General features: G+C 32.9%; 6 protein-coding genes across 11 annotated transcripts in view; 2 read left to right on the top strand and 4 right to left on the bottom strand.

Annotated features, from left to right (window-relative positions):
- Positions 1-9,602, bottom strand: part of LOC131653123 (tripeptidyl-peptidase 2-like) — an 18,531-nt gene extending 8,929 nt beyond the window's left edge. For 4 of the 5 annotated variants that reach the window (XR_009298965.1, XM_058923183.1, XM_058923184.1 and 1 more), the window contains exons 1-16: positions 9,248-9,602; positions 7,574-7,652; positions 7,404-7,477; positions 6,540-6,649; positions 6,357-6,437; positions 5,603-5,689; positions 5,122-5,264; positions 3,557-3,707; positions 3,354-3,476; positions 3,061-3,144; positions 2,778-2,965; positions 2,516-2,690; positions 2,298-2,419; positions 2,121-2,200; positions 755-813; positions 71-225 (exon numbers count right to left, since the gene is read on the bottom strand). Coding sequence is in view for 4 of the 5 variants with exons in the window: in XM_058923183.1 (XP_058779166.1) it covers positions 71-225; positions 755-813; positions 2,121-2,200; positions 2,298-2,419; positions 2,516-2,690; positions 2,778-2,965; positions 3,061-3,144; positions 3,354-3,476; positions 3,557-3,707; positions 5,122-5,264; positions 5,603-5,689; positions 6,357-6,437; positions 6,540-6,649; positions 7,404-7,477; positions 7,574-7,652; positions 9,248-9,482 (1,946 nt within the window). In the remaining variant the exon portion in view is untranslated. The remainder of the gene's footprint in view (positions 1-70; positions 226-754; positions 814-2,120; positions 2,201-2,297; positions 2,420-2,515; positions 2,691-2,777; positions 2,966-3,060; positions 3,145-3,353; positions 3,477-3,556; positions 3,708-5,121; positions 5,265-5,602; positions 5,690-6,356; positions 6,438-6,539; positions 6,650-7,403; positions 7,478-7,573; positions 7,653-9,247) is intronic. The other variant, XM_058923185.1, reaches the window with a different exon arrangement.
- Positions 9,603-44,521: 34,919 nt separating this feature from the next.
- LOC131647550 (probable prolyl 4-hydroxylase 12) lies at positions 44,522-46,329 on the top strand. Of its 2 annotated transcripts, none has more exons than XM_058917439.1 (6): positions 44,522-44,796; positions 44,872-44,979; positions 45,090-45,147; positions 45,237-45,345; positions 45,439-45,611; positions 45,689-46,329. In XM_058917439.1, exons 1-6 carry the CDS (start codon positions 44,735-44,737, stop codon positions 46,046-46,048), a joined length of 870 nt encoding a protein of 289 aa, XP_058773422.1. In that variant the 5' UTR covers positions 44,522-44,734; the 3' UTR covers positions 46,049-46,329. The 2 variants fall into 2 exon arrangements, with proteins under 2 accessions (XP_058773422.1, XP_058773421.1); XM_058917438.1 differs by having other exon boundaries at positions 44,869-44,979.
- A 6,747-nt stretch (positions 46,330-53,076) lies between these two features.
- LOC131647549 (large ribosomal subunit protein eL36x-like) lies at positions 53,077-54,431 on the top strand. Its single transcript, XM_058917437.1, has 4 exons — positions 53,077-53,115; positions 53,258-53,363; positions 53,929-54,128; positions 54,246-54,431. Exons 2-4 carry the CDS (start codon positions 53,262-53,264, stop codon positions 54,274-54,276), a joined length of 333 nt encoding a protein of 110 aa, XP_058773420.1. The 5' UTR covers positions 53,077-53,115; positions 53,258-53,261; the 3' UTR covers positions 54,277-54,431.
- A 5,414-nt stretch (positions 54,432-59,845) lies between these two features.
- LOC131647548 (nodulin-26-like) lies at positions 59,846-61,148 on the bottom strand. Its single transcript, XM_058917436.1, has 5 exons — positions 61,029-61,148; positions 60,693-60,917; positions 60,405-60,602; positions 60,201-60,262; positions 59,846-60,056 (listed from the first exon to the last, which is right to left on the bottom strand). The coding sequence occupies exons 1-5, from the start codon at positions 61,143-61,145 to the stop codon at positions 59,846-59,848; spliced, it is 813 nt and encodes a 270-aa protein (XP_058773419.1). The 5' UTR covers positions 61,146-61,148.
- A 4,053-nt stretch (positions 61,149-65,201) lies between these two features.
- LOC131647547 (nodulin-26-like) lies at positions 65,202-66,504 on the bottom strand. Its single transcript, XM_058917435.1, has 5 exons — positions 66,385-66,504; positions 66,049-66,273; positions 65,761-65,958; positions 65,557-65,618; positions 65,202-65,412 (listed from the first exon to the last, which is right to left on the bottom strand). Exons 1-5 carry the CDS (start codon positions 66,499-66,501, stop codon positions 65,202-65,204), a joined length of 813 nt encoding a protein of 270 aa, XP_058773418.1. The 5' UTR covers positions 66,502-66,504.
- Positions 66,505-70,558: 4,054 nt separating this feature from the next.
- On the bottom strand, positions 70,559-71,861 carry LOC131647546 (nodulin-26-like). Its single transcript, XM_058917434.1, has 5 exons — positions 71,742-71,861; positions 71,406-71,630; positions 71,118-71,315; positions 70,914-70,975; positions 70,559-70,769 (listed from the first exon to the last, which is right to left on the bottom strand). The coding sequence occupies exons 1-5, from the start codon at positions 71,856-71,858 to the stop codon at positions 70,559-70,561; spliced, it is 813 nt and encodes a 270-aa protein (XP_058773417.1). The 5' UTR covers positions 71,859-71,861.
- Positions 71,862-72,089: the final 228 nt, after the last annotated feature.

Below are 72,089 nucleotides of genomic sequence, written 5' to 3'. Positions count from 1 at the left end.
TGATTATTACTATTTTGTTTATGGCAATATATAAGCATGAAAATAAAGTGGTAAAGAAACATAAACTAACTTGAAGTTACGACCATTATGAGTGAGCAAGAGATAGTCAGGGGTCTTCACAACAGTCTTTTCAGTAGAATGTAACTCAATGCATTCCTCAAAAGGAATCTTTTCCTCAAAGTTGCTGGCATCTTCATGAAACTTTGGATTAACTTTCACTATCCACTATGAATAAGTACAAGCACAAGTTAGAAAGCTAGTGGCTGTGAGTAATATAGATAAAACAGAAGCAGCCAGAAAAGGCATTTAAAGTGAATATAATTTCACAAGGTTGTAAAGCAGAAGTATAATACAACAATCCACTATTTTCTACTCTTTTGTTTAAATTAGATGGAAGTGAGCACCAGATTCAATGTGTGTTTCACACTACAACCCTTCCCATTTTCTCTGACTATTTCCCAACTTCTATATCAAATTTCATCATATAACTCCTCATCAATATTTAACAGCATAACTTTTTGTTGGTGTTCATTCATCAATATCTTAGCAAGGAATGTAAATTAGTTTAGAATTATCTAGTCTTTAATTAGTCATCATTTGATTTGACCCCTGTATGGGTTGGGTTAACCAAGATTAGATTCAAGACATTAGTAATTAGCTTTCTCACTTAATTAATCATTTACAAGTTTTAAAACCCCTGACTCAATAATCATCACCACTGTGAGGCACGCCAAATTTATGAATGAGATATCACCTCAGTAGTCTGTCGGCAAGCACTAGGCTCCCTCAGGTAGATGCCTCGTGATGTAGGACCTGCCATCAGCAATCATATAAAGGACGTAAGTTTGCCAATGCCAATTTCAAACGCTTGCTCTTAGAAACATGTAAATTTCAATATTATATTGCTTTCTAGCCTTAGTTGCACAAGTCAGCTGATCATAGATTACTTAGGCAATACAGCAACTATTCAACGATAAAAATAATCATGACTTCCTCGGAAGTATACTAATACTACTACTATTTTGTAAGCCATACAACCTTCACAAACTTACTTGTTTGAACTTGAACCTATATAGAAATACTTAAGGAGGTTTAAAAATTTCTTTCTTAATCCTGTCAAATGGGTTGGAACACGCTTTGCATATAAAGCATGGCTGTCAAACCCTTGAGTTAACACAATTGTACAAGTCCACAGTTCTTGGTATTTTTAAAACAAGTAACCGGACTATCAAAATTGTACTCCATAAATTCAAATAGAATCACATTGACTCACAGACTCATAGAATCGGGATTTTGAGGCACTTGAATGAATCTAAACATAATGTTAATTTATGCCCGAACATTCCCATTACAACAGTGGTTGCAATGTTTCTAAAAAGAACATAAAATGCAACAGTTTAATGGAAAAACTCTGTAGTGCACAAAAGATTAATCTCACAGCTGTAGCACTCGACTCCATAACATCAACCCATCTGCAGAGGAAACCAATAATACTATGTTGAGCCTCACCCAGATAGCTCCCACCATAAACAAAACCCTGAACTATTAAACATTCATTGTTGCAAGTTTGCAATGGACCAACTATGAAGAGATGAAACCTAGCTCTCCAGACCTGAATTCAACTCCAAAAAGGGGTTGCCCAGTCCGACCATCCATCACTTCTTTTATGGGAAATAACAAAGTTGATTATAAACTACTAAGAATGATTGTCCCTTTAATTTTGTGTATTTTTCTATTTTTGAGTATCTATAAATTTCGTTGGAATTTATTTTTACTTTGTACATTGTTTTTTAGTCTTCACAATAGCGTTTCCGCTAGGTCACTTCCGCCTCTCGTGAAAGAGCCTTTTGGGCTAGAAGCATGGGCAATGCACAAAGGACCAACCTACCTTGTGCTGAAATTTGACTTTTTTTATTGGAAGAATGCGAATTAAACTCAAGGCCGCGTGAATATAGAGCCTTGGATAACATGTGTCCCAAAATAATTAAGTTATTAGGGGAAGGAGAGTGAATTATTCTGAATCTCGGTATCTCAAATTTATTACTAACATGCACTTTCAAACATTACAAATATAAGGAAAGGTGAAATATCCATGGTAGAATACTAGAATGTAAACTCACTTGTTTTTCCAGATTGATTGACATTTATCTGATACTGAACACATGGAAAGTTTTGACACTTTTGTATATATTCAAAAGCCCTGTCGGAGAGTATATGATTTAAGTCAATACAAAACTTACAAAATTTTCATTTATACTAAATTTCTGTGAATGTAAAGAATGAGTAAATTATCTAACTTGTCAACTTGCATAAGCCCTTGTCCAGTGGATAATTTATCTTCAGGCAAATCACCTATGGGAACTGAGGTATTCTCAAGAGCCTTCCTCACACTATATGGACTCACAGAAATTCCCTCAGCCTGCATGGGGATCATACACATCAGAAAATCATGTATATGCGAGTACAGTAGTACCAATCAAATAAAACAAACTACAAAAGAAATGCAACTGAAAACCTTCATTGCACTTATAAGCAATGCAGTTCCTCCACAGGCTGATGGTGATGCCATTGATGTCCCGTTCATGAGCATGCGCCGTTGAAGAGTCCACTTAGGAACAGGAGCAACAGCACCACCAGGAGCACTTATACAGACACCAAGGTCTCCATCAGCCGTTGGCCCACGGCTAGACCTGTAATAATCCAATCAATCATGCAATAATAACAATGCAAAATCAGAATTAAAAAAATTCAGGATAGGGTGTTTAAAACAAATATACCAAGTGTATTCAAGCCCTTCTGAAGGAGGTTCAACAACACAATGAGCACCAGCAGCCATAGCAGGAGAAACATATGCACCGACACCGATGATACTCGAAGATGTACCACCAGGTGCACCAACTGTGCTCAATCCTGGACCACTATTACCAGCACTGCTCACAAATATCAGACGATGCTTGTTCACCGCCTAGATGTAAAACAACCAAAACCTTTATAATTAGAAAATAGAAAATGGAAAAGAAAAGATATAAGTTCAGTTAAAATCAAAACTCAAGAAAATACCTCATTCACAAGGTCAACAAAGCGTCCATAGTTGGGCAGTAAAGTTGCTTCACCATAACTCATATTAATGAGATCGCATTTATGCTGAAAAAAAAACGTGGAATAACTCATATTAATGAGATCGCAATTATGCTGAAAAAGAATCGTGGAATGGTCATTCCTATAAGTCTTACTTACTCATACCATACATTAACGAAGTTCGACAAACACGGATATAAAAGGAAAAATAATATATCACCAATGGGAATATCCAGTATAATCAGCTGAAGAGAAAAAAGAAACATTTTATGCACCTCCACGGCAGCTATCAGTGCCCGAATCAAACCAGTTCCTGTCTCCATTGAACCTAAGCGGGCATCCCCAATTTTACAAGATATTAATTGTGCGCCAGGTGCAACTCCATTCAACAAAGGCTCCTAAAAACAAAATCATGTATCAATAGGTATACTATCCCTCATAAGAATTTCAATATACAGATCAAATTACATATCAGTACCTTTGGGTGGAAAGCAGCAGATATACCAGCAACATGGGTGGCATGGGGAGAACAGTCTGTTACAACACTTAAAACATTCCCATTATCATAGACATTAACAACAAATGTGCAAGCATCTAATTTGCTGAAGACACCATATTTCCTCTCAATCCTGAAATAAAAGGCTGTCATAGTTAGCATTAAATGTATATGATTATACTATACTTTAAGAAATAAAATGGCGATTGATTCAATAGCTAGACCATACAGTTTCTTCAATGGCAAATTATATAAATTCAGGAACATCTCAATTAGGAAAAATATGGGTAATAACTGAGCTCTTTGTGCTAAATAGTTAGGTGTTCCTTTCCAAGGAAATTACATCATCTGTGATTTAATTCAGTTATAAACAGCGGTATAGAAACCTAAACACGCAGAGTAGAGAAACCAAATATATTGAGAAGTACGGTTTGTGAAATGTCATATAAACTGTTCGACATGATTGTACAGCCATAAAATAAATAAACAAATTTGTTCAATATATATTATGTACACACTATAAAAAGGTTAGTGTTGAATTGTTTCAAGAGAAATAAATATTTCAAGAAACACAACAGCTCACTCAGGTGCCAATTCAATGCAATTGATTTACATTCGATGCAAAAGAAATAAATCAAGAAAGCATGCTATGAATCAGTAGGATGATATGGTTTTCAAATCAGGGTCTGTATGTAGTAACAGGCGAAGTAAAATTTTGTTAGGTTGTAGAGATGAGATATACCCAAACCATAATTCTTTAGATGATATGCCTATCCTAGATCACTTGTTAGGCTTCCCGCCTTGTCCACGCTTCTGCCTCACTGAGGCCCGAGCGTGATGGGGTGTTGGAATTTCCGCCTTCATTACGGTCCGTCCCTAGTCGCCTAAATTGCGAATTTGGCTAGCCTTCATTGCAGCCTCCAACACCTTCATTGCGTTGGGTTTGAAGGGGTGGATTTAGTCTCACATTGCTTAGAGATACGGTATGTGTTATGTTTATAAGGGTGTGTTTGTTTCAAGGTTTCAAATTACATTCCTTGGAATAGTATTCCCAGGATTATTATTCCCAGGATTATTATTCTCATTTATGTGTTTGGTAGAGATTAATGTTTCCTAGAACTAATTGTAAATTTGGTTAATTTAAAATTACAAAAAATAAATAAATAATAAAAATAATTGTGATTAGTAGTGGGAAGTTATAGTTGGTTGAAGTTATTCCCATGGGAATGTTATATTCCCACCCTTTAAGCCTTGGAATAAAAATAAAAGAAGCAAGTGTAAATAAGATTCTTTGGAATAAAAAGTTCCTTGGAATAATTTTTTTAAACTTGAATCAAACATAGGAATGTTGGATTCCCATAGTCCTATTCCTGGGAATATTTTTTCTAACCTTGAAACAAACACACCCTAAGGGATAGTTAGGCTCAATCCACACATTCTAAGAGGATAGAAAATATGTTGCCGATTTCACGAGATATCTCTCTGCAAAAGATATAATAAAAATAGATATTCATAAAAACTAAACTAAAACAAGAAAGTAAGTGTACCTATAATTAGTTAAAGGCACAAAATTAGCAAGCATTCCACAATCCGGATCATCTTCAAGACTCTGTGTGTCAAGGGCAGCCCTCCAGACCTCCCCATCATGCCATGCAACAGCATCTATAATGGGTCCTTTATCATCATAACTCTGGAACACACAGCATTCCCTTTTCAAAGTTCGGAATTTCAATTGATAAAATTTGAGAAAAAAGCACAAACACAAGCATAAATGCCTTAGTTTGAGTGTTCAACATAAGAGTCAGAGAGACAAAAAAACATGAATTTCATTGTTTCTGCAGGGAAATTAAAATGGTGTTTCCAACATTATTTCCTAGCAAGGACCATTCTATCAATGTCATCATTCCAATCCTTAGAGTTCTATAATGAGAAATAATTTGAAATAAACTACTCATTTCCTATTTCAAGGACCGGAAAGGCGGCAATAACCAAAGAGCAACAAAGTCATGCGACGTGATCAACACCAACCTCAGATTGCCTCCTCAGAAGATCAAGCCTATGTTGCAGATCTTCACGAACTCTCTTAAGTTTTCCATCTTCGACCTTGATGTGTTCCTAGAAAAGGCATGATGCTTTGAGTTACATGGAATAAGAAGATGCAAATACAATAAAATGCAAATAAAACAACTAGTCAAATATAGAAGGCGTGACGGTATTTAAAATTAGGAATAATACACGCAACTTAATCTGCCATTCAATTTTAAAAAGTGATAAAGTAAAAACAATCCATGCATTTATGACTCTTTCTATGTATATTCTCTTCGGGTGTGTAACTCAAATGCAATAGATTCCATCATATGTCTCTCATATTTTTCCCTTTTCAACAACATTCATATTCATAGGCTCCATTTGATTTTTTATTCTTTCTTCTTTTCCTCTCTTCTGCTCATAAGAGAGTATAAAATACTACTTCCGATGAGTACTTCCGAAATGAACGTCTGAAAAATACAACAAATACAGCATGCAGGAATACGAAATGAGGATTTTCTTTCTTTCTCAAAAACAAAATTTATTAATGCATGCAAATACAATAGGACATGAGTTAATATACTACAATAAGAAAAACTTTTTTCTGAAAAAGATAGCATGTGAACAGCCTGCCCCTGTGTTATCTGGTGCTTACTACATATAAAATATGAAAAAGATGATGAGTGCATAATATGCAATTTGAGATTCAAATATTCTGGAATACTTAAGAATCAATCAAATTTTACAACGAAACCTGATCAAAATCATCAAGTTGTTTTACAGCCCTTGCAATTTCCTCCTGGTTTTTCTCATCCCATTTTTTCTTTCTTTCTTTCTGCCAATAAAAAATTAAGAGAGAAAAACGGAAATTAAATCTATTAGCCAGAGATAAGAGTCTTTGAGAGAACTAAAATATTTCATAGAAATGTAATGCTACCTTCAAACGAGAGGTCAATTCTTCTGTGAAGAGCTCGTAAACCAATTTATAACCCACGTGCCATTCACCAGAAGGATTTTTCCATGAAGTATTGATAACCAAAGATGCCCCTGTAAATAATTTTTCATGAGCAACAAGGGAAAAAGGAAGAAACAAACTCTAAAGTAAGGAGATATGTGCAAGCTAAGAAACAAAAATACACTCAAAGGGAAAATAGAAAGAAAAAATAAATAATACAAGTACTAAATTGAAAGAAGAAAACTTTAGAGCTTATTTGTTTGGTTGTTGTCTCCGAAAGAAAACAATTTTTCTTTTAAAAAATAACTAAACAGTCTGGAAAGAAACTTTTCTTTTAGCTTATTGCATTCTGATTCTGTAAAATAAAAATGGAACACTGGTTCATTGTTATTGAGTTTAGAGGACAGTTATAAATTTTCTTCTGTCTTCTCTGGTTGGTATGTTATACACAATTGTTGATTATTTCCACTCATTGTTCAGAGTTTTAATATAATTCTACTGAAATGTATAATCATTCTTATTTGGGCTATTTGAGTAACAATATTTGTCTAGACTCAGCCCAAAACAAGGAGCTAGGTCATCGATAGCTGCACATGTTTCCTTACAAGCAATTTACAATATATTTGTTTTTTTTACTGAACTACTATATATTTGTTAAAAGTCCCACAATGAATCATGTGATAGACCAATAGGCCTGAAAAGGTATTTATAAGTTGGAGGCATTTCACACCTTACAAACCGGCTTTGTGAGTTGAATAAGGCTCAAACATAATTTTAAGAATATTAAAGAATGTGTCACTAAAATGATTTGTATTTACAGTCTACTTGATATTTCCTAGAACTAACCTGATGCCCCGCGAATACGACCATCTGCATCAGCCTTCACAACCTTTGAGGTATCAATATCACCACTCCCAGTACTGAAGAAAATGTATAGTATTATTATTAGAAATCAAGTACAACTCAAGGATTATCAGCTAAAAATTCAACATGAGTTGAAGTAGCTTTCTGATTACCAATCAATGACATCAAGAATTTTTGGTTTCCCGTCTGATGTAATCTGTAATCCATCAACAGCCGGGTCTATGCCAGAATCTGTATACATGCAGATGCCAGATTTGATGATTGAACAAATATGTAATGTAAGCCACTTAACATATACGACTGCGGAAAAACACTTCAGGATACAAGCAGTATCTTTATTACACCACAAAGCACTTTAGTAGCAGTAAATTAAATGGACACCCATCCAATAAAAGAACAGATCAAAAGTGCAACTAAACTAATTTTACACGATTATCCATATGCAAAATTAACGTTAATAAATGATTCCACAATCTACAGAGGACAATGAACAGAAATGAAGAAACTTGCCTAGAAAAATAACAGTTAAGAAAAACGATCCAGACTAAGAAAAGAAGTAAAAAAATGCAGACATATTACAGATTTACAGTACTCGGCATGCACAAGCACACACATATATTCATCTCTGAAACTGGACAAATCCAAATAAAGACTCAGAGGCAACAAATCTCTAATATGTGAATCTCAACACTGCACAAAATAACTAACATTCCTCATAAACAACTTTCCGAAGCACTAAAATCACTTCACTTTAGCACAACCAATCCATTTTCAGCCAATTATCGAACTCAATACAATTGGTCTCACTCAATACAATTGGTCTCACTCTTCAAACCCATTACTACTCTTTGGACTACTCTCTATCCTAACATCTAAACCCAAACCACATAAAATTACAAAAGAACATAACATTTCTTCAGCTCTTCGATTCTAACAACACAAATCTCCAATAAATTAGTCCAGCACATCTTCAAATATATTTTTAAAATTCACAAAAACATTTCCACATAGTCCATCAACTTTACTCAGGCAAAACAAACATGCAACTAATTTTCAAACAAAGACCAAATTTGCATTTCGTTTAGATTAATTTTAAATAAACCAAAACATCGTTCTCTAAAACTCAATTATATAACATAATACAAAGTAAATACTCAATTTGATCCCTGAATCTGTAGGACCATATCAACCAAGTCCCCTAAATAGTTAATATTCCAAAATGATCCTTCGAATCGTAAACTGTTAATCAAGTTATGTCTAAGGGTCTGTTTGTATTACTTCCATAAGTTTCGTGACACTGTTTGATAGATTTAATCAAAACAGCTTATGACATTTTTCATACATTTTTTGAACTAATTTTGTAAATTCTTCAAAATAGCTAATGAAAACAACTTATAACATATATAAAAACAATTTAAATTTATTTTATCTTTTGCTATAAAAATAGCTTATGTGAGCTTACTCATAAGCACTTATTTATGCTATAAGCTGGGAATAAGTTGTTTATCCAAACATGTCCTAAATCAATTATAATCAAATGCACTTCTGACATTGTTCACTTAATTAAAAATGCATGCACACCGACACTACCAACTTAATGTCATCACAGTCACAACAAAGGAACTTACGAGATTAACATTTTACAATTTCAGAGATCATTTTGGAATATTATAGTACATTCCTACAGCTTCAATTTCAAACTACGAATTTACACACACTAAACCTTGCATGATTGATATCAATTTTACTTCTCAAAATTCATCACGAAACACTTAGCAGCCGAAAAATAAAATCGAGAAAGAAAGTCAACTGAGTAGTAAAAGTACCGAAAATCGCGATGAGAGCACCACGACCATCGTAATTTGGGTGAGAATCAAGGAACCGATCTACTCCGATTTCTTTCTTCGGCATGAGTGAAGCTAAAAAGGTAGATTCGTTCAGTTTGAAATCGCGGAGAGAAGAGCCATCGCTTTTTGTATTCTTCTTCTCGTTGTTGAATTTGTTGTTGTTGTTGCTGCTATCGGTACCAGTTGTAGTTGGAGTCGATGAAGAGCAAGGCATTGCCTTGAGAAAAATTCAGTAGTGTGGTTTGTGGTGGTGGTTATTGAAGTTGATCAAGATTTTTGCTCTTCGTGATTGTTTTTAATTGTGAGAGAGGAGGGTAATGCGGGGAATTTGATGGTTTTGGAAATGTGTTGCGAAAGAAGTGAGGTTATTTTGGTCATTTAAAATGACGTGGCGATGCGTTAACTGTGACAGTACCAGTGGTTTTGACATGGGTGAGGTGGAATTACATGTTTGTCCTTTTATAGAGTTGGAACTTAGAATCACAAATAAGAGTATGACGTGGTAATGAAAAAATTTCTAAAAAACAAAGATACAGTATTTTCGTCCGTCCCGTGATCAATTTGCAATAATTTAGTATCCTAAAATAAATTGATCTATTTAATTTTTTAATAAAACTTTTTTATTTTATTTTTTAATTAATTAAATTTTTACAATTTTTAATATATCATTAAGAGTATTATAGTAAAAATATTATTCTCTCTTATTTTTTATATTTTTTTTAATATGTGTGACATAGTAGACTGAATCACTAATTATGGGAGGAAAAGAGTATTAGAGTAGTGCTATTAATAGCTCGCAGATTATCACATGAAGGTAATGATTTGTCGTACCACCCACATATCAATATTATTTTAATACGCATGCCGCACGTATCTATGAGTTATCCATACTTCAATTTATAGCTTATTACTATCCTACACTACACGATATGTTATCTTTATATATGATAAGTTGATAACGGTCGTTACCATTATTTATTAATCAAAATATTATATATGCAAAAGTTTTATTTTGATGTCATATCAAAATATTATATATGCAAAAGTTTTATTTTGATGTCATCCAAGAAAAAGACACATTAATTATTATAAATAATTATCTTTATGTTGTGATCAAAAAAAAATTATCTTTATGTTATTTGTAATTTAAGTTTTAATTTTTAGTAAGACTCGTTAGGTCAAAACTATCTATCTCTATTTAAAGATATTAGTATTTGTATATTCAAAATAATATTATTGAATAATTTCATTCTTTATATGGTATCACGAACTTTTGTTCAATAGGGTTTTGTTTTTGCATAAAAAACTATAGCCGTCTTAATTGTGGTTCTTTATAAAAAAAAGCCTAGCCACCTTCATTGTGGTCATTGTCTTCATTGCAACACCCTTCATTCACATTGTTCACAAAACTGTTTATTAGCATGTTCGTAAGTACTATTCATCATCACTTTTCACGAGTATTGTTCATCGGTACTGTTCACAAGCGTCGTTCATCGAAATTGTTCACAAGTACTATTCGTGAGTATTATTCACCGATATTGTTCTCTATTATTGTTTGAACATCCACGCGTATCTCTGTCAACTTCTCAACCTTGCACTCCCTTGTGGTTTTTTACTTGCATTTATTTCTGAATTTCTTCAATGGCTAACAGTAAAAATGAAACAGATGCGCACAAGTCTGAATCATAATTACCTATTATTCCTCAGGTTTACAAGTTGAATTGAAATAATTATTTGAAGTGGTCTCAACTCATTAAAATGACCTTGAAAGGTAAAGGAAAAGCAAAACACCTTTAAACAATACTAGATATTAGATTCTGGAGTCACTGATCATATAGTATCCTTACCAACACACTTATCCACGTATTCACTTTTCCCCAGTAAAAAAAAATATATCCATTGTAGATGGCACCCTTGTAATTGTAGCACGTCAACTTAGTTCATCCTTGACTTTTAACAACATCCTTCACATCACAAAATTGACTTCTAACCTAATTTACATACATAAACTCACAAAACACATATCATATAATGTTATTTTCTATAATAACTCTTGTGTTTTTCAGGACAAGGATTCAGGGAGGACGATTAGAAGTGCTAGAGAATGGGATGGTCTTTACTACTTGGACAACAAAGATTCAAGCCTGGATTTTCTCAACAACAATTCCTTTTTTCAGAATCAATATGTGAGATATTGGATCGAACCCTAGTATGGCCGAAGGGTAGCTTCTTGGTTCGACAGTTCGACAGAGTTAAGCATGAAGTCGAAGGATTGTTCACATGCTAGTGTCAAAGTGTGCATGCTGTAGTCGAAGATGGGTCTGGCATGCAGATGTCGAAGATGCTAGGATTGTTAGCATGTTAAATTAGGTTTTAGTGTTTAAACCCTAATTTGTTAAGTTAGCTTGTTTATTAAGTTGGCTTGTGTAATGGGCCTTGCTGAAAAAGCCCATTAGTTAGTATGTTAGGTTTTATTATAAATAGCATACTAGTCTCTCATCATTGCTAAGCTGCAAATCCTAATCTAGGGTGAGAGAGGTTATTTGTTATTCTTGTAAACTTGTAATCTTGTTTTAAGAGAAAGTAAAAGAATAGCAGTTATAACCAATTCTTGTGTTCTTCTCCTCTATAATTCCCTATTATACTTTGTTATTGGTATCGTTTTTCACAACAAATTGGTGCGGTGAGCGTAGAGAAGATGCCTTCAACAAAGTATGAGATTGAAAAGTTCACCGGAGTGAATGATTTCGGTCTGTGGCGCTTGAAGATGAAAGCCCTACTGGTTCAGCAGGGTTGTTTGGAAGCGTTGAAGGGAGAGGCAGCCATGAATGCAGAATTGACGGCAGCGGAGAAGACGAATATGATCGAGAAAGCACACAGTGCAATTTTGTTAAGCCTTGGTGATAAGGTTCTCCGGCAGGTATCAAAGGAGACGACGGCATCAGGGTTATGGGTGAAACTTGAAAGTTTGTATATGACCAAATCACTAGTAAATCGACTCTACCTGAAGCAAGCTTTGTATTCATTCAAGATGATTGAAGACAAAGTATTGGCTGAGCAGTTGGATATGTTCAACAAGCTGATTCTTGATCTTGAAAATATTGATGTGAAGATCGATGATAAAGATCAAGCGTTGTTACTATTGTGTTCTTTGCCTCGATCACATGCTCACTTCAAAGAAACTCTCTTGTATGGAAGGGAGTCCTTGACGTTTGAAGAAGTTCAATCAGCCTTGTACTCTAAGGACTTGAATGAACGAAAGGAGCATAAACCTTCGACTGTTGGCGAAGGTTTGACCGTTAAAGAAAACTCTTACGAAAGGATGGTAAGTTCGACAAGAAGAAAGGCAAAAGCCCGTCGAAGTCTTACAGTGGCGAAGCATCTGGCATTCGATGCTACCATTGTAAGAAGGAGGGTCACACAAGAAAGGTGTGCCCTGAACGCCTGAAATATCATGGAGGTAAGGATAATGGCAACGCTGCCATTGTTCAAGATGATTTCTAATCATCTGATGTTCTTGTGGTTTCGAGCAGTGACTCTAAGAAGGAGTGGATTATGGATTCAGGTTGCACTTGGCACATGACTCCAAACAAAGACTTGTTCGAGGAATTATGTGATCAAGATGGTGGATCAGTATTGCTGGGAAACAACAAGGCTTGCAAGATTGCAAGTGTTGGATCTGTGAGATTCAAGCTCCATGATGAGTCAATAAGGTTGTTGACTGAAGTCAGGTATGTTCCTGATTTGAAGAGAAATCTGCTTTCTCTTGGTGAATTCGACAAGAAAGGATATGTTTTCCAAGGAGAGAAAAGTATCCTAAGAGTCATGAAGGGTTCGAAGGAAGTCTTGAGAGGCGTGAAGAAACAAGGCTTGTATACCCTTGAGGCTGAAGTTGTAAGTGGTTCGACAAATGTTGCATCCACGAAACCTTTGTCGAAAACAGAAATCTGGCACATGAGATTGGGCCATGTCAGTGAAAGGGGTCTGGTCGAATTAGGGAAACAAAATCTGCTTGGTGGAGACAAAGTCGAAAAGCTGAAGTTTTGTGAACCCTGTGTACTTGGAAAATCTTGCAGAGTGAAGTTCAACAAAGGCAAACAAAGAACACATGGATCCCTTGATTACATCCATGCTGATCTTTGGGGGCCTGCAAGGTGTCCATCACATTCAGGAGCAAGGTATTTTCTATCCATAGTAGATGATTATTCCAGAAAATTATGGGTATTCATCCAGAAGACTAAGGATGAAACTTTTGAGAATTTCAAAAGTTGGAAGACTCTGGTTGAAAATCAGACTGGCAGAAAGGTCAAGAGGTTGAGAACCGACAATGGCCTTGAATTTTGCAATGAGGCATTCGACAGTTTTTTTGCTGCCTCTGGTATTGCAAGGCATAGAACTACTGCAGGTACTCCACAGCAAAATGGTTTGGCTGAAAGGTTTAATCGAACTATTTTGGAGAGAGTCAGATGCATGTTGACTAGTGCGGGGTTAACGAAGGTGTTTTGGGCTGAGGCTGTTTCGACAGCAACATATCTGATAAATAGATGTCCTTCGACAACGTTAGATATGAAGACACCTGAAGAAGTTTGGTCGGGACATCCACCAGATCTCGACAAACTGAGAGTATTTGGCTGCGTAGCCTATGCTCACATTAGGCAAGACAAGGTCGAACCTAGAGCTCTGAAATGTATGTTCATGGGATACCCAGAAGGAGTCAAAGCTTATAGGCTATGGTGCCTAGAGCCAGGTCATAGGAGGTGTATCACCAGTCGAGATGTAATTTTCAATGAAGCTGAAATGGCTTTTAAGAAAACTAATGATGTTGGTCGAAGTACAGAAACATCTGACGAAGAGCTAGAACAGGTAGAGATTCCTGTTGAGGTGGAGCATGTTGATGTTGAATTGCATATCCCTGATGAAGTCGAAGAAGAAGCAGAAGATGCTGAGGAAGTTGAGGAAACTGACGATGACTACCTATTATCGAGAGATAGGTCGAGAAGAGTCATAAAGGCACCTCAGAAGCTTGGGTATGCAGATCTTATAGCTTATGCCTTAATCTCTACAAGTGAGGTTCTAGACGAAGAACCTAGAGACTATAAGGAAGTTATGACGAGTCAAAATAAGATTGAATGGCTGAAGGCCATGGATGATGAGATGAAATCTCTTCATGATAATCATACTTGGGAACTGATCAAGAAACCTGTTAGGGCAAGGTTAGTCAGCTGTAAATGGATTTTCAAAGTTAAGGAAGGAATTGAAGGAGTGACGTCGAAAAGATACAAGGCAAGGTTAGTTGCAAGGGGTTTCACTCAGAAAGAAGGTGTCGACTTCAATGATGTGTTTTCTCCTGTTGTGAAGCATAGGTCCATTCGAATGTTGCTTGCCATGGTGGCACAGTTCGATCTTGAACTGGAATAGATGGATGTGAATACTGCGTTCTTGTATGGTGATCTAGATGAAACGATCCTGATGAGGCAACCTGAAGGGTATGTCGAAAAAGGGAAGGAAGATTATGTGTGCAAGTTAAAGAGATCTTTGTATGGGCTGAAACAATCTCCTCGACAGTGGAATAGGAGATTCGACAAGTTCATGGCACGCATAAGTTTCATTAGAAGTCAGTTCGACCACTGCGTTTACTTCAGATTTCGACCTGGTAATTCATTTGTTATTTTGTTGCTTTATGTGGATCATATTCTCATAGCAAGCAACAATGTTGAAGATGTGATGAGGGTGAAGGCTGAACTCAATAAGGAGTTCGATATGAAGGATCTGGGAGCTGCTTCCAGAATTCTTGGAATTGACATTCGAAGAGATAGAAAGAAGTCGAAGTTATGCTTATCTCAAGAGGCATATCACAAGCGTGTACCTTTCTCTGTTAGTAATAAAATGACTACTTTTTTTGTTTTATCTAGTTCATATAGATGTGTGGGTCTATTTAATATTTCAGGTGCCCATTGGTTTATCACCTTTATTGATGATTGTACTCGAGTTACTTGGGTCTACTTACTTAAACAAAAATCTGAAGTTAGTCATGTGGTTCCTCAATTTCTCTCTATGGTTAAAAATCAATTTGGTATGAGTATTAAGAGAATTCGGCCTGGTAATTCCAAGGATTATTTTAATCATAATATTATCTCGTTGTGCCAAAACGAATGTATCATTCATTAGTCTTCACGTGTTAAAACATCCCAACAAAATAGTGTTGTTGGAAGAAAAATGGACATTTGTTAGACCAAACACGTGCTATGATATTTCAAAATAAAGTTCCTGAGAAATATTGGGGAGAGGCAGTTTTAACTACATTGTATCTTATAAATCGTTTGCCTTTATTGTCCTTGCTTCCAAAACTCCTATGGAAGTATTATCCTCGTTCTATCCTAATGTGTCTATCTCTGGTAACCTCACTCCTAGAATATTTGGGTGTACATCATTCATCCATGTTCATAGTGATGGTATAGGGGAACTTGATCCTAAAGTCTTAAAGTGTGTCTTTATAGGATATTCTTCCACCCAAAAAGGTTACAAAAGTTATCATTCACCATCTCACAAGTTCTTTGTCTATCGAGACGTCACTTTCCATGAATAAGAAAGTTACTTTCTTCAAACTCATCTTTAAGGCGAGAATGTAAATATGGAAGATGGGCCCCTTATACTTACTAGCCTTACTCTTGAACTTGGACGTGATTCTGAAAAAGATGAAACTGATGCAAGATATAGGAAGAATTTAGTATATACAAGAAGGAACCATTCATGAATCTACTCATATCCAAAAGCTTGACCCGACATTACATGAAGTAAATTCTAACCCTTGTGCTTCAATTTTTGAATTTTCTCATGAACAGGAACCATAATCCAATTCAAATACACCACCATTACCATCACACTATAAAGATTTACATCTTCCAATTTTCCTTAGGAAATATACCAGAAATTGTACCAAACAACCATTTTACCCTCTATCCAACTACCTAAGTTTTGAACATGTTTCACCTACCCATTAAATCTTCCTTACAAATCTGAACACTATAAAACTACCTACCTCTCTATCTGAGGCGTTATCTGAAATAAAATGGAAATAATCAATGGATTTGGAGATGGAGGCACTGGAAAATAACAATACTTGGGAATTGGTTTCTTTACATCTGGGAAAGAAACTTGTAGAGTGCAAGTGGGTATACAGTATTAAATATAAGGTAGGTGAATCGATTGAGAGGTACAAGGCAAGATTGGTAGCCAAAGGATTCACTCAAACCTATGGAGTAGATTATTCATATATATTTGCTCCACTCGCAAAAATGAATACAGTTAGGGTGATATTATCTTTAATAGCAAATTTTAATCAGAATGTAAACCAATTTTATGTGAAGAATGAATTCCTTCATGGTGAACTCGAAGAAGAAATGTACAAGGATGTACCTCCTGGGTTCCGTGAACATACTACCACCAACACGTGTGTAAGATAAAAAAATCTTTACATGAGTTAAAGTAATTGCCACAAACATGGTTTGGAAGATTCATTAAAGTTATGATAGGTTTGGGCTTCAAACAAAGGCAAGAAGATCATATCTTATTTATCAGACATTCTGAAACAGGGGGAGTAACTGTGTTATTGGTATATATGGGTGATATTATAGTCATAGATAATGATGAGGAAGGACGAGAATTTTTAGATATACACTTAACCAGGGAATTAGAGATTAAATCATCGAGAAAATTTAAATACTTTATGGGAATTGAAGTTGCCCACTCTAAGAAAGGAATTTTCATATCTCAACAGCAATACATTACTAATCTTCTGCATAAAACTGGAAAGATAGCATGCCAGCCTGCAAATACACCAGTTAATCCAAGTGTAAATTTGAGAAATGCAGAAAAATATATTCTTGTTGGTAAGGAAATGTATCAGAGATTAGTCAAAAAAACTTACATACCTCTCACATATTAGACTTGATGTTGCTTTTGGTGTTAGCTTAGTCAGCCAATTCAAGCACCAACCAAAAGAGATTCACTTACAAGTTGCACTTTGAATTGTACAATATTTGAAAGGAACACCTGGTAAAGGAATTTTGCTTGAAATAAATTGAAGTGTGGGTCTTAAAGCAAATATTGGTGTTGACTATTTATGGCCAATTATGGATAGGAGATCAACTATAGGCTATTGCACTTTCCTATATGGAAATCTTGTGACTTGGAAAAGTAAGAAATAATATGTAGTATCCAAGTTTAGTGTTGAATCATAGTTTAGGGCAATGGCACAAGGAACATGTGAATTAATATGGCCAAAATCAATCTTAGAAGATTTGAGGATAAAGTGTGATGAACCGATGAAACTTTATTATGATAATAAGTTTGCAATAAATATAGCTCATAACCAAGTGCAAAATGACATAACCAAACATATTAAAGCTGATAGACACTTCATTAAAAAAAGTAGACATTGGCCTTATTTGCACTTCATATGTGTCCTCCCAAGGCAATCTTGAAGATCTTCTGACGAAAGGGTGTAACACCCCCAAATCTAGACTACTAATTAAAGCATACATTTGCAAAATTCAGAGTAAATAAACATGCATCACATGAGGACATTACACACACTATTTCCAAAAACAATACTTTAACATGCAATGGTCACATACGAGTAACACAGAATTAAAGATTCAAAACAAAACATGCAAAGCTACAATGGAATAATTGTCTCCTCAATAAAATGGTAAACTCGGGTGATTCTCATACATCACCCACCATGTCATAATATCTTGGCTCAAAGCCGCACATCAAATATAACATATCCAAAATAAGAAATACATATGAGTAAAATAATATCTCATATCATCAATTCAAAGATAATAAACCCAAAATCCCAAGTGTTACATTGACTAGAGCACAATATGACTACCTAGTCAAGACACACTACAAGAGATCTAAACCAACAAGCTAGACCTCCTCCGAAGCACCACTATCCTCGGTATCTGAGCGATGTCGCAATAGAACATCATTCTAACAAAAGTGTGAAAATTCAAATCATTATAGATAAACATAATAATAGGAAATACATCAATACAACAACAATACATTCCAAAAAATCACCACTCTTCACATAAATATACCTTATATTTATTTTATCATGAACCACATGTTCATCTCATACAACATAGCTCCTCAAATCAAGTAATCACATTTAATCATCAAGATCATCATATGTATACTCAATGCGATATGCATGTGGACCCCTCTTTTACCTTTTCTGGCAAGTTGATTGTCCATCTCTAGGACTAGATAACCACCTTTAAAGCTCCATTTGGCGTTAAGCTTTCAAACCTCATCCGGTATTAGGTTTGAGACAAGCAAATAATCTTCGCAAGATTACCTGACATTGCCTCTTTCAAAGACTCGCGCTAGTGTAAGTGTGCAACAAACAAGACTCATTCAAATAAGATGATCTCAACCTCTTAAAATATACAATCAAATCTCTTCCGACATTACACAACATGACTTCAATCCCAGACAATGCGTCAATTAGCACACAACATTTAATCACATGTATTCAAACATAGTATAACATGTATTGCATCATTATCCATCAATTCACATCATAATACATACATATTTCAAGTATCATGTTTTCATGTAAATCCAATCATAAATCACTCACTACATGCCAAACAATTAATCAAAACTCATGATAGTTATTCATAAATCAATGGCAAGCAATTCCACAAAATTCACAAAAATAAAATATTCATTTTTCAGCTACAGGCCACAATACGCGCCCTAATTCCCTCGTGACGCACGCTACCTTCTGCCAAAAGGATTGCCAAATTTTCATAAGCGTGTTGCGCGCCCTACACCGCGCGACGTGCCCTCTGCAGAATTTCTATTGCGTTGATAGCAAACCTATTTTTCCCCATTTCACCCAAAATCAGTTCTAGTTCAGATTTTATCACAAATTTCGCGCTTATATCACATATATAACACACATAATCAATGATGAACATCAATACATAACTCACAAATCAAATTCATGGTTTCTATCATAATCTCTAAAGTTAGGATTTCACAAAATCAACATGCATACACCAAACCATATGTTATTTTCATACCCATTCATAGAATCATACATAGAATAATTATAACAAGTTAGATTTCACATCATTTATGGATTAACATACCAATTCTAAGACAACACTCATGAAAGTAAACTATCAATCCTAAATTATGCATTTTCTAACCTCACATACATTACCCAATTATATCTACCCATAATCACTTGGATTCACACTCTTACCTTGGCTCAGATGGAATCTCTAGTCATTCTTCTTCAAGAATCTCCTCTTTTTCTCTTTTATTCTCTTTTCTTCTAGCCTCTTTTATTTCTATTTCTCTAATTTAGAGTTTTCTAACATAACACCTTTACTAACTCTATTTTGTTATTTGGGCTTAACTCACCCAGTCTCACATTCTAATTAATTAGGCTCATCAGCTAATTACTAATCTGAACACATCTACTCAACTATTCAAATACCACATACATTCAAATAATCACAAAACACACCAAATAATTAATTATCACATAAATAATAATTAATAAAAATAAACACCTGATAAATATATATTGAAATAAAAATTGGATTGTTACAAAGGTCATAACAATAATAACTTTGAAGAAATTACTTTCAAGCTCTGAATGATAGATATACACTCACTAGCTTGAAGGGGAGTGTTATAAATAATTAGTTTTATCATTTTGTTATTTTTTATGTTATTAGTAGTTTAAGTTTGGATCTTTAGTAAGGCCCATTAGGTCATAACTCTTTACTTCTATTAAAAGAGATTGGTATTTGTATATTCAAAATAATATCATTGAATTATTTTGTTCTGATATTAACCAATCATAATCATGTGACCAACTTATACATATCGCAATTTCATCGTGATGAAGTGAATGTTTGGTTCCACTTCTACAAGACCCATAATAAATTATAGAGATGTAGAATTGATTCTAAGTGATTTTAAGGTGTTTGGTTTTTTTTAAAAGTAGAATTGATTATGGCTCCAGAATTTATTCTACTTGAAGTTAAAATTTGTAGCTTCTACCTTCAGAATTGATTATGAGAAATCTTTACACTGAAACATATTGTTTAACCCACCTTTGCATAAAATTATCCAAACATAAATCAATTATGTTGAACTCAATTATGTCAAAATCAATTCTACGAAACTCCACTACAAAAAATTAGCAAATTGCGATGGTTAGTTTTGGCAGATTACGACGGTTTTAACCGCCACAAGTTACAAGACGCGACTGTTGTGTAACTGTGTTGCTAAAACCGCCACTCCAACCGTTGTTATCAATCACGACGTGTAGTAAACTGTCATAAATTGTAAGTAGCGACTGTTACAAATCATCGTGAATTTTAGTTTGAATTCTTTTTTTAATTTTGATTACGACGGTTTCAAACTGTCGTTATTTATATTAAATTTAATTTAAAACATATTATGGAGGTTTGTATCCCCCACAAAATATATTAATTTTTAAAAAAACTAACCAATGATTAAATGTGAACTAGTACATTAAAAATATATTGAGACATATGTGATCCATAATTCAATTAATAAAGACAAAGACATTTCTCAACATCAAACATAACTTAACTAAGGAATATATCAAAATTCAAAACTAACCTGAAATAATTATAGCTATAAAATTTCTAATGTAGCTTCATAGAAATAAGTTTCTTCTACCATACTTGTCAACTAAAAATATTGAGATGACAGTAGCTACAAGGAGAAGCATTTGGGCATGTTGATATTACAAAAATTGAAAAAGAATGTTTGACAAATGAGAGTTGAACATTATTTTATAAAATAACATTATTAAGAAAAGATAAGGGAGTATCATCATATATGCAAGAGAGATCAAAAGCTATAGATATGAGGATATGTAAGCATTCTTTGGATAACAATGGAAATGAGAAACACTGACCTTTGACAAATTTCTATTAGCTCCATATAACAATTCAGACATAAAAGATTAGGAAGTTTATTAAAGAGGTTCACCCTATATATGCACGGACAAAAGTTTTGGACCATTTATAACACTAGCAGCATCCAAAGATTTCGAGGGTCCTTAGGAATCTTTCGTACCAAGATTGTATCAAATTAAACAATGAAATTAATAAGCTAACAATTATCATATTAGTCAAATCATATAAAGTATGACCAATCGTTAGTTGGTCCAGTGGTGATTGACGCTGGACTTGGTAGGGAGAACCACGGTTCAATCCCCCGCAAGTGCGATCGGGAGTGAGATGGAACCACTTGATGCCAGAACTCGCCCCCGAACCGGTTAATGATAAAAGAAATTAAAAAAAGGCATATTCAGAACATAGGAAATAGACTATATATATATTTTTTCAAGAGTCTTAAGTAAATATAAAGATAAATTATACCATTGTATTGAAGAGTACTTCAACATAATATCAACTCTTCTACATGAAATATAATGCTATGACTCGAGCTGTATTTCAGTATCAATTTTGACTTAAAAACTTTTTCAACCTCTTACATCGGAGAATCACATGTTAGTAATAAATAGTAAATTTACACCTTCCGCCTTGTGCGACCCGTCCAACAAGTAAAACACATCATGCCAGTGAGTATGGTAGCACCAAATAGTCATGTGAACAAAAGCATTATGAAGCCACAAGCCAACCTGATAAAAAACAAAACAAAAATGTGATGTTGTACTTCTTCTATATCGTACATAAACATTAAGGGTCTGTTTGGTGCGCAGGATAAAAGACAAGATAGGATAACAGTATCATATCCTATCTCAATTCAGTGTTTGCTGACACAACATGATAGGATAAGTTAATCCTGAAATTTATCCTATCCTGCCTCACTAGTTCAAATTGTTATCCTAAATATGAGTTGGGTTAGAATCCGGCAGGATAGGATAAGAAAATGATTTACTAATTTACCACTATAAAATACAATTTAAAATAAAAAATTAAATATGACAAAATATAAATAAAATTAATTTGATATTAAATTAAAAATATTAATAATTATATATAATAAAAAAATTAGAATATTTAAAAATAAAATAATTATTAAAATTTTAAGAATATGAATTTTAATTTTATTTTTTTATCAAATTAAATATATGTTCTTGCAAGGGTAATTTTATCATATATATATATATATATATATATATATATATATATATATATATATATATATATATATAGAGAGAGAGAGAGAGAGAGAGAGAGAGATGATCAAATGACACCAAGGTGTCAAAGTTTGATTTGACACCAAATCTCAACCGTTAAAATAATTGATCAAACGGTGATAGTAAATAGTCTATTTTTTAGGAGAAAAATATGCTAAACATTTTTTTACTATTATTTTATTACATTTATTATCACCGTTTGATCAATTATTTTAACGGTTGAGATTTGGTGTCAAATTAAACTTTGACACCTCATAATTTTAATTTTTCTTGAAAAAGATCATGAATTCTCGTGTGTGTGTGTGTGTGTGTGTGTGTGTGTATATATATATATATATATATATATATATATATATATATATATATATATATATACATTATCTGTTATCTTGTGTCAACCAAACACATGATAGGATAAGTCTTATCATGTATGTATCATATCCTATCGTTATCCTGCTTGATATTCTATCATGTCTCTATCATATCATGCGCACCAAACGGGCCTAATAGTAATGTAAACAAAATAAATCCTAAAAGTGCACAAAGTGATAAATATAAATCCATCAAAGATAAAGCAAAAAAATATATTAATGTTCAAATAAAATCAATGCATCTGTCTAATTCATTATAGCCAACACATGTCATAATATTGTAGTGTCTTCACCATCAAGCTAAGCATAAGATCAAAATGTCAATCGATTAGCGAAACAAATTGAATAAGCATTTATCATCAACCTAATTTGTGATGTATCGTTGAAATTGGATCCTTTATGGCAATAATATCGTGCTACAACTGTAGAGGATCCAGGTTCCACTACATTAGTAGTAAATTCGTTTTATTCACAATTGTAACATCACTCGCACGGGAGCATATGTTGGTAGAAGGGAATGAAAAAACCTCTTCCAAGATAACATCTTTCAAGAAAAGGTTAAAAAACACATAATGAAAAAACTTATCACTTAAAACCCTAAATTAATTCTAGAAACAAACCATAAAACAATCACTTAAAACCGTACAAAAATTAAACCTCAATTAATGGAAGGAACAAACCACAAACCAATCACCCAAAACCTTAAAGAAATTGGATAAGTAGAAGAAAGAAGAGCCAACAAGTGATGGGTTCTAGTTGAGATGTTGAATGTGATGCAAGACATAAACTTAGTGAATGAGGTGACGAGCCAACATTGCATACCTTATTTTCTCTAATTCTAAAATTTATAAATAAAAAACATTACAGTAAATTGATTTAACAGCATACTAAAAATATTGAATTTTAAAAAAAAATGTAAACAACAATAAAAAAACGAAAAACTCGGTTTTTTCTTTATCTCGAAAAAAACTTGATATTTTGTTTTTTTGAAAAAAATCAATTTCTTGTATTTCTTAAAAACTTGATTTTTGTATTTCCAAAAAACTTTACTTTTTGTTTTTGCTGAAAAAACTTTTTTTTTTTTGTATTTCCAAAAAAACTCGATTTTTTGAAATTTTGAAAAAAAATCAATTTTTTCCTTTTTTTCAAAATATTGATTTTTTGTATTTTCAAAAAACTTAATTTTTGTGTTTTTCTAAAAAAACTCGATTTTTTGTTTTTCCGAAAAATATTTTTGTGTGAAAATAAATATTATGAAAATATCGTCTTTTAATATAATTTTTTTATGAAATTAATAAATTGGTTTTAAAAGAGTTCAAAACATAAAACTGATTCTAAACTAACCCACCTCATATTTTATTGTGTTATTAATTTGTCTGATATTTAAATATAAAAAAAGAAAAAAGAGATATTGAGAAAATTGACTGAAACACATTTGGGCTCAATGCACTTGCTGATAACACCCCACCTTAAGCTCGTTTCGTGGCAATTAATTGGATATTTGAGAATTATTTTTGCATTTCCTTTTCAATTTTATTTTTATCTTCTCTTTCTATGTTATTGTCCCATAAAGTTCATGCTAAGTTTTTTGAATTTTCGAAAAAAATACAGTTTTTTCCGTTTTTCCAAAAAATTGATTTTTTTTTTATTTTCCAAAAAACTTATTTTTTTTCGTATTTCCGAAAAAAAAAACTCGATTTTTGTATTTCTGAAAAAATTTACTTTTTTTGTATTTTCAAAAAACTCAATTTTTTGTTTTTCCGAAAAATATTTTTTCCTGAAAATAAATATTATGAAAATATCGTCTTTTAATATAATTTTTTTATGAAATTAATAAATTGGTTTTAAAGGAGTTCAAAACATAAAATTGGTTTTAAATTGCAAACTGATTATAAACTAGTTTATAAATATTAACTGGTTCAAAACTAGTTTTAAATTGAAACCATTTTAACAATTAATTGAATTTTTTTTTGAAATGTTTAATGCAAACTGAACCGAACCATAAATGTGGTTTGGTTCAATGCAATTAATGAACCATAAACACACCTAGTCCTGATATATCACTAACCCACCTCATATTTTATTTTGTTTTATTCATTTGTCTGCTATTTGAATTAAAAATATTAAAAAAATACTGAGATAATGGACAGAAACACATTTGGGGTCAACACACTTGCTGATAACACCCCACCTTAAGCCCGTTTCGTGGCAATTAACTGGATATAATGCATTCCTGGATTATATTATGCATCCCTGTTTTGTTAATTGAGAATTATTTTTGCATTTCCTTTTCAGTTTTATTTTTGATCTTCTCTTTCTATACTATTGTTCCATAAAGTTCATGCTAAGTTTCTTTTTGTGTGTTCTGATCAAATGTGTGTGCTTGGTAGTGTTTGATTATGGATTATGATGCATTTTGCGTAGCTTTGGAGGATACATTTCCTTGATAGATTAATGTATGACTCACTGGGAATATGGCACATTTTCAAATCTAATTAGGTATTCCTATGGAGGATCAACTTATCTCCAAAAATTGGAGGTTTCATATGAATTAGGTGTGCAATCAAGTTGATGCTTCAACTTGTTACGCATTTGCGGCGAATGTCGTTGTTGAAGCAATGTACCATTTTAAAACTGGAAACAAAATAAAAATATATACTCAGTATATTTATAACCATTTAGTTAAAAATCGAAAGGGCGAACTATGAGCCGAATCTTTCAATTCATGAAAGCTTCTGGTGCATCTCTGAACATAGTTGCCCTTATAACGGATGGTATAAAACTTGCAACTACTCAAGAAATAAGGTTATAGTGAAAGTGCACAAATTTAGATATCTATATCACAACGAAGTAAGAAGGCACTTAAACAAGTATGGTCCAGTTGTTGCTTCGGTACATTGTACATATAGTTTCATGAATTTCTCATGGGTAAATAACTTAATCCCACTACCTACTGAATTTTTTTATATTAATGTCGATTTATTTTTATATTATTATTTTGTAAAATGTGCAGGGATATGTTTATTGTTTGCCAAGAAGGAAATTAAAACGGCATGAACTCCAACATTATCATTGGCCACGGGAGGCGGAAAATTGAAAATAAATGGAAGAACTACTGGGTGATACAAAATTCTTATGGTCTTGACTGGGGAAGTAATGGATTTGCAAAAATCAGTGCTGAAAGAAATTCAAAGGGTCGATTTGTGGTAACCGATGCATTGGGAGTGATTCAAATTAAGAATCAATTTGGTTTGAGCATATGAAGGTAAATTGGAGTGGGGAATCAATTCGGTCTGAACATATGATGTAACTTGGAGTGAGAATTGAAATGTTTGTTTATGCTATGTTTGTGGTATAGGTGGGAATTAGTAATATTTTAAAGGGTTAAATGACTTTTGCCCCCTGCCATATATGCGTGTTTTGATTTACCCTCTAAAAAACCTTTTTTGGCCCAGACCTTAAAAAAAATCCATCATTAAAGTCCCTGTTCCATTTTTTTAACCAAGATTTTTAGAATCTTGCCTAAGTGGCGTGCTGACTGTGTATTTGTTGCCCACGTGGCATTTTAAAAAAAAAAAGTATTGCAGCAGTTAAGATCTTCGTTTGTTTCAGATAGTTTGTATAACCCATTTATGATCTTGCATTTAATTAACTTAAATTCTTTTTTGGGTTAAATAAGTTTCTAGTCCCTATAAATAAGGCACCCTTCAATTTTAGTCCATACAAAAAATTTCGTCGAACTTTGGTCCTTCCAAAATTTTCCGTCACGATTTTTGGTCTCTCCCGTTAGATTGCACTAACGGAGGCTTACGTGGCACGCCACGTATGACGCCACTTAAGGTAAAGTCAAAACTATAAAAAAATACAGATTGCGGAGGTTTTAAACCCCCTTTAAATAACTTAAAAACAATAATTTTAATGCATCGACTCCCAACATTGTCCTTCTTTTTAGCCTATATAAATGCTGGTTCATCTTGAAGTTCATCTTCCTCTTCCAATTCAAGTCTTAAACCAAAACTAATGGAAGGATTACACGAAACAGGTCCACCTCCATTTCTCACCAAAACCTTTGTTCAAATGTTGTGGTATTCTATTAAAAAGTTTCTAAAATGCCAATGAATAAACTTAGGAGAATTTCCCTAATTGTTCCTTATTTTCTTTGCAAATATTTTGTGACATTGTTAATAACATGATTTTTGGTTGGATGAGAATGTTTTACTTTAAATTCTGTTATATGGAACAAATTAAACAAGTACATGTTAATATATTAGAAATTTCATTATAGTTGAAAGTTATACACAACATGTTGAATTTATACACAGTCTCACATGTATATGTTATTTGGTGCTTTCTGTGGTATCTAGAAGTTAACATTTCTATCAATTAGGAATAATACTCTTTATAATGTAATAAAATATGGGGTTTGAATATAGTTTACCTGTTCGTGTTGTTTAAACATAGTATATATTTCTATCTCAGGTACATGATACTAGCAACAACAACGATAGCAATTTTTGTAAAATATATTTTCTATGTCAGTGGCATGCTTATGGAGGGACAATGGGAAAAGAAACCAATTTTCATGTTTTATTTGGATCTTATTAAGGACTTGCTTCACTTGTCTATGTATTTGTCTATGTATATGTGCTTTTTTCTGACAATTTTTATGCATGTGATTACTTGCCTGTATTACTCCCTTGCATAATTTAAACTTCCTAGCAGTATGTGCACGCAACACTAGAACGCATAATATTTGTTGTTTGTTTTGAAAGTATTTTAAAAGCCTATTAAAAGACCAAGTGGCACATTGCTTTGGCTAAGAAACACTATATAGGTTTGAACTTATGTCAGTAGCATAGTACATCTGCATTGTATGCATATTAATAACATGTAATGTAACCTCTTAGAACAAAAATGAAGTCCCCTTAACACACCTGGTGTGAACTAATCAAATTAACATGTTGGATTTTAAAATACTGGTTTTTGGTTTAAATTTCTAAAAGTTACACGTTGAAGGTAAGTATATGGTTTGCATTTTAGAAACTACTTGCATGCTATTTCTGAATAATATTTTCGTTGTAGCTTATGTTTTTCTGTTGTTATATTGTGTGTGGTAATATACAACTTATTTGGCTGAGATTAAAGAGAATAAAGAGAAGTAGCATAAAGAAGATGACATTGTTCAGTTGTCACCTTGATCGCAAAGTGTTCGACAAAAGTTCACAACCAATATATTTCTTCTTTGTTTCTGGATTTTTTTCTGGCCAAACCAATAGTCCAAAAATCTGCTGCTGTCCCCTGCAAAGGTCTACCACAAACAGTCCATGTCAGTCCAAAATTTACACAAAAATGGACATACAAATAGCCTGCACAAGAAAGTAGTAAAGGAATGCTTCAAAACAATTCAAATACATCAAGATTTCCCCCTCAAAAATCCCTCAAAAATTTCATCTTTCGGAGATATAAGGAGAAGGGCAGAAGACAGAAAGAGGCCCAAAAACTACTGTCAAGCACACAAAAATTCAAGAAATACACACACAGAAAAACACAAAATCTCACTCTGCTATTCCAAGCATTCAGTTTCACTGCTTCTGTCAACAAACACACTTCTGTTCAATATCACAACTATCTTGCTCATAATCATTTTGAAGAAAGGAAGAATGGATTAAAAAAACAGCTTATTACCTCTGGCTTTATGGTTTCTTTGTCAGCTTTAATTTCAACAAACACCGGGAAATCTCCTGCCGTCGGTAAGTTTCTCTGCCTATGCTATTACTCTTATGTCTTCATGATTATAGTTGGCCTGCTGCTCTATTTTATTGCTCGTTTGAAAACATGATTTAGAAGCTAGATTTTGCTTTTTTTTTCCGCTGCTCGAACCATTGACAATACCTGCTGTTACCGTCACGTTTGAAAAAAGATAAAAGAACGATAAATTAAAAAAAAAAAAGGAAAAACCGAATCTGAACCGAGAGCTTAAGGGCGTATCATTTTACTGATTCAGAAGTATGGATTAAAAGAAAGAAATTTGAGATTAGAAGTGAGTTATCGTTTGAGACCAAGCATAGTAGAAAATAAGAGCGATTGAGAACATAGTGTTGCCCTTTTTGGTATATAAAATATAAATAACTCTAGGGTTATACAATTAAGTAATTTTAGAATTTTAATCTTGATAAGTTGATAACCTTAGAATTTTATAATCTTAGAATTTTAATCCTGATAACCGTTTCCAAACTGCATAGTGTACCCATCAGTTTTTAACTTCAATCTCTAACCTATACCCACTCTTCAACTAACATAACCAACTGCAAGCTCACTACCTCTGCCACGTGGGCATAGGTGTTCTTACCAAATTCCCCTTGTTCAAAAACTCCCTCCATTTTTATTTCAAAATGCCAAAAACCTGCCATTCAAGTAACCACATAAACTAACAATCTAGCTAACTTAGAACATCCAGCCGACATTCATAATAGTTCTAACTACCTCTGTCACGTGGCAGAGTCTAATTACACTCTTGCCCTTCTTTTTCTGTCAAAAAAAAAAAAACCTAACACTTTAACTAATTTTTCTTCTCTTTTTTAATTCATCTAACTGTTGCACCCCAAAATTTGTCTTCTTTATCCGTGCCATAAGTTATAAAGGACATTTATTTCGTCATTCGAAAATTGAAGAAAATTATTGAATTGTTCAAGTAGTTTTGAGAAAATGCGTTACAAAACTCTGTTATACGATAAACAACACAAAAATAGTAACTCGCGCCTGGAAGGTGATATGTGTTTAACTCCCGCGTTGTTAGGAGTTTTTTTGCCATTCTCTATATCTTTTGTGTTCTGACCGAGAGCAAATTCATAAAGGAAAGTGGTGAAAAGTATTTGTTTCCGATATTTCGGATTTATTGCACTATAGTTTCCTGGACGCTCAAAAATTCATATCTCATGATCCGCTTGTCTGGTTTGCTCAAAATTTTAACTGCAGCTCGGTGCTATTATCCCCAACATTTCGTATGTTTGGCTCGTTGACCGATTATGTACCGAAAATACCCTGCATTTTGAAGATCGTCATGATTTTACAAGGAAAAATGTGTTTTCGGGTATGTCGCAGCAAGTTTGAAAATTCATATTTATTCAATTTTTATCATATGAATTCCATTCGGGTGGCATTCTCTCCGAAATTTTGTTGGCTTTGATTCTTCTTCACATACACCCATTCAGATTTCAAACCGAAGATGGAGTTTTATTGAGTTCTTTGAGCGGTACTCACAAAATTATGCATGTTTGCGCCAGATGAACTAATACAAATTATCGCTGCTCAGACGCGTATAACTTTTTCACCGTTTATTGTATGACGACGATTCTCGCTGCTTAGACGCGAATAACTTTTTCACTGTTTATCGTATGACGACGATTCTCGCGGCCACGAGTCACAAATTTAGTCATCTTCGAATCAGCGTTGGTCTCGTTCCCAATTTTTCCGCCGATTCACGTTTCCATAAAAAAGCTCAAAAATAATAAAATTAGGGGCATTTTTGACATTTCGCTACCTCCACTATATAAACATTTTCCCCTCTTTTTCTCTCACAACTTTAATTCTCCCAAAAAATATCAAAACTCTTCTCTCAATTCTCTCTCAATTCACAAAGATTAAAAAAACTAAAAAATCACCAAAAAGCCTCCTCTATCTTCATCAATCTTCAAGAACAACATCACATCATCATCAAGAATCGCTCTCCGATCTCCCTCCGTCGTACATCACGAAGACGCGGCTGACTTGCTCTTCACCGCACGTTGCCGGCGAACGTCTCTTTCTTCCGATCACATGATCACCGCGGTCTCTTCTCCGGCTGCTATTTCTCTTGGTTTAAGTGTTGTCCAATTTTGATAAGTTTAGCATATTGTGTTGTGATTGATTCAGCTAATAGTAATTGATAGAGTGGTTTGAGTTGCATAATCGATGTTAATAAATAATTATGGTTGTTCATATGCTGTGGAATCAGAATTAGCGATGAATAGGTGTGGATGATTTGAGAATGATTTTGGATTAATTGCTAGAAATGTAGTTGTGTCTTAGTTTAGGTGAAATTTGTTGTAATTGGATTGATGTTATCGTGGTGATTTATGAATGAAATTGTCATAGAAAATGTGCATTCCAAGTGTATGAAAAAATGTGTATATGCTGAGAATTACTTGGTCTTAATGTCAAAATATGTATGATTGAACACAATTCATGAGTGTGAACAAAATAGACAATGATGTAGTTGTTTTGATTGAATTTCATTTTTGTTATAGTGCAGAATTTTTAATAATTGATTGTTATAGCTTTCTATTGTTTTTTAAGTCATTAAAAAATGTAAAAAATGTGGACAATTGTTGGGAGCTTGTTTGATATTAGTAGTGCTGAAAGTTAATTGATCTTAATGTCATAGATAGCTAGCTAGAAGCACTCAATGTCTTGGTGAAAATAATTGAAATAATTGTTACTTGTTGATGTTGTTGTGTTGAAACCTGACTATAATGCAGAATTTTGGTGTTGTTTTTAAGTTGAGGAAAAGCTGATAATGTAGATTTTTTTATTGGTGATTTTGTGAAAATTTGGTTGCTTAGTGCTCACTTGAAAATCATATCATGAACCAATTTCAACTTGTGGATTTTTGTATGCTCTTTGAATCAATTGTTGTGAGACATAATCTTGAGTTTGAAGGTGTTTTTACGGATTATTTGGGACTTTTATGGTTTCAATATAGTGCAGAATTTTTACTTGTTCCATTTACACAACTTTGTCTATCTCATAACTCATAAAATTTGCCATTTTCTTACCTTTTGACATGAAACATGGTGCATTTGATTGTTGATTGATTCTAAGTGATTACATGACATGTTTGGACGCTAATGATTGACATTTGAGCTGCTGCAACTTTCTGTTTCGCATACTATACTCATTTTGTTCAGTTTGTGTTGTGTGCGCGTCGTGTCGGCTTCGTTCAATTTTGTCATAACTTTTGATCTATGATGAGTTTTTGAGCATGCAAATAATGTTTTCCATATGAATTTATATTTTTTGAGCTGTTGGTAAGGTTTATTTTCTATTTCAGTTGACTTTTTTTACCGTTTTCGCTACTGTCCTGTTTCGAAAATTGTGCCTCCTGGCCGATTTAATAAATTCCGACTGCATATTTGAGTTTTTTGACACGTTTTTAGCTTACCATGAAATTTTCGCTTTATTTTGACAAGATTGGTATTTATGGTTTTCAATGTTTCGGTGTGTCGTTAGACTTGTAAATATTTGTTTTGATTTCCATGTTACATATGTATATCTGTTTGAATTTTGTATATCATTTCCCCTTTTCATATTACTTTTCAAAACAAATATACAAAAGTCAAACAGATATACACATATGTAACATGGAAATCAAAACAAATATTTACAAGTCTAACGACACACCGAAACATTGAAAACGGGAGAAAACGGTAAAAAACAAACTTGTCGGAATTAAGCGAAAATTTCATGGTAGGCTAAAAACGTGCCAAAGAACTCAAATAAGCAGTCGGAATTTATTAAATCGGCCTGGAGGCACGATTTTCGAAACGGGACAGTAGCGAAAACGGTAAAAAAAGTTAACCGAAACAGCAGGAAATAAATCTCACCAACAGCCCCAAAAATATCAATTCATATGGAAAACGTTGTTTGCATGCTCAAAAACTCATCATAGATAAAAAGTTATGACAAAATGGAACGAAGCCGACACGACGCACACACAAAGCACGAACTGAGCAAAATTAGTATAGTATGCGAAACAGAAAGTTGCAGCCGCTCAAATGTCAATCATTAGCGTCCAAACATGTCATGTAATCACTTAGAATCAATCAACAATCAAATACACCAAATTTCATGTCAAAAGTGTAAGAAAATGGCAAATTTCATGAGTTATGAGATAGACAAAGTTGTGTAAATGGAACAAGTAAAAATTCTGCACTATATTGATACCATAACAGTCCTAAATAATCCATAAAAACACCTTCAAACTCAAGATTATGCCTCACAACAATTGATTCAAAGAGCATACAAAAATCCACAAGTTGAAATTGGTTCATGATATAGTTTTCAAGTGAGCACTAAGCAACCAAATTTCCATAAAATCACCAATAAAAAAAAAATCTGTATTATCAGCTTTTCCTTAACATAAAAACAACACCAAAATTCTGCATTATAGTCAGGTTTCAACACAATAACACGACAACATCAACAACTAACAATTGTTTCAATTATTTCCACCAAGACATTGAGTGCTTCTAGCTAGCTATCTATGACATTAAGATCAATTAACTTTCAGCACTACTAATATCAAACAAGCTCCCAACAATTGTCCACATTTTTTACATTTTTTAATGACTTAAAAAACAATCGAAAGCTATAACAATCAATCATTAAAAATTCTGCACTATAACAAAAATGAAATTCAATCAAAACAACTACATCATTGTCTATTTTGTTCACACTCATGAATTGTGTTCAATCATACATATTTTGACATAAAGACCAAGCAATTCTCAACATATACACATTTTTTCATACACTTGGAGTGCACATTTTCTATGACAATTTCATTCATAAATTACCACGATAACATCAATCCAATTACAATAAATTTCACCTAAACTAAGACATAACTACATTTCTAGCAATTAATCCAAAATCATTCTCAAATCATCCACACCTATTCATCGCTAATTCTGATTCCACAGCATATGAACAACCACAATTATTGATTAACATCGATTATGCAACTCAAACCACTCTATCAATTACTATTAGTTGAATCAGTCACAACACAATATTCTAAACGAACTTATTGAAATTGGACAACACTTGAACCAAGAGAAATAACAGCCAGAGAATAAACCGCGGTGATGATGTGATCGGAAGAAAGAGATGTTCGCCGATAATGCACGGTGAAGAGCAAGTCAGCCGCATCTTCGCGATGTACGGCGGAGGGAGATCAGCACTGGTTCATAGCGACTGGCCGATGCTTGTGCGGAGGGAGGTTGATCGGAGAGAAATTCTTGATGATGATGTGATGTTGTTTTTGAAGATTGATGAGGCTTTTTGGTGATTTTTTTAGTTTTTTTGATCTTTTAGAATTGTGATAAGAGTTTTGATATTTTTTGGGAGAATTGAAGTTATGAGAGAAAAAGAGGGGAAAAGGTTTATATAGTGGAGGGAGCGAAATGTAAAAAACGCCTTTAATTTTATTATTTTTGAGCTTTTTCGGGAAATGCGAATCAGCGGAAAAATTGGGAACGGGACCAACGCCGATTCGAAGATGACTAAATTTGTGACTCGTGGCCGCGAGAATATTTGTTATACAATAAACGGTGAAAAATTTATGCGCGTCTGAGCAGCGAGAATCGTCGTCATACGATAAACGGTGAAAAAGTTATGCGCGTCTGAGCAGCGAGAAGTTTTATCAATTCATCTGACGCAAACGTGCAGAATTTTTACCATTTTCTCAAGACACTTAATTCTTACATTGAGATAGCTCACGAAACAGGAATTGGGTTGAAGATTCATTGATTTTGCTTGTTCATAATTCAAGTCACTCGCGTTTAAATCAAGATTAGTGATTATTGGAATCAAAGTGGGGATTTTGACCAAAGTGTTAAGGCGCATTTGTTCATCTGTTCCTCAATCAATCAATTAGACTTATGTGTATCATGATTCTATCTGATTAGTGTTGTTGCTTAAGATTCAAGGCATGGTGAACAATTGATACAAGCTGTTCTCTTTGGAATTTCACCAAAAACTTTGGATTTCAATTTGTTTTGCAAAATCCATTATTGAGGTTTCATTTGAATTTCATCTAAATAGCACGCAAGGTTATAGCCATTTCATGGTTGAATTCAAGTATTCAAGATGTTTTCTATCTCTAGTGTCATCCATCATTCTTAAGATCAATTTTCAAGTATTAAAGATGGAAGCTTCCTTAAAACTTCATCATTTCGAGCATTCATCATGGATTTGTAAGCAAAGTCTTGTTATATAAGATCATTTTCAAGATTTAAATTCCAAGAACATACATCATTTGCAAGATTATGTCCATGACATTCAAATTGAAATCAATTACACAATCTAACTTGTGATTTGATTAAAGACTAAAGGTATGTTTGATTGAGGAGAAGTTGGTAAGAGAGAAGTCAGTGAGAGAGAAGTTGAAGAGAAATATAAAACTTCTCTTGTTTGGTTTGGAGAGACGATAAAGAGAAATGCTAATTTTATGTGGGTCCCATCTCTTTTTTTTTTCTTCGTGGAACTGTGAAGAAAGACAGAAGAAGCGTGTTTTATTTTTTTTTATCTAATATTACCCTTTTTATTATCATTTGTTAATATATACTAGTAGCTGTTTTCATTCCATTCATGCCAACGTGTTTAAGTGTTCTACCATTTTGCAGCAAATTAAAGCTTTCGTTTGTTTCAGATAGTTTTGTTAAACCTATTTATGATCTTGCATTCAATTAACTTATATTCTTTTTTTATTGATAAAGTTTTTAATATAAAAAATAAGGTGTGAGTGATATTAGTTATGAAAAGATCAAGCTATGATCTTAATTTCACTTGTTCAAAATTTTTAATTATTATATTAAACAATTGTAACTTATTTAAAAAAAATTAGTATTATTATGGAAGGCTAATTTTTTTTTTTGTTTTTATATATAAAGTAAAGTTTTAAGTAAGGATATTTTTGTCATTTCAATAAATTATTATATTTCTCTCCTTTCTATTTCTTTTTGCTCTCTTATAACAAACAATACCTAAAATCTTCTTAATTTCTCACATCTTTTCCTTTTCTTTTACACTCTCTCTTTTTGCTCTCTTATAACAAACAATACCTAAAATCTTCTTAATTTCTCACATCTTTTCCTCTTCTTTTACACTCTCTTACTTATTTCTCTCTTTAGACTTTCTCTTCACTACCAAACACACTCTAAAGAATTACATGAAAAAAATATATTCAACAGGTTTCAAATAAACCTTTGATTTCAATTCATTCAAGCGTGCAAGTTACAATCCATCATCATCATTACATCAAGGAAATGCATCAAAGTTACAAGGGTTTACATCACAACTTATTCTAATCCTAAGCTTTATTTTAAGGGTTAAATAAGTTTTTGGTCCCTATAAATATCTCAATTTTCGTTTTTAGTCCCTATAAAAAAAATGTCGACATTTAGTCCCTATAAAATTACTTTTTCATTCACTTTTAGTCCCTCTACAGGGACCAAAAGTGAGTTCAACAGTAATTTTATAGGGACTAAAAGTCGACATTTTTTTTATAGGGACTAAAAACGAAAATTGAGATATTTACAGGGACCAAAAACTTATTTAACCCTTATTTTAATTCACCAATCTCTAACTTTTTCTTTTGTCTCAATCTTCAAACTTCACCACTAGTTGTTGTCCAAACTTACTGCACAAATCAGCCCTGCTGCTGCTGCTGTCCTTGTGCCTGTCCACAACATGCCAAAAAAACCTTGTATCTGGCCAAACTAATAGTCCAAAAATCTGCTGCTGTCCCCTGCAAAAGTCTACCACAAACAGTCCATGTCAGTCCAAAATTTACACAAAAATGGACATACAAATAGCCTGCACAAGAAAGTAGTAAAGGAATGCTTCAAAACAATTCAAATACATCAAGATTTCCCCCTCAAAAATTTCATCTTTCGGAGATATAAGGAGAAGGGCAGAAGATAGAAAGAGGCCCAAAAACTACTGTCAAGCACACAAAAATTCAAGAAATACACACACAGAAAAACACAAAATCTCACTCTGCTATTCCAAGCATTCAGTTTCACTACTTCTGTCAACAAACACACTTCTGTTCAATATCACAACTATCTTGCTCATAATCATTTTGAAGAAAGGAATAAGGGATTAAAAAAACAGCTTATTACCTCTGGTTTTCTGGTTTCTTTGTCAGCTTTAATTTCAACAAACATCGGGAAATCTCCTGCCGTCGTAAGTTTCTCTGCCTATGCTATTACTCTTATGTCTTCATGATTGATTGTTGGCCTACTGCTCTATTTTATTGCTTGAAAACATGATTTGGAAGCTAGATTTTGCTTCTTTTGTTTTTTTGCTGCTCCAACTATGAAATTGACAATACCTGCTGTTACTGTCACGTTTGAAAAAAGATAAAAGAACTATAAATTAAAAAAAAAAAGGAAAAACCGAATCTGAACCGAGAGCTTAAGGGCGTATCATTTTACTGATTCAGAAGTATGGATTAAAAGAAAGAAAATTGAGATTAGAAGCGAGTTATCGTTTGAGACCAAGCATAGTAGAAGATAAGAGCGAGTGAGAACATAGTGTTGCCTTTGTTGTTGTTGTATTTTCGGTTGAGAGATTTCTGGAAACTGCTTTTCAACCAAGAGAGATATTGAGCGGGGAAGATAATGGAGCTGTTGTTTTTTTCTCGAGCGAAGAAGAAAGAGCATATCGATAGGTTTTTTTCTTCATCGATGACCGTTTTTGGTATATAAATAACTCTAGGGTTATACAACCCGGTTAAATTTAATTCAGTAATTTTAGAATTTTAATCTTGATAACCTTAGAATTTTAGAATTTTAATCTTGATAACCGTTTCCAAACTGCATAATGCACCCGTCAGTCTTTAACTTCAATCTCTAACCTATACCCACTCTTCAACTAACATAACCAACTGCAAGCTCACTCCCTCTGCCACGCGGGCAGAGGTGTTCTTACCAAATTTCCCCTTATTCAAAAATTCCCTCCATTTTTATTTCAAAATGCCAAAAACCTTGTCATTCAAGTAACCACATAAACTAACAATCTAGCTAACTTAGAACATTCAGCTGACATTCATAATAGTTCTAACTACCTCTGTCAAGTAGCAGAGGACTAATTACACTCTCACCCCTCATTTTTTATTTTTACTCAAAATTTAACCCTAACACTTTAACTAATTTTCCTTCTCTTTTTTAACCCATCTTACTAACTTCTAAAATCACTCAATCACAACCTTCCAACTCCTAACAAACTCTCATTAATCTAATGGCTATGATCAATTCACAAATCCTATAAAACGATCTCACCTTTTACTTCACTCTCATTCCCAACCTCGACTCATAGCTTGTTGTGCCTCAAAAAATTCCCACTTATATTAACCCTAATTGGCTTTTGCTTCCCATTCATGTGCATACGACTCACTAGGTAATTTACATAACTTTGCATTCATTCAAAAAGTAACTTGAGGCATGAGATCAAGGAGTCGTGCAAGTTAGGGCTTCCATAAGTTGGATTTATCTGTTGCTTCTTTGAGCATAGACTGTGGAATTAGGGCTTGGCTCTCTTCAATGTACAAGTACATTTCTTCATCAAAGGTTAAAAGAAACTTGTCCTCATCAGTTGCTAGCGTTCCTTTCAAAAAAACACAAGAGGCTTGGATTTGGGCAAGAAGCTTGCTTTGAGGCTTGAGTCAAGATCTTTCCTTGTGGTTGTGCCTGCCAATTGGCTAAAAGTTTTGTTGCATTGAGCTTTCATCATGTCAAGAGGTGTCCTATTATTTGAGTTATGGACCAAAGTTTCATCTATCCATTATTCATCAACTAGGGTTTTATTCAATCAATGGTTGCTTCAAATACAAGTTATTATGAATATGGAATCCAAGCTTTCAATTAGGTTTTCTTCAAGATACAAGCATGGTCCACACATGGATTTGGGTTCATTTTGTTGTGAAATCATGAAATGATACAAATTTTGATTCAAGGCATAAGGACAAGTTTTTTGACTTTGGTCAAAGTCAACTTGGAAAGTTGACTTTTTAACCAAAGTCCACCTAATGGCTACATGATCATGATCATGATTATGGTCTCAAAAGCTAATCAAATTGGAAATTCAAGAATGCAATAGAGTATAAGAGTGAAAATGTGAATATATGCAATTGGAGGGAACAAGAGATTCAAATTTTCTTACTTTTCTCTCAAGATTCAAGACATTTCAAAGAAACCAATTTCAAGTTCATTCCAAAGTCACATTCCATTACATACGAAAGATCTAAGTACATATCGTTGCCAAGTATTCATTACAATATCCATTGCAAAAAGTCAAAAGCACCTTACATAATAAAATACATTGAAAAAACACATCAAAATATGCATTTGACCAAAGTTTATAAGACCTCTCACACTTTAAATGTGTACTGTGAAGCTCCTGCCAAAACCTGTTGCATCATACTTACGGTCACCTACAACTGCTACATGTTACAAGCAATACAGAACTAATGCCACAATATCTAAATGACATGCCAAACGTTAACATGACCTCAGAATCAAACTTGCAGCCATGCTAAATTCGACTTAAGTCAAACCATAAACTTGCATCTGCAGCTAATGAACACAAAACCAATGCCCTGCATAAACTGAAAAATTAAACCAACATATCTACATAACAACCCTTCAACATACAACCATACATACACCAAGTCAAAGCATACATCATACATGGCTAAAATACATTCAAAACTACAAACAGTTAACCATTCACAACAATTAAATTGGTTCACACATAAAAAATAACCAACCTGCATCAATTGAAAATAATTAAACCAATCCAGATTAACACTTCAAAAAATGAAATCTCAACTACAAACTAACTGTGCCACACTCACCCTAGAATAACGAAGTGTGCCATCAAAGCATGCACTAAAATGCCATTAATGACTATTTATGCTTGGCCCCACCATAGTTTTGAGAAGCTACACTTTGTAGGTTCGAGTAAACGTGCTTTTTTTGTTTGCATTTCTAGATTATGCTGAGAGGGAAGGAGAGTTTTAAGTTAAGTTACCCTACACCGCCATTGTGGTTTTGAGAAGCTACACTTTTCTAGATCATGTTTTTTTGTTTGCATTTCTGAATTATGTTGAAAGGGAATGGGAGTTTTAATTTAAGTTACTCTATCCATTACGACACTGTTTCTTACTGTTTTAGTTTAATGGTAATGAAATCTAAAATATCTGATGATTGAGTTAAAAATGTGAGTGAACTGTTTTGCTTTGGGCTTGGAGTTTGTGCTCTCCCACCAGAGCCCATTTATAGCGTTTTTAGCTTCTTTTTTTTAACTCAACAAAAATACTCCTTGGTTCTTAGATTGTAGGCCTAGCGCATAATTGCTTCAGTGTACCCCTATCTGAGCCCAACACCAATGTTTTTGACATAACTGAAGGCCCCATGAACACAAAAATATCCTTGCTAGTATGTCTAGAGTTTTGTTGGTCCATACCTCCAATTTTGGTCTGTCACCCCCTGATTTTGTTTATTTTGTTGCTATTAATCTTTTCTTTTTCATTTTTAAGACAATAAAAATACATAATAAATCACTAAAAAATGTTAGAACTTTTTAGGAGCCTTTTAGAAATTAATTAGACTTTTGCCTCATAATTTATTTGAATTTCCTTCATTATTTTTACACTTTTTCGTCATTATGTGTGTTACAATTTTGATGAAAATTTATGGTGCAATTATGTATATTGAATCTTGATTGTTTTTTTTACTGTAATTATGTTCCTTAGGGTTGGTTTTGATTCAAATTAATTAAGTCTTTTTTTGCCTTGAATAAATTGAATTAAACTTTAGCAATTTTAGGTCTTAAAATAAATCTTTTGCATGACAACTTTAGGTTAGAATTTTCCCTCTAAAAATCCCAATCTTAGGTCCATATAACATTTTTGCATCTTTTTCCTACAAAAAAACTAAAATCTCTTTTCTTAAATAAATTCAAAAATATTTTTAAATGACGGAGTGTTATTTTAATACTCAATACATGCAAATTAAACCTTTGATAAACTTCTCTCATATAATTAGAGTGAACACGTGAATGAAGTGCGTAATCAAGGTGGAATTTTATCGTGCTATGCTTTTGCGGCCAATCCCACGATTGAAGCAATTTAGCATCGTAAAACCGAAAATAGAATCAAAATATAAATTATATGAGAGAAGCTTATCCTTAGTCATTTTAGAGAAACAAAATGAATATTAGGTTTCAAAAGATTTGATTTGCATGTATTGCGCTAGAACGGAAATAACATACTCTTCGTCATTTTAAAGTATTTTTGAATTTATTCAATAAAAGAGATTTTAGTCTTTTTAAAGGAAAAAGATGCAAAAATGAATGATGAAACAAAATGGAAATTCTAACCTAATGTTATCATACTAAATGGACCTAAGATTGAGATTTTTAGAGGGGAAATTCTAACCTAAAAATGACATTTGTTTTAAGACCTAAACTTGTTAAATTTTAGTTCAACTTATTCAAGCCAAAAGACTTAATTAAGTTGAACCATAAGGAACATGCAATATGATCAAGATTATAGGTAAAAAACAAAGTATCATGCAGAAAAGTGTAACAATAATGAAGGAAAATCAAAGAAATTATGAGGAAAAAGTATAATTAATTTTTAAAATGCTTCTAAAAGTTATAACATTTTTTAGTGATTTATTAGGTATGTTTATTGTCTAATGGAAAAGAAAAGATTAAGAGAAACAAAATAAACAAAATCTAAAGGCAATATGATTCTGGTGTGTCTCTATGTTGATGACATATTACTAATAAGGAGTTGTTAAGATGAGATGGTCAAGTTCAAGAAGGTGTTTATAAATGAGTTTTAGATGATTGATCTGGGAAATATGATATGTTTTCTAGGGATGAAGATTATGTACTCTGAGAAGGATATAATTTTGCATCAACTGAAGTATGAACTTTAACTTCTTAAGAGATTTGAGCTAACAAATTGCAAGACTACAATCACACATGTTGAGACGAATCACAAGTTGGATTATAATGTTGAGGGTGATAATGTAGATGCTACAATTATTAAACAGTCGGTTGACTTATTAAGATATCTTTGTAAACTAGACTTGGCATTTGCTATGTAGTTGGAATGGTGAGTAGGTTTATGAACAAGCCAAAGTGGTCACATTATAAAGCTGCTATAAGGATACTGAGGTATATTAAAGGGACTTTGAGGTATGGAGTGTTGTTCCATTCTGGTGTTAAATCTGACTCAGAACTGATATGCTATTTAGAATTTGATTGGATTGGAAACAGAGTTGACAGAAGAAATACTTTTGGATATTTCTTCAAGTATATGGGAAGTCTCATTTCTTGGTGCTCCAAGAAGTAACATGTGGTTGTCTTGTCAACTTGTGAAGCTGGATACATTGTAGGTGCTTTGTCTGCATGTTAAGCTGTTTGGCTTATGAACTTATTGCAGGATTTGGAGATTAAGGGGAGCAAACCTATGGGAATTCGCGTTATAGAGTTTGATTAGCTGAATATGAATTAAGGGATAATGTTAGAAGTAATTCATATCCAGAAGTTATTGTTAGAGTCAGAAGCTTCCGAGGTTGTTAGTCAGAAGTAATAGTTAGTGAGGCAGTTAGTTAGAAGCTCTTCTAGAAGTTGTTCTTAGTTGTTAGCCTTAGGGGTGGCAAAATGGATGGATTGGATGGATATGGATTGGATCCTTAATGGATGGATCAAACCAATCCATTAATCCATTACAATCCATTAAACTCTCTAAATAAAAATCCAATCCAATCCATCCATTAAGGAATAAAATCCATCCAATCCATCCATTAACAAAATCTAATGGATGGATATCCATCCATCCAAAAGACAATTAAATAAATTTTATTTTTTAAAAAAATTCATTTTCGTTTTTCCGAAAAAAACTCGATTTTTTCGTTTTTCGAAAAAAAAAAACTCGATTTTTTTCGTTTTTTCCGAAAAAAACTAGATTTTTTTCGTTTTTCGAAAAAGAACTCGACTTTTTTCGTTTTTTCCGGAAAATAACTCGATTTTTTTAGAAAAAACTCGATTTTTCGTTTTTCCGGAAAATAACTCGACTTTTTTCGGGAAAAACTCGATTTTTCGTTTTTCCGAAAAAAAAAACTCGATTTTTTTGGATTTTCGAAAAAAAACTCGACTTTTTTCGTTTTTCTGAAAAAAACTATTTTTTTCGTATTTCTGAAAAAAAACTCGATTTTTCGTTTTTCCGGAAAATAACTCGACTTTTTTAGGAAAAAACTCGATTTTTCGTTTTTCGAAAAAAACTCGACTTTTTTCGTTTTTCCTGAAAAAAAACTCGATTTTTTCGTTTTTCGAAAAAAAAACTCGACTTTTTTCGTTTTTTTTGGAAAAAACTCGATTTTTCGTTTTTTCGGAAAAAACTCGATTTTTCGTTTTTCGAAAAAACTCGTCTTTTTTCGTTTTTCCGAAAAAAACTCGATTTTTTCGTTTTACCGGAAAATAACTCGACTTTTTTCGGAAAAAACTCGATTTTTCGTTTTCCGAAAAAAACTCGACTTTTTTCGTTTTTCCTGGAAAAAAAAACTCGATTTTTTCGTTTTTCGAAAAAAAACTCGACTTTTTTCGTTTTTTTGACAAAAAAACTCGACTTTTTTCGTTTTTCTGAAAAAAACTCGATTTTTCATTTTTCCGGAAAATAACTCGACTTTTTCGGGAAAAACTCGATTTCGATTTTTCATTTTTTTTTAAAATAACTCGACTTTTTTCGGAAAAAACTCGATTTTTCGAAAAACATCTCGACTTTTTTCTTTTTTTAGAAAAAAACTCGATTTTTTTGTTTATCTGAACAAAAAAAACTCGACTTTATTGTTTTTCCGGAAAAACCTGATTTTTTTCGTTTTTCGGAGAAACACGATTTTTTCGTTTTTCGGGAAAAACTCGATTTTTTTTGTTTTTCGGGAAAAACTCGATTTTTTTTCGTTTTTCCGAAAAAACTAGATTTTTTTCGTTTTTTAAAAAAAAAAACTCGATTTTTCAATTTTCTGAAGAAACTTGATTTTTTGGATTTTCATATTTTATTAATTTAAAAAAATATAATTTAAACCATTTAAAGTATAAAATTAAAATAATCCATTGGATTATCAAAATGTGTTGGATGGATTGGATCCATCCATGTATATAAATGGATGGATTTAATCCATCCATTAACTTATTTTTTTATTTGGTGGATGGATTGGATGGATTTTTTAGTGGACGGATTGGATGGATTTTAGCTTAATGGATCCAATTGCCACCCCTAGTTAGCCTAGCTTAACATACTTTGGTTGTGTCTACGTGGCAATTTAATCTTTGTTTATTTAAACAAGTTTGTTACAATGAAATCTTAACTGAATTTTTCACCATCGAGAATTTGTTACGTTTTCTCTCTTCTCTCTTTGCTTCCATCTTCATCTTCAATCTTGTGCACCAACAAGAGATACCAAAAGTCTATTAAATATTAAACAGGTTAAAAATAAAATATGAAAGTAAAACACATATAGCGTCAATGGTAAAAAAATTATGTAAAATTTGTAAAAAAAACCATCAAGATGTGGACCACACAAATGAATCATTGTAGACTATTAGATTTTTTACACTAGGCTAAAACTTAATTAATCAGAATTTTCAAAATATTTGGAAGTTTTTATCTTTTTCGAATTTTTTGAAACTTTCTATAAGCAATATAGGACTCCCAAAAATTTACATGATCAATACACTATTACATTGTTTTCGCTACTTAGGAAAAAATAAAAATAAAAATATCTCCTTTATTGCAATATCAATGAAATTCTTTTAATTATGGAAGCTGGAAACGGTGATGAATACAGTTGTTTGAGACTCTATGTATCTGGTACTCATTAATTAATTATGGCAGAAGCGTCATAGAAAAAAAATCTTATCGCATCGCATAGATCGAGAAGAAGGAAACCACAATCGCATAGCATTAGATCGAGAGAGAACAAGGAACCAACAATCGCACATTTCCACAGCGATCTCCAAAATACAATGTCCTCACTTTCCCTTCTTCTCACCCTCTCGCTTCTTCTAACCACCTCTTTCTCCCATAGGTAATTAAATTCATTTCTATTAATTTTGCAATAAATACATATTACTAATAATGTGTCTTAATTTTGCAATAGCAGCAGGAAAGAACTACGGGACAAAGATGAAAATGTATTCCACCGAAATTCTGTTTATTATTCCAACAGAATTGATCCCTCACGTGTTGTCCAAATCTCCTGGCAACCAAGGTCAGGTAACATTCTCTTTATCACTTTAATTTTTCTTAATCGTTAGTTAGGTCAATTATTATTCTATATTTTCAGATTTTGATAATGTTTTCTTCTTCCTTTTGCTCTAGGCTATTTCTTTACAAAGGCTTTCTCTCACATAACGAGTGTGACTACCTTATGTCTCTGGTAATCTAATCTTGCACTCTCCTTGCTTTCCATTTTTATTACCAACTAACTTGTCATTCAATTTTATTCTACTGTTTTATTTTGCTAAGGCTTATTCTGTAAAAGATAAATCATCAGCATATGTTGCCCATTCTCATGAAGATGATATTGTTAAGAGGATTGAAGAAAGACTTTCAGTTTGGACTTTCCTTCCTAAAGGTATTTATTTCATCGATCTGCGTGCGGATCTATCTGTGATACAAATTCTAATCATTTGTAATTTTGTTGTTTCTCGATAATTATTTCCACTAGAGAACAGCAAGCCTTTACAAATAATGCAATACGGACTTGGGAAAGATAGTCAGAACATGGATTATTTCACAAACAAAACCGATTTGGAATTAACCGGACCTTTGATGGCAACGATTGTTCTATATCTCTCGGATTCTACTCAAGGGGGTCAAATTATCTTTCCCGAATCAGTTGTAAGTAACGTCCTTCGAGTTTGTCTTTTATTTTGGACCTCTCTTTGCTATTTAATCATGTTGAATGCATTGTACAGATCAAGAGTAGCAGCTGGTTGAATTGTGGAAATACTAGTGACATTCTCCAACCAGTAAAAGGGAATGCAGTTCTGTTTTTCTCTCGTAACCTAAATACATCGCCCGACAGAACTAGCTTCCACGCTCGATGCCCTGTCCTTAAAGGCGATATGTGGTCTGCTGTTAAATTCTTCTATGCAAGATCAGTTAATGGAGAGGAAATCTCAACTACACCAGATGGAGATGAATGTACTGATGAGGATGATAATTGTCCCGCTTGGGCGGCTACGGGAGAATGTCAAGGAAACCCCGTCTTCATGATTGGGTCTCCGGATTACTACGGTACATGTAGGAAAAGCTGTAATGCATGCTCTGATTAGAAGTTGGTTTTCCATAAAAAAAAAGCATGATGTGTTTGCTGTTTAAATTGATTATAGAATAGGAATTTTAGTTGAGATGATTAACTAGCTAGTTTTCTCATGATATTCTTTATCAATTATGATATTCCATATTTAACTAGTCATTATACCATTTGCATTTGAGAAATGTATATGTGGAGTTGTGCATTTCTTAGAAGTTGCTCAACTACTTTCTGAGCTGAATATAGAAAGTATTTAAAATTGTACTATTAGATTTGACACTAATGTAGGCTATGAATGAAACTAATTTGAACTCAATTTAGCACTTAATTAGTTGCATTTGGTTCGAATATTAAATGAGTTGAATTGGAGGTGAAAATTAAAATCGTTAACTAAATGGATTGAAATTGAATTATTTATAGCTTTGATTTGTTTGATTCATAAATTGATTTGATTAAAATTTGTATTTGTAAAAGTATATGATAGTTGAATTTAACTTTTAAAGCAAGTAGTTTTAAAATTTTATGAAAAGTTTGACAGTTAAACTGGTGAAATTTAATGTTTAAAAAATAGCTATTAAACCGAGTAAAGTTAATATTCATGTAGAAATTAAATTTTATCAATCGAAATGTCTTCTATATTACCTTTTAATACTATACATATAAAAGTTAACCGAATTGGGAGAAAAGGATAAAGGAGTGCTCTACTCTTTTTCTCTTTCATCAACCAATAAAACCTTTTGGCCGCCCACCACCTTTCTTCCAAAATTTAAATTTAAATTTAAATTAAAGATCCTTCTTCCGCACCACCTTTTTACTTTGTTCGGGTTATCTTCTCATTCATTTCTAGGTGGTTCCTCATTTCTAGGTGGTTTCTCACAGGTTGGCGCCCTTTTTACTTTGTTGGGGTTATCTTCTCATTCATTTCTAGGTGGTTCCTCATTTCTAGGTGGTTCCTCACAGGTTGGCGCCACTGACGAGTGGTTGTTGGTTTCTCGTTCTTCTCACATACAATGTTAAATATGAGTTTGATTTGCATTTTCGTTGCTTTTCTAAATTGTGGATTTGTGCCTTTTTCTAAATTGTGTTGTTTGTGTCTCTCATTTTACATATGTTTTTCGGTTCGCCGTGAATGAACTTTTGTTTTGTTTTTAAAATCGATCGTATTACTTCGTTTTATGTTGTTTTGTGTGATGAGTTTCTTCTCCATCCTCATATTTATACCTCGGTTTGATTGGTCAAAAATGGTTGAATAACTGCCGCAACTCATTAGTAAGTTGTTGGTTAATAATTTTGTGTGTTGGCACTCAAGTTCATTAACCATTTTTAAAATTTGAGTTCAGCGCTCTTCAACTTGCATATCACATTTTAGTTGAGTTATTTAACTAGTTTTTTCATGTTATTCTTTATCACTATGATATGCCATTTGCATTTGAGAAATGTATAAGCGGAGTTGTGCATTTCTTAGAAGTTGCTTAACTACCTTCTAAGTTATACCAAAAGGTATTTAAAATTGTGTTAGAGTTGACACTAATGCAAGTGACGCCGACTGGGTCGTCGAAGAATCTCCTAATCAAGCAAAGCCTATAGAATTTATAATAAGATATTACTTACTGTTGAAGAATCAGTGCATGTCACTTTTGACGAATCTTATCCGATAAATTTGGAAAAAGGTATTTCTTTTCATGGTGCAGGTATATCTCTTGAAGATATACTCAAGGAAACCGAAGAAGTAATTGATCATCCTGAGACGGTGGAACCTGAGAAGGAAGAATAAGAGCCTGTAAAAGTGGAGGAAGAAAGTCCAGCTGAAATGGGTGACCTTCCCTCAGCTTGGAGGATAGCCAAAGACAATCCACTCGACAACATTCTCGGAGACATCACCAAAGGTGTGACTACAATCACACTCCTAAGATAAATAATTTCTATTATCACTTTGCATTTGTGTCTCAAATTGAATCTAAAAACACAAAAAAAGGACGAGCATTGGCTTATGGCCATGCAAGATGAGTTGAATCAATTTAAAAGAAATGATGTATGAAACCTTGTCCCACCATCGCGTGATCATCAAGTCATAGGCACTAGGTGAATTTTTAGAAATAAATTGGAAGAAAACAAAGTGATAACAAGGAACAATGCATGGCTAGTGGCCCAAGGATACAACCAAGAGGATGACATATACTATGAGGAAACTTGTGCTCCGGTTACCCGCCTGAAAGTTATACGTCTTTTACTAGCCTTTGCATGCATCACAAATTTTAAATGGATGTGAAATGTATTTTCCTTAATGGTATCATAAGTGAGGAAGTGTATGTTTCACAACCTCCCGGTTTTGAAAATCACGAGTATCCTAACCACGTTTTAAAATTAAAACGAGCTTTGTATGGTCTCAAACAAGCCCCTATGGCTTGGTATGAGAGACTGACTAATTTTTTACTTAATCAAGGATACTCTATAAGGAAGGTTGAAACAACATTTTTCATCAAACGTAAAAGAAAACACATTCTTCTAGTTAAAAGTTATGTGGATGACATTATATTTGATTCTACTAGCATGCAATTGGTCAAAGAGTTCTCAAAGCTAATGGAGGGTGAATTTGAAATGAGTCTAATAGGAGAGTTGACTCACTTTCTCGGACTTCAAATCAAGCAGCTCAAAGAAGGGACGTTTGCGTGTCAAGCAAAATACTGTCAATATTTGCTTAAACACTTTGGAATGACAAATTCAAATTTAATCAACACTCCAATGCCCACTAACGAGAACTTAGTCAAAGATGAACATGGTAAGGATGTAGACGTCAAAAAGTATAGAGGTACGATCAAATCTCTTTTGCATCTTACCGTATCTAGGCCTGATATTATGTTTAGTGTGTCTGTATGTGTGCTAGGTATCATCCGCTCCTAAGGAATCACATTTAAAAGTTGTAAAGTGCATCCTTATATACTTGCAAGGTTCATCTAAGTTTGGGCTTTGATTTTCAAAAGTAAGCGATTGTATTTTGGTTGGTTACTTCAATTACGATTTTGTTGGATGAAAATCAGATAGGAAAAGTATTAATGGAACTTGCCACCTATTTTCAAATTCCTTAATTAGTTGGCATAGCAAGAAATAAATTTCTGTTGCTTTGTCAACTGCCAAGGGGAAATACGTTGCATCCGGTAATTGTTATGCACAAATTTTATGGCTCAAACAACAACTACTTGACTTTGACAATAAACTTCAACGTATTCCGATAATGTGCGATAATACTAGTGCGATCAACGTAACCAAAAACCCAGTCTGTACACTCTCATACTAAACACATTGAGACATGTCACTGTTTCCTACGTGACCATGTTGAAACTGGCAATGCCTTTTTTGAACACGTGATAGCAAAAATCAACTTGCGGACATTTTTACAAAACCTCTCGCGACTGAGCAATTTTTCAATATTCGATGGGAATTAACCATTCTCGATATCTTAAATCTTGCTTAAATATTTTGTTACATGCACTCTTTCCATTCATTTCAACTTTCTTTAGAAAGTTCCTTTTATGCGAGTGTATTGCCTGTCATTCGTCCAATAAGGTAGTATCTTTTCACTTTTCTCTTGCGTGTTTTTGATCCAAATTGTGTGGTATATTTGATAAATAATCTGTAGTATCCAGAGGATCAGAACCAGAAAGGGCCACAGATGTCTGCACAGTGTCGGTGATGAAGAGGAGGGGGTGTACCTGCAAGGCACTCCGACGATCAAGTAAGTATGAGTACAAATAGGTAAGAATGTTTCAAGGGTTTGAAATTGTGATACTTGGCCTTATCGAGGGAGAAAGTTTATATAATACCCCTAACGCATTGCCATTGGTCAGCGTTTTGGGATGGATCGTCGATCTAGGCCCAAAACGCGTGACTGCCAGGATTCTAGGAGTAAATATAGGAATGCTGGGAAGTTGCTCAGAACTAGCCGTTGGGCGAGCATAAAGGCGTTACTGGTCGACATGAAGGTACAATGGCAATATCCGAGGAGTCGAATGTTCGACCAATGACCCAGGAGTTGGCTTGATAGACGAGGTCGTGGTGAGTTGTCCTCGGTCTTGGAAGGAGGAGTGAGCTCGACACTAGGCAGTAGAGGTGATGGCCTTTCTGCCCTTGAGCGATTCGGTCAGGGTCCTTGGGCCGTCCCAGAGTAGACATGGATTGGACCGTTCCTAGTTGTCGGGCAAGTCTAGGACATAATACATCTCTTGTGTGTTCACTTCCAAAAATTTCATTGTTAGACCATGTGTTTTCAATCTATATGTTTATACTGACTCCATGTTATTGTATTATTATCATAGGTGTTTCATGTCCTCTAGTTTCAAAGTAGAAGTATTTTGACTAGTTTGATGTTTGAACATGTTTTCTTATAAGTTTATTGCATGAACAATGAAGTATTTGCATATTTTTGTTTCATTCATACTGTATGCCTCGACTCATCACCTTAAAGGTCGACCTAAAGCCTTAAGTTTTTGATTTTTTAAAAATCTGTTCAGTATGTGTCGACACCTAAAAGCTACAGGTCGACACATATATTCAAATTTTCATATTTCTAAATATTGGTACAACATGTGTCGACGCCTAACTCATATAGGTCGACACATGGATAAATTTTTGTAATTTTTCAAAAGTTGTACCATATGTGTCGATGCCCATATGCGACAGGTCGACACATAAACTCAATTTCTTTAATCTCTCGCCTCTGTACAGTATGTGTCGATGCGTATCTACTATAGGTCGTCACTTAAATTAAATTTTACCAATTTCTTTTAAACAAAGGCTCTTTAGGTCGACGCATATCTCGGATAGGTCGACGCATACAACCTGATTTTTAAATATTTTTTCTGTTGTCTATATCGTCCCTCATTTATACCCTTAAACCTAATATAAAAAATATTTCATCCAATCTGAATCCTTCTCCTCCTCACTTCAAATTCATCATTTTCATAAAACATCATTAACCATAACAATCTTTCATCTTCATAAAACTTAACCTTCACAAAAAATCATCCCAACCGACACAACTTTTCATCCCTCATCTATTTTACACCTTGAACCTTCATCCAAATCATCCTTCACAAAACCCTATTTACATCCATTCTCAATTTGCACTTGTTTCCATCTTTTTCTTCAATCCTTGTGTGTTTAGAATAAATAATTCTCTTGTTTGGATTAGTTGGTACCCCATATATCTCTCAAACACATAGGCTTCTCTTTCGCACATTTCATCAAACACCTATTGTGCATCCACTGTGTGTACGAATTTCACATGGCTCTTAAGGTAAACAAGGGTAAAAGTAAAACCAAGGGTAGTTGCATGTTGCTTACAGTAATTATTGTTATTAAGATTTTCATAACTCATTTCTGACACGTGTTATTAATATTGTGTCTGAACCATTTTTAGGGATTGATTATCTCCCACTTCCACTGCATCACCAGGTGAGCCACGTATTTTAATATTGTGCCTACCTACACTAAGGATTGGCCACATGATGCCGCATTTACCTTGTACAATGGGAATAATGTGGTCGAGCCATTCAAAGTGCATATTGATCGTCAAGTACTAAAATGATATTTCCTTCTGCCCATATTTCCTTCTGGATGATTGACATGCAGGTCATCTCATATGTATCCTCACTTGCTTGAGCGAGTGATGCGCCAATTTAGCTATTTGCAGATTATTTTGAGACACCCCTCAGAGTCCGCTCCTCCATCTATCTACCGCAAAGATCTTTATGTGATAGTGAAGGATTTCAAGAGTCATTTGGTACAAGAGGAGTATCATAGGGTGTCAAATCCTTTACATTAGACTTATGCTGACGACTACATGACATGGTTCTATAGAGTGTCACACCCTATCATGACACCAGACACTTCTGGAAAACAACATAAACTAGCTAATCATAATGTACTTGAGGCTAAGGATGACCACATTGAGGACGTGTCAGCGGTTTGTCAATGTATTGTGGAGATGAGGAGATCAAGCATAAAGGCGAGACTCTTTGAGGATGATAGTATCCAGTTTACCCTCGTGGATGGCGTGATTCCGAAGGCACGAAATGCCTTGCAGTACAAGCGGAGAAGAAGACAGGGGGTTAGACGTACCAAGTAGGTTTTGCTTGATTGTATTGTTTTGTAATTTTGGAACGACTTTTTGTATGACTTTTTTCATAACTGACTACTAACTACTATGTTTGAATCAATTAATATATTCGTGTTCCTTATAATTCAATGCCTAAAATGATCTAAAGTATTATAGATTTAAATGATCTAAAATGTGTGCCTAAAAAATATCAAATTTAGTGAATAAAAACAAGGTGAATTCTTATCTACCCAACTAAAAAAATTGGGTAAAGTTACCTCCTTTGTAAAATGTTTTGAAAACAATAAATATTTGTAGTATTTTAATAAAGAATTAAATGTGTTAAATGAAATGGAATCGCGTGATTGGTTGGAGGTACACTACCCAACTTTTTGTGATGGGTAGAGAAGTTGTCCCCTAAAAACAAAGCAATTGAATACGAAGGATATTTCGAAGATGCATCTCTGAATACACCCTAATAACATACAGAGATGCATCTTCAGATACAATTAAATAGCGTACATAATATTTCCAAACCATTATATGGTATCCACAAGATTTAATAGAACTCGCATAAAGTTCAATCAATAAAAAATATCTTAAGAGTCTTATTAACGCTACTCAAATACATTTTCAATCATAAAATTATTAAAATATACTCATTTTTATGCACTCTTGAACAAATTCATACTTGTTTTACCTCAAAAGTATAATTCTAAAATAAATTTTAAAACCATAAAAATAAATAAATTTTCAGATACAAAATTCTTGAAAATAGCATGTTGAAAAAAAAAACATACACATAAAACGAGTGTATTGAAAAGAGGGGATACTAAAAGTAATACCCATAACCGTACCAAAAAAAAGTATTTTATCCGATTTATTCCGAGTCCATAGCCCGACCCGATATAATTGGGTTTTCATCTTTCTTTTTTTCCTTGCAATAAAAAGCGAAGCTGAAACTCTCAAAACCCTAGTTCAAGCTACAGCAGGTATCTGAATCGTTTTTCTTTTTTCTCTTCCCACTCTTTCAATCAATTTTTATTGTTGATTTGATTCGTTTAACTTTGCTCGTAGTTTCTGTTTCAATATTTGAATTTGGTTTTGAGGATTTCGAATTGGGTATTTTTACAGGAAAATGGCTCCGAAGCAGCCAAGCACTGGTCTTTTCGTTGGATTGAACAAAGGTCATATTGTTACCAAGAAGGAGTTGGCTCCACGCCCCTCCAGTCGTAAAGGGGTAAGATTTTCAATTATGTTTTCTGTTTGGAATTACAATTTGTTTATATGAAAGTTTTGTTTAATGTTTGTTAATTTGAGATTTAGATCAGTTTTGTTTCAATGCAATCTAATTGTGTCTTCATTAGTGTAATTGTTTCAACTCACTGTATTTGAGTATCTACCTACAAAGCACTGGCACCGGTATTGCGACACACTGACCCTGACATGTCGACACTGATAATAATAGTTTGAAAAAATGAATAAATTAAACTCAATCACAAATGTTAGTGTTGGTTTTGAATACTGATACAGACACCTACTTTTTTTTTCAGAGGCGTCATTGCTATCTACTATATGATTATGAATCAGCCTTGGATTACCGAATATTTTTTTATTAATTTTATAATTTCCTGATTGTATAACAACTTTGTTATTAATACTATATTTTCCTGATTGAAGTTTGTTTATTTTAATAAGCTTGAAGTTTGTTGAAAGGGACTAAAGTATGATTGTGTTTTGATATTTTTGGCATGTGTATCTTTGATGATGTTCGTTGGTCTTAATAAGTATATTGCTTTCAACAGAAAACAAGCAAGCGTGTGCACTTTGTAAGGAACCTAATCCGCGAGGTTGCTGGCTTTGCACCTTATGAAAAGCGAATCACTGAATTGCTGAAGGTTGGAAAGGATAAGAGGGCACTGAAAGTTGCCAAGAGAAAGCTTGGAACCCACAAGCGCGCAAAGAAGAAGCGTGAGGAGATGTCCAACGTTCTCCGAAAGATGAGGTTAAGCTTCATTCTATTTTTGTATTTATACATGCTAAGGCTATGTGTTTTTATTAGTGGATTTTTTGTTTACTTAATGAAAATTGACTTCATGTGTTATCTTTTGATTGTGTGCAGGGCTGGTGGAGCAGGTGACAAGAAGAAATAAGTAATTTTATTTTGGAAGACAAGTTTTGTTTTGGTTAAATTATGTAGTGTGATTTTACTTCTAGAGATATCTCGTTTTGACTATATGATTTATGGAAAGTGCTGTTGGATTAATCTCTGTTCTAATATAAAATAGGAAAATCTTTTTCATTTGAACTTTTGTTGTCTGTTCCACTTTTGTGAATTTTCTTTCAATTCTCCGTAATTGTTGTGGTCTTCACCACTGTATTCCCTTTGTTGTTGGGCTGTTAACCACTGCTTGCCACCCTCCACAATTGCCGAAATGGTGTAATGCCATGCACTGCTACCATCATTCTCTGATGCTCCGATCCCTATCATCCTACATTATTATAACTAATAACATCCTTCTCCATCCTTGGGTGTCACCCTTTGTCATTATTGATGCATCCCTTACACTCTACTGCTGTCAATATCTATCATTATGATTATATCACAATCCTTTATTCTTTCAATTTCTCTCCTGGGAAATTTTCATTGGAGGCATTCTAGTGGACGTTTATATCATAATAGTTTATTCTCAGTTTCTCTCCTGGGAGATTTTCATTGGAGGCATTCCAGTGGAATTATAATCCATTTATTCTTTCAGTTTCTCTCCTGGGAGATTTTCATTGGAGACATTCTTGTGGAAGTTTATTCAGTCTCCTTCACGGCAAAATTTTAAAATTAGCATTATAATTATAGGTGTTTTTTTTTTCTTTCTATATCTGTTAGATGTCAACATAGTGTTCTGAAACTGTTTCTTAAATTTTTTTGTAAGCTGAATATTACTGCTGCTATCAAATGCCTTGTCAATTTAAAAAAAATGCGGAATCAACCAACCTAAACTTTTAATATACATGCACCGAATAACATGGGCGAATATCATATAACACAACAGGAAGTACATGATTTAAAGGTTCTAAATGTACAACATAGATTGAAGAACATGATAATTTAAAACAGAGGATGACATCCGACTTATTAAATGTCTTATATTAAGAACATCCCAAAACTTGAGATGTATATTGGCACTGAAAAAAATGGTATGGGCAATGTGCTCATGTTTTCTTTTAGGCACTGTTTTTGTTTAAGAGTACGAGTACACTGAGGTTGTCGAGTTTTAATTTGTAAAATTGTTTGATTTTATGTTTTCGGATATAGATGTTGAGTTAAATCACTTGTAAAATTGAATCCGAGTAAAATTATAACAAAACCCGATTTTATCCAACTTAATACATACTAAACTTAAGAGTATGTTTCTTTAGGCTATGTTTGGGAGTTTGGAGGGGAGGGGAGGGGAAGACTTCCAAAAACAAAATTTTAAAAAAATATAGGAAAATATTTGACATTTTTTGAAAAAATGAATTTGTTTAGAATGATAAAAGAGTTTTTATCATTACTAAATTTTTAATTTTCAAAATAGTATAACAACCTAAAAAATATTTGAAAAATTTATGTAAGCCCTTCAAAACCCTCCAAAACCCTCCTTCAATACAATTTTTGAGTTCCTCCATTTTATGGGGTTTTTGGTGTTATGAATAAACTCAAACCCTCCAAAACCCTCCTACCCAAAATCTTTTTATCCTTTTCACTCAATTCCTTCTATTTTCTAAAGTCCTCCCCTCCCTTCCCCTCCAAACTCCCAAACATATCCTTAAGGTTTCAAATTCGAATTCCGCTAGATGCAAACAATTCATGTGTTGGGCTAGTCCATACAGAGCTTTGCTCTGACTTTAAACGGGGCCCTTGTAAGTAAATGGTGAGATTGGTCCCTTTAAATTAATCGGTCGCAAGGTCGGATTTCAATTTTTATTTTAAACAAATACATACTAAACTCCGAAATAAAACAAAAATAAAATACAATTTACCAAATTTTATATATTTTGAAGAAATTAACTTTTGTAATTTGGAAGAGTTTTAATTTTTAACTACTTTCGAAACTTATGAACCTGTTAATTTTGGATAGTTCTTTTATATGTTTTATAATTTAGTACTATGTTTTATAATTTAGTACTAATTTATATAGTTGACACAAGCTTACGAAGATGATGCTTTATTATGCTAAACAAACAACATTCAAATCTTATTCTAATAAGTGAGATTAACTATATTAATTAACTTTTGAGATAATGTTCTATTCATAACCATATTTCTCTTCAAATCATTAATCTCAAGATCTTTTTTAATAACTTCTTTTATAATCTTTCTAGACATTCATCTTCCACTAGTTGTTTGATTTTTTCCATACGATCAATCTCCTTACCACAAAATCTACAAGTCTTCTTTCTACATGCTCAAACCACTTAAGTCTATTTTCCACTAGCTTCTCTACTATATGAGTTACCCTGACACTCTCTAATATTTTCATTTATAATCATACCATTTCTAGTCTTATCACACATCTAATACAACATCCTCATCTTTGCTATACTTATTTTATTCTCGTGATGATTCTTCAGCACTCAATATTTTGTCGTGTACAACATTACAAGTTTTACCGCGGTCCAATAAAATTTCTCCTTCAGCTTGAGTGGTACCTTAATGTCACATAAAATCTCTGAAGCCCGCCTCTATTTCAGCCTCCCACACTTACCATTATGCACCGCTGATTTTTGTCACCTTCCTCAAAAGGATGACAAAACAAAAAAATCCAAGATTGATATCAACACATTGTTAGATGTTTTACTGGTAGGGGAAAATCTAGATCTTTTCACCGAGAATATGTTAGGTAAGTTTTGAATGAAAATGTCATACTCGATGACCCTATAGTAGACATGGAGAAGGGCTACAGTCCAAAATCACATTCTTCAGTGAAGACACCATCAATATTATCTCTCACAACAATGATCCCATGGACATTACAATAAAGTATGATGATTAGGATGTGAAGCGAGTTTTATCTGACATTGGAAGATCAACAGATGTCATATTCTAGAGCGCCTTTCAAGGGCTTCGACTAGACCCAAACGACATCCAAATGTTCTAGGTTTCTCTTGTTAGTATGCCAAGCGTGTAATACAGGAATGTTAACAAAATATGTGGAACTGAGAAGGAAACTAATCACCACAGTTGTTGCCCCGATACTAGATGAACAAGAAATAAATGTTGTAAATTGGGATCCAAGATTATAAATAGAGAACGAAAGGAACACTCCCACAAAGGACATAAAAGAGGTATAAATTGTACCCTTAGACCATCATATCACCTAGATAGACACCTCCCTTTCTGATTCTGAGAAGTAGGAGCTGGTATCCTTATTAAGAAAGAACATAGACTTGTTCGCCTTATAATCCTCCGACATGCCAGGGATACATACCAAAGTGGTCTTCCACCACCTTTCCATTAAATCAACAATGAATGCAGTATCATAGAGGAGCCATAATTTTATTTTTGATTAATGTTTGAATGTTATTGAGATTCTTTATGCTAGCTAGTCTAGACATGGCGTCTGATCTAGAATTCTAATCTTTAAAGAAATATGTCAGTTAAAAAATATAAATTTCTTTGCTAATGCTCTTACCTCTGTAGATATTTTAAAAATTGTTGTTATAAGGTTGAGTAATACCCATTCTCTTTGTATTCTACCTCGTTGTTGATGGTGTTGAATGCAAAACAAAGATTTCCCAATATTTATGGAGTCTGGTCCTTCGAGAATTCCTCATATACTGATCTCTATGGACCACGTCACCATCATTTTTACGAGGTCAATCTTACCTTAGACATAATATGCGGGATCCTCAGTCTTTCCCATTAATCGGTAACTCTAGAAATAAGGTCTTACAAGTCTCGTTGTGTTGATGATGACAAAATTTATGCATTATATATTTAAGTATATTGTCTCTACATCCCGATATATCTCGCTTACAAAATTTCCAAATTATTCATCTCTTTCGTCTTCATATATTAAGATTGAGCTGGGAGCATGGCCATTGACTAAAAAAAATTAGAGGAACCCCTCATATGCTGATCTCTATGGACCATGTCACCATTGTTTTTACGAGGTCAATCTTCTCTTGGATAGATTATGCGGGATTTTTAGTCTTTCCCAATACTTGGTAACTCTATAAATAAGGTCTTATATGTCATGTTGTGTTGACAATGACAACATTTATGCATTCTATGTTTTAGTATATTGCCTCGACGTCCCAGAATATCTTGCTTACCAAATTTCCTAGTCTTTCCACTCTTTCATCTTCATATATTAAGACTGAGCTGAGAGTATGGTCATTGAGTAAAAAAATTAGAGAAACATACGACTTTCTCCCTTTGAGAGCTTATTACTAGGGGAGGATATGAAGTTATTAATGCTTTATAATGCCTCTTCAAAATATTATGTCAATAATAATTTTTCTTATTTCCTCAGTGGTTTGAAGAAGTGGAGTTCTTTCTAGTGGTTTCAATAATTTGCGTAAGTATAAACATTCAAACTAGTATAACGTGATAAGAATATTATCGATCCCACAAAGATTGGGCTTAAATTATTTATAAACCACTGTGTGGTTTGTTATTTGGATCTTAAAGACAAATCAATATTTGTTCGTGTAATTAATTTAAATTTCTATTCGCATTAAGCTCAAGCATGTTTATTGAAATATATTTATTTCAATTGTGTGTATACTTTCATTCACTTTTGAATCAACAAGATTTTGGAATTGTTTCTTGTGAATAAGCGGGTTAGTTTCATTTTTATCATCCGATCGATCACTTTAATTAATTGAAATTCTTATATGTTATTTGTGTCTTCATGGTGTGGTTTATTATGTACCTAAAACAATATGCACCTATAGTTGGCACCAAAATCTAAGTAGATCTCTACATAGTACACACATTCATAATCCTTAGATGGTTTCAAAGAGAACATTGTTACATTCCTGCAGGAATCCCTATTAGTCCATTGGTAGAAAAGGCATAATACACGACTCTTAATGATAACAATGCAAATGGTGTGTTAGAGATTACGGGTGTTTTGACGATAATACGATGAATAACAGAATCATTAGGCCTTGCATCTTAACTTCTACTTGAATTCGAACCAGTGATGTTTTAGATGTTCCTAAGTGTATGACAATTTTCTTGTGTTGCAATAGATGATCCACTCTTGTACCTCAAGAAAATTCTAGAGGTGGAAAATATTTCAAAGAAACCTAGATTATTTATGATGCATTTAGATTCATATTGTTTCCTTATTGATTTAGTGGTCGAGCTAAAAGTTGACTCAACTTAATAGAGGAAAATTTAATTGCAACATGAAATTTAGTGCACGCCACGAAGGAGATGAGAAATATGAAAATGATTCTACTTGGTGAGTCTATGATGTATTTCGATCGAATGAACATTATTGTTATGGATGCATACCGCACTATAGAAATATATTTTAATTGCAAAAAATATCATGCTTGAGGAAACATAATATGAATATCTAAATGTTTCATTTCCTTTAGTTGTATGTACAATACAAGGTTATTCCTCACACTATCTGAGTAGAAAATTGTTCTTGTACACTTGGACCCTAATACGTGGTGTTATTCAAAAATTAAAAATGAATTTTCATTCATTTATAATCATTATGATCACTTGCTTCCCGAACCTTTAAGGAATGAACTACTCTTGGTGAGCTCACGCACTGGTTTGCTTGTGAATCTAATGAAAGCATATGCATGCGTACCAGCCAATGCTCCTAGAGTAGGTGACACCAAATATATCCATATTCCTCTATATTCGTGGTGTACAATAGCTGGCCCTAAACTTCTCGCTGGATTCATTGATGCTCCCGTGATTGGTCTGTCAAATATATTTTCATTCACAAGTAAGTTTTAAGTTTAAAATATCTCACAAAACATGTAACCTCTTTATTAAATTAAAAAATGTACAATATTTGTTTTATTTAATGATCTATACTCGTTATTAAGGTCTAAAGAGTAATACCCGGCAAATAACACACATATAATAATTGTAGATCCAACTGCAAGTCCTGCCAATTCACCGATCTACAGAAATAAATAAAATTAATTAACAATAGCTATGAGACATGGTTGAATAATATTTGAAAGTCTCATATATAACGTAAAGATAAATTTAAGTAATTTAATCTTTTAAAATATGTTAATACAATTAATTAGTGAATTTTACCGCTCTATTATCGGTGGCAACTCCAGAAATGATGAACATAAGGTAGAAAGTGATTATAAACTCAACCACAAAAGCTTGGAGATTAGAACCAGCAGGAAGTGTTCCCACAAAATGATTTTCTTTGTCACTGAATATAATTTTGAGAGCTCCACTTGCAAGTATTGATCCAATGAGTTGAGCAATTATATATGATGGTACCTGCATTCAAAATTAAATTAAAACCAATTTCTTTAGAAAAAATATACAATAAGAATATTATCATACATGAAAGTGTGTTTGGTAATTCACCTGCATCAATGGAAATCTTTTGGTGGAGGCATGAGCAATGGTGACTGCAGGATTGAAATGAGCACCAGAGATATGACCAAGAGAATATACCAATACCACAACTGCAAGTCCCCAAACAATTGCAATTCCAGGGAGTGTCACTACATTATCATTGTTAAGGTTCACAACTACAGAGCCACATCCAACAAATATTAAGAAGAATGTTCCCACTACCTCTGCCACCAACTATATTCAACAAAAAACACAACCATGTTTTAGTCATCGTTTTAATTAAAATATCATATATCAAAAACAATAATTGATTTTGTTTAAAGTTAAGTTCTTAAGAAAAGCCACCTTTTGCAAAAGAGGTACATAATCTTCAATGCTTGACTCGTCACACTTTTTCGTGGCATCGTTGCTTACATTTAAAACCACATCAAGGTTTCTATTACTATCTGAATTATCACCCATGTCTAATAGAGTATTTAAGGATAACGTTAAGATATTTATTATATCAAACAATGTTTTTATGTTTTGATTGTGGGATTAGATGTGATGAATGAAGAATCGAGATGCAACATCGCCAATTTATAGGGAAAACAAACATGCTAATGTTTAATAATATGGTTGGCAGAATGTATGTTTTAAATAAGAAAAAAAATATTTGACTAAACAAAATCTAAAGTAAGATTATTTTGATTTGAAATTTTTATGTTGAGTTGGTAAGTTTTGACCTGATCAGTTGGATAGAAAAACTCCAATTATAGAAAATGCAGTGCGATAATCGTATAATTCTTTTTTGGGATACTCACAGAAATTTCGTTCATACGTCTCATTTTTGTTAGAATCAATGCTTTGTGGTCTCTTTCTCTTATCTTATGTACGTATTTACATACATACATCTAAATATTCCAACAATTTTCTTGTGTGATTATTTTCTTTTAAAATCACTCTAAGCTTGTGTGCTATCTGTCAAAAATCATAATTCTGAGTTACACTAACTAAATGATTGATTCTGTTTGACTGTTTTAAAATAATATAAGATCCGACAAAGTAATATACTTTTTCCACCGCCACCACCATTACCTTTAGTTGTGAACATTTTACACAATGATTAACACAACCACCATAATAACTAGTCATGTCTCTAAGTAGTTAAGGGATGCAGCCACCAAGGTTGATCTTAAGTCTAAGATAGTAACACAATAATTTTATACCTCAATTCTTTATCATTATTATTTTTAATATTATTATTATTAATATTATCTTTGTCATATCTTTAAGCCAAATATTTTGTATATTTGAATCTTTCAAGTTTCAAAATGAACATCTACTTTTCGTAATAAAATTTAATCATAATTTGAAATAATATAACTCTGGTTTCATCCAAAAAAGAAAGTGCAAATTTTTTATTTTAGTTTGCTCAATATCATAAATAATTAAAATTTTAAATAAAATGTTATTATATTGTATCGGGTCACTATAACAGTAATACTATACTCTATAATTTTAGGGGAGTCAAAGTTCTTATAGCTAAAATTCTATATACTTAACATTTTTATATGTTAAAGTGGAAGTGGCCATTACTTTTTCTTTCTAAATTCAAGGAAAAATTATCAATTGAAAAATGTCTGGACTATTAAATTTCAATCTATAAAAAATGTTGTATCCTTTTTAAAACCAAGAATAGTACATATTACACTATATTCTCTTACCAAATTTCTAACACATTATAAAATAAAAAACTTAATTGTATACACTAGAATGTCTCCTACACATGTTACTTCTTAGTCATTCTTTATATTTGCAACCACCATTTTATTAAGATAGGACAAATACATTAATAGGTGGATTATTGGTTCCACAAATATGAATGTCAGTAATTCTTCTATTTTCTTATCTTGTAAAAATAAGATAAGTCACCTGTATTCATCACATCTTATATTTATATATTAGTGTATTAGTGACACTTGTTACACTTTTTTACTTGCTAATTTATGTCTTGGATTATCAGTGGTTACGAAAAACAAATTTAGAAGAGCATGCTAGTCAATGAACTTTTGTCTATGTGGATGACACATACTCCAAAGTGTTTATATCATCACATATTTTTCTTTTACTCAAATTAAATATTTAAGCATGAGAGTAGTTCTTCTATTTCTTTATAGTTAACCTGAGATCAATAGGTACCGGGGAAAATTACAATTTTATATTCCTTCCTACCTTGGAGGACTTTAATAATTTTTTTTTGGTTTTAATATACGAGATTGGAAGACCATCTATTTTCTAGATTCTTTGTTGTAATATACAATCAATGTCTACGTGCTTGGGAGCCATGATTTTATTTTTCATTAATGTTTGGATGTTATTGAGTTTGTTTATGCTAGCTAGTCAAGACACGGCGTCTGATCTAGAATTCTAATCTTTAAAGAAATATGTCAGTTAAAAAATATAAATTTCTTTGCTAATGCTCTTACCTCTGTAGATATTTTAAAAATTGTTGTTATAAGGTTGAGTAATACCCATTCTCTTTGTATTCTACCTCGTTGTTGATGGTGTTGAATGCAAAACAAAGATTTCCCAATATTTATGGAGTCTGGTCCTTCGAGAACTCCTCATATACTGATCTCTATGGACCACGTCACCATCATTTTTACGAGGTCAATCTTACCTTAGACATAATATGCGGGATCCTCAGTCTTTCCCATTAATCGGTAACTCTAGAAATAAGGTCTTACAAGTCTCGTTGTGTTGATGATGACAAAATTTATGCATTATATATTTAAGTATATTGTCTCTACATCCCGATATATCTCGCTTACAAAATTTCCAAATTATTCCTCTCTTTCGTCTTCATATATTAAGATTGAGCTGGGAGCATGGCCATTGACTAAAAAAAATTAGAGGAACCCCTCATATGCTGATCTCTATGGACCATGTCACCATTGTTTTTACGAGGTCAATCTTCTCTTGGATAGATTATGCGGGATTTTTAGTCTTTCCCAATACTTGGTAACTCTATAAATAAGGTCTTATATGTCATGTTGTGTTGACAATGACAACATTTATGCATTCTATGTTTTAGTATATTGCCTCGACGTCCCAGAATATCTTGCTTACCAAATTTCCTAGTCTTTCCACTCTTTCATCTTCGTATATTAAGACTGAGCTGAGAGTATGGTCATTGAGTAAAAAAATTAGAGAAACATACGACTTTCTCCCTTTGAGAGCTTATTACTAGGGGAGGATATGAAGTTATTAATGCTTTATAATGCCTCTTCAAAATATTATGTCAATAATAATTTTTCTCATTTCCTCAGTGGTTTGAAGAAGTGGAGTTCTTTCTAGTGGTTTCAATAATTTGCGTAAGTATAAACATTCAAACTAGTATAACGTGATAAGAATATTATCGATCCCACAAAGATTGGGCTTAAATTATTTATAAACCACTGTGTGGTTTGTTATTTGGATCTTAAAGACAAATCAATATTTGTTCGTGTAATTAATTTAAATTTCTATTCGCATTAAGCTCAAGCATGTTTATTGAAATATATTTATTTCAATTGTGTGTATACTTTCATTCACTTTTGAATCAACAAGATTTTGGAATTGTTTCTTGTGAATAAGCAGGTTAGTTTCATTTTTATCATCCGATCGATCACTTTAATTAATTGAAATTCTTATATGTTATTTGTGTCTTCATGGTGTGGTTTATTATGTACCTAAAACAATATGCACCTATAGTTGGCACCAAAATCTAAGTAGATCTCTACATAGTACACACATTCATAATCCTTAGATGGTTTCAAAGAGAACATTGTTACATTCCTGCAGGAATCCCTATTAGTCCATTGGTAGAAAAGGCATAATACACGACTCTTAATGATAACAATGCAAATGGTGTGTTAGAGATTACGGGTGTTTTGACGATAATACGATGAATAACAGAATCATTAGGCCTTGCATCTTAACTTCTACTTGAATTCGAACCAGTGATGTTTTAGATGTTCCTAAGTGTATGACAATTTTCTTGTGTTGCAATAGATGATCCACTCTTGTACCTCAAGAAAATTCTAGAGGTGGAAAATATTTCAAAGAAACCTAGATTATTTATGATGCATTTAGATTCATATTGTTTCCTTATTGATTTAGTGGTCGAGCTAAAAGTTGACTCAACTTAATAGAGGAAAATTTAATTGCAACATGAAATTTAGTGCACGCCACGAAGGAGATGAGAAATATGAAAATGATTCTACTTGGTGAGTCTATGATGTATTTCGATCGAATGAACATTATTGTTATGGATGCATACCGCACTATAGAAATATATTTTAATTGCAAAAAATATCATGCTTGAGGAAACATAATATGAATATCTAAATGTTTCATTTCCTTTAGTTGTATGTACAATACAAGGTTATTCCTCACACTATCTGAGTAGAAAATTGTTCTTGTACACTTGGACCCTAATACGTGGTGTTATTCAAAAATTAAAAATGAATTTTCATTCATTTATAATCATTATGATCACTTGCTTCCCGAACCTTTAAGGAATGAACTACTCTTGGTGAGCTCACGCACTGGTTTGCTTGTGAATCTAATGAAAGCATATGCATGCGTACCAGCCAATGCTCCTAGAGTAGGTGACACCAAATATATCCATATTCCTCTATATTCGTGGTGTACAATAGCTGGCCCTAAACTTCTCGCTGGATTCATTGATGCTCCCGTGATTGGTCTGTCAAATATATTTTCATTCACAAGTAAGTTTTAAGTTTAAAATATCTCACAAAACATGTAACCTCTTTATTAAATTAAAAAATGTACAATATTTGTTTTATTTAATGATCTATACTCGTTATTAAGGTCTAAAGAGTAATACCCGGCAAATAACACACATATAATAATTGTAGATCCAACTGCAAGTCCTGCCAATTCACCGATCTACAGAAATAAATAAAATTAATTAACAATAGCTATGAGACATGGTTGAATAATATTTGAAAGTCTCATATATAACGTAAAGATAAATTTAAGTAATTTAATCTTTTAAAATATGTTAATACAATTAATTAGTGAATTTTACCGCTCTATTATCGGTGGCAACTCCAGAAATGATGAACATAAGGTAGAAAGTGATTATAAACTCAACCACAAAAGCTTGGAGATTAGAACCAGCAGGAAGTGTTCCCACAAAATGATTTTCTTTGTCACTGAATATAATTTTGAGAGCTCCACTTGCAAGTATTGATCCAATGAGTTGAGCAATTATATATGATGGTACCTGCATTCAAAATTAAATTAAAACCAATTTCTTTAGAAAAAATATACAATAAGAATATTATCATACATGAAAGTGTGTTTGGTAATTCACCTGCATCAATGGAAATCTTTTGGTGGAGGCATGAGCAATGGTGACTGCAGGATTGAAATGAGCACCAGAGATATGACCAAGAGAATATACCAATACCACAACTGCAAGTCCCCAAACAATTGCAATTCCAGGGAGTGTCACTACATTATCATTGTTAAGGTTCACAACTACAGAGCCACATCCAACAAATATTAAGAAGAATGTTCCCACTACCTCTGCCACCAACTATATTCAACAAAAAACACAACCATGTTTTAGTCATCGTTTTAATTAAAATATCATATATCAAAAACAATAATTGATTTTGTTTAAAGTTAAGTTCTTAAGAAAAGCCACCTTTTGCAAAAGAGGTACATAATCTTCAATGCTTGACTCGTCACACTTTTTCGTGGCATCGTTGCTTACATTTAAAACCACATCAAGGTTTCTATTACTATCTGAATTATCACCCATGTCTAATAGAGTATTTAAGGATAACGTTAAGATATTTATTATATCAAACAATGTTTTTATGTTTTGATTGTGGGATTAGATGTGATGAATGAAGAATCGAGATGCAACATCGCCAATTTATAGGGAAAACAAACATGCTAATGTTTAATAATATGGTTGGCAGAATGTATGTTTTAAATAAGAAAAAAAATATTTGACTAAACAAAATCTAAAGTAAGATTATTTTGATTTGAAATTTTTATGTTGAGTTGGTAAGTTTTGACCTGATCAGTTGGATAGAAAAACTCCAATTATAGAAAATGCAGTGCGATAATCGTATAATTCTTTTTTGGGATACTCACAGAAATTTCGTTCATACGTCTCATTTTTGTTAGAATCAATGCTTTGTGGTCTCTTTCTCTTATCTTATGTACGTATTTACATACATACATCTAAATATTCCAACAATTTTCTTGTGTGATTATTTTCTTTTAAAATCACTCTAAGCTTGTGTGCTATCTGTCAAAAATCATAATTCTGAGTTACACTAACTAAATGATTGATTCTGTTTGACTGTTTTAAAATAATATAAGATCCGACAAAGTAATATACTTTTTCCACCGCCACCACCATTACCTTTAGTTGTGAACATTTTACACAATGATTAACACAACCACCATAATAACTAGTCATGTCTCTAAGTAGTTAAGGGATGCAGCCACCAAGGTTGATCTTAAGTCTAAGATAGTAACAAAATAATTTTATACCTCAATTCTTTATCATTATTATTTTTAATATTATTATTATTAATATTATCTTTGTCATATCTTTAAGCCAAATATTTTGTATATTTGAATCTTTCAAGTTTCAAAATGAACATCTACTTTTCGTAATAAAATTTAATCATAATTTGAAATAATATAACTCTGGTTTCATCCAAAAAAGAAAGTGCAAATTTTTTATTTTAGTTTGCTCAATATCATAAATAATTAAAATTTTAAATAAAATGTTATTATATTGTCTCGGGTCACTATAACAGTAATACTATACTCTATAATTTTAGGGGAGTCAAAGTTCTTATAGCTAAAATTCTATATACTTAACATTTTTATATGTTAAAGTGGAAGTGGCCATTACTTTTTCTTTCTAAATTCAAGGAAAAATTATCAATTGAAAAATGTCTGGACTATTAAATTTCAATCTATAAAAAATGTTGTATCCTTTTTAAAACCAAGAATAGTACATATTACACTATATTCTCTTACCAAATTTCTAACACATTATAAAATAAAAAACTTAATTGTATACACTAGAATGTCTCCTACACATGTTACTTCTTAGTCATTCTTTATATTTGCAACCACCATTTTATTAAGATAGGACAAATACATTAATAGGTGGATTATTGGTTCCACAAATATGAATGTCAGTAATTCTTCTATTTTCTTATCTTGTAAAAATAAGATAAGTCACCTGTATTCATCACATCTTATATTTATATATTAGTGTATTAGTGACACTTGTTACACTTTTTTACTTGCTAATTTATGTCTTGGATTATCAGTGGTTACGAAAAACAAATTTAGAAGAGCATGCTAGTCAATGAACTTTTGTCTATGTGGATGACACATACTCCAAAGTGTTTATATCATCACATATTTTTCTTTTACTCAAATTAAATATTTAAGCATGAGAGTAGTTCTTCTATTTCTTTATAGTTAACCTGAGATCAATAGGTACTGGGGAAAATTACAATTTTATATTCCATCCTACCTTGGAGGACTTTAATAATTTTTTTTTGGTTTTAATATACGAGATTGGAAGACCATCTATTTTCTAGATTCTTTGTTGTAATATACAATCAATGTCTACGTGCTTGGGAGCCATGATTTTATTTTTCATTAATGTTTGGATGTTATTGAGTTTGTTTATGCTAGCTAGTCAAGACACGGCGACTGATCTAGAATTCTAATCTTTAAAGAAATATGTCAGTTAAAAAATATAAATTTCTTTGCTAATGCTCTTACCTCTGTAGATATTTTAAAAATTGTTGTTATAAGGTTGAGTAATACCCATTCTCTTTGTATTCTACCTCGTTGTTGATGGTGTTGAATGCAAAACAAAGATTTCCCAATATTTATGGAGTCTGGTCCTTCGAGAACTCCTCATATACTGATCTCTATGGACCACGTCACCATCATTTTTACGAGGTCAATCTTACCTTAGACATAATATGCGGGATCCTCAGTCTTTCCCATTAATCGGTAACTCTAGAAATAAGGTCTTACAAGTCTCGTTGTGTTGATGATGACAAAATTTATGCATTATATATTTAAGTATATTGTCTCTATATCCCGATATATCTCGCTTACAAAATTTCCAAATTATTCCTCTCTTTCGTCTTCATATATTAAGATTGAGCTGGGAGCATGGCCATTGACTAAAAAAAATTAGAGGAACCCCTCATATGTTGATCTCTATGGACCATGTCACCATTGTTTTTACGAGGTCAATCTTCTCTTGGATAGATTATGCGGGATTCTTAGTCTTTCCCAATACTTGGTAACTCTAGAAATAAGGTCTTATATGTCATGTTGTGTTGACAATGACAACATTTATGCATTCTATGTTTTAGTATATTGCCTCGACGTCCCAGAATATCTTGCTTACCAAATTTCCTAGTCTTTCCACTCTTTCATCTTCGTATATTAAGACTGAGCTGAGAGTATGGTCATTGAGTAAAAAAATTAGAGAAACATACGACTTTCTCCCTTTGAGAGCTTATTACTAGGGGAGGATATGCAGTTATTAATGCTTTATAATGCCTCTTCAAAATATTCTGTCAATAATAATTTTTCTCATTTCCTCAGTGGTTTGAAGAAGTGGAGTTCTTTCTAGTGGTTTCAATAATTTGCGTAAGTATAAACATTCAAACTAGTATAACGTGATAAGAATATTATCGATCCCACAAAGATTGGGCTTAAATTATTTATAAACCACTGTGTGGTTTGTCATTTGGATCTTAAAGACAAATCAATATTTGTTCGTGTAATTAATTTAAATTTGTATTCGCATTAAGCTCAAGCATGTTTATTGAAATAAATTTATTTCAATTGTGTGTATACTTTCATTCACTTTTGAATCAACAAGTTTTTGGAATTGTTTCTTGTGAATAAGCAGGTTAGTTTCATTTTTATCATCCGATCGATCACTTTAATTAATTGAACTTCTTATATGTTATTTGTGTCTTCATGGTGTGGCTTATTATGTACCTAAAACAATATGCACCTATAGTTGGCACCAAAATCTAAGTAGATCTCTACATAGTACACACATTCATAATCCTTAGATGGTTTCAAAGAGAACATTGTTACATCCCTGCAGGAATCCCTATTAGTCCATTGGTAGAAAAGGCATAATACACGACTCTCAATGATAACAATGCAAATGGTGTGTTAGAGATTACGGGTGTTTTGACGATAATACGATGAATAACAGAATCATTAGGCCTTGCATCTTAACTTCTCGTTTGAATTCGAACCAGTGATGTTTTAGATGTTCCTAAGTGTATGACAATTTTCTTGTGTTGCAATAGATGATCCACTCTTGTACCTCAAGAAAATTCTAGAGGTGGAAAATATTTCAAAGAAACCTAGATTATTTATGATGCATTTAGATTCATATTGTTTCCTTATTGATTTAGTGGTCGAGCTAAAAGTTGACTCAACTTAATAGAGGAAAATTTAATTGCAACATGAAATTTAGTGCACGCCACGAAGGAGATGAGAAGTATGAAAATCATTCTACTTGGTGAGTCTATGATGTATTTCGATCGAACGAACATTATTGTTATGAATGCATACCGCACTATAGAAATATATTTTAATTGCAAAAAATATCAAGCTTGAGGAAACATAATATGAATATCTAAATGTTTCATTTCCTTTAGTTGTATGTACAATACAAGGTTATTCCTCACACTATCTGAGTAGAAAATTGTTCTTGTACACTTGGACCCTAATACGTGGTGTTATTCAAAAATTAAAAATGAATTTTCATTCATATATAATCATTATGATCACTTGCTTCCCGAACCTTTAAGGAATGAACTACTCTTGGTGAGCTCACGCACTGGTTTGCTTGTGAATCTAATGAAAGCATATGCATGCGTACCAGCCAATGCTCCTAGAGTAGGTGACACCAAATATATCCATGTTCCTCTATATTCGTGGTGTACAATAGTTGGCCCTAAACTTCTCGCTGGATTCATTGATGCTCCCGTGATTGGTCTGTCAAATATATTTTCATTCACAAGTAAGTTTTAAGTTTAAAATATCTCACAAAACATGTAACCTCTTTATTAAATTAAAAAATGTACAATATTTGTTTTATTTAATGATCTATACTCGTTATTAAGGTCTAAACAGTAATACCCGGCAAATAACACACATATGATAATTGTAGATCCAACTGCAAGTCCTGCCAATTCACCAATCTACAGAAATAAATAAAATTAATTAACAATAGCTATGAGACATGGTTGAATAATATTTGAAAGTCTCATATATAACGTAAAGATAAATTTAAGTAATTTAATCTTTTAAAATATGTTAATACAATTAATCAGTGAATTTTACCGCTCTATTATCGGTGGCAACTCCAGAAATGATGAACATAAGGTAGAAAGTGATTATAAACTCAACCACAAAAGCTTGGAGATTAGAACCAGCAGGAAGTGTTCCCACAAAATGATTTTCTTTGTCACTGAATATAATTTTGAGAGCTCCACTTGCAAGTATTGATCCAATGAGTTGAGCAATTATATATGATGGTACCTGCATTAAAAATTAAATTAAAACCAATTTCGTCAGAAAAAATATACAATAAGAATATTATCATACATGAAAGTGTGTTTGGTAATTCACCTGCATCAATGGAAATCTTTTGGTGGAGGCATGAGCAATGGTGACTGCAGGATTGAAATGAGCACCAGAGATATGACCAAGAGAATATACCAATACCACAGCTGCAAGTCCCCAAACAATTGCAATTCCCGGGAGTGTCACTATATTATCATTGTTAAGGTTCACAACTACAGAGCCACATCCAACAAATATTAAGAAGAATGTTCCCACTACCTCTGCCACCAACTATATTCAACAAAAAACACAACCATGTTTTAGTCATCGTTTTAATTAAAATATCATATATCAAAAACAATAATTGATTTTGTTTAAAGTTAAGATCTTAAGAAAAGCCACCTTTTGCAAAAGAGGTACATAATCTTCAATGCTTGACTCGTCACACTTTTTCGTGGCATCGTTGCTTACATTTAAAACCACATCAAGGTTTCTATTACTATCTGAATTATCACCCATGTCTAATAGAGTATTTAAGGATAACGTTAAGATATTTATTATATCAAACAATGTTTTTATGTTTTGATTGTGGGATTAGATGTGATGAATGAAGAATCGAGATGCAACATCGCCAATTTATAGGGAAAACAAACATGCTAATGTTTAATAATATGGTTGGCAGAATGTATGTTTTAAATAAGAAAAAAAGATTTGACTAAACAAAATCTAAAGTAAGATTATTTTGATTTG

Source organism: Vicia villosa, linkage group LG2 (genome assembly GCF_029867415.1).
Source record: "Vicia villosa cultivar HV-30 ecotype Madison, WI linkage group LG2, Vvil1.0, whole genome shotgun sequence".
In the NCBI taxonomy this organism is placed as follows: domain Eukaryota; kingdom Viridiplantae; phylum Streptophyta; class Magnoliopsida; order Fabales; family Fabaceae; genus Vicia; species Vicia villosa.
This window is presented reverse-complemented; position numbering and strand designations above follow the sequence as displayed.

Excerpts from the sequence above, each read along its gene's own strand:
- LOC131647548 (XM_058917436.1), bottom strand. The coding sequence starts at position 61,145 with ATGGGTGATAATTCAGATAGTAATAGAAACCTTGATGTGGTTTTAAAT. Across the intron at positions 60,918-61,028 it reads ATGTACCTCTTTTGCAAAAG|TTGGTGGCAGAGGTAGTGGG; the intron begins GTGGCTTTTCTT and ends TGTTGAATATAG. Across the intron at positions 60,057-60,200 it reads ATATGTGTGTTATTTGCCGG|ACCAATCACGGGAGCATCAA; the intron begins GTATTACTCTTT and ends TATATTTGACAG.
- LOC131647546 (XM_058917434.1), bottom strand. The coding sequence starts at position 71,858 with ATGGGTGATAATTCAGATAGTAATAGAAACCTTGATGTGGTTTTAAAT. Across the intron at positions 71,631-71,741 it reads ATGTACCTCTTTTGCAAAAG|TTGGTGGCAGAGGTAGTGGG; the intron begins GTGGCTTTTCTT and ends TGTTGAATATAG. Across the intron at positions 70,976-71,117 it reads TTGCCACCGATAATAGAGCG|ATTGGTGAATTGGCAGGACT; the intron begins GTAAAATTCACT and ends TTATTTCTGTAG.
- LOC131647550 (XM_058917438.1), top strand. The coding sequence starts at position 44,735 with ATGTCCTCACTTTCCCTTCTTCTCACCCTCTCGCTTCTTCTAACCACC. Across the intron at positions 45,346-45,438 it reads TTGGACTTTCCTTCCTAAAG|AGAACAGCAAGCCTTTACAA; the intron begins GTATTTATTTCA and ends TATTTCCACTAG. Across the intron at positions 45,612-45,688 it reads TTATCTTTCCCGAATCAGTT|ATCAAGAGTAGCAGCTGGTT; the intron begins GTAAGTAACGTC and ends TGCATTGTACAG.
- LOC131647547 (XM_058917435.1), bottom strand. The coding sequence starts at position 66,501 with ATGGGTGATAATTCAGATAGTAATAGAAACCTTGATGTGGTTTTAAAT. Across the intron at positions 66,274-66,384 it reads ATGTACCTCTTTTGCAAAAG|TTGGTGGCAGAGGTAGTGGG; the intron begins GTGGCTTTTCTT and ends TGTTGAATATAG. Across the intron at positions 65,413-65,556 it reads ATATGTGTGTTATTTGCCGG|ACCAATCACGGGAGCATCAA; the intron begins GTATTACTCTTT and ends TATATTTGACAG.
- LOC131647549 (XM_058917437.1), top strand. The coding sequence starts at position 53,262 with ATGGCTCCGAAGCAGCCAAGCACTGGTCTTTTCGTTGGATTGAACAAA. Across the intron at positions 53,364-53,928 it reads GCCCCTCCAGTCGTAAAGGG|AAAACAAGCAAGCGTGTGCA; the intron begins GTAAGATTTTCA and ends TGCTTTCAACAG. Across the intron at positions 54,129-54,245 it reads AACGTTCTCCGAAAGATGAG|GGCTGGTGGAGCAGGTGACA; the intron begins GTTAAGCTTCAT and ends GATTGTGTGCAG.